This window comes from Musca vetustissima, unplaced genomic scaffold, assembly GCF_032173495.1.
Source record: "Musca vetustissima isolate MV318-11 ecotype Yass unplaced genomic scaffold, APGP_CSIRO_Mvet_v1 utg8434, whole genome shotgun sequence".
Classification (NCBI taxonomy): domain Eukaryota; kingdom Metazoa; phylum Arthropoda; class Insecta; order Diptera; family Muscidae; genus Musca; species Musca vetustissima.
The window spans coordinates 64,077-118,027 of NW_026877912.1; the positions used below are offsets into that span (position 1 = coordinate 64,077).

The window sequence follows — 53,951 nt, forward strand, 5'->3', positions numbered from 1 at the left end:
AGTAACACCTTTTCAACATTCAATAGTATTTTTCATTGATTTCCCTAAAATATTTATTTCTGTTTATGTAGACTTAAAGTAGACAAAAATAATTCTAGTTTTCCAATCTTGAAAATTCATCTCATGTTGTATAACATTGCGCCAGCAGGCTTGAGAAGAAAAGCAGACGACATTAAACAAAATTTAAATTTAGAATACAGAAAATAGTTACTAAGAATCATTACTGTTACTAAAAGCCCACAAGTCTAATATACATACATAAATTACACATAGTATTAGTTTCAAACCACATTTATATGTGTTGGGAGGGGGTATGGGAATTAAATTTTTCTGCAACAGCAGCAAAAAAGCTAATCTAGGCATACAAGATTGAGTTTTGTTGCTGTTTTTTTCCTCTCGACTTGTTTTCTATTTGCAACCTCCATCATCATTACCGGCCGACGACTTTGCCTTGTTTTTCTTGTTTTCGTTTTACCTCCTCTTGACTTTCTGTGGGAGGGATTTCATATTACAATTTTGTTTTTGTGTGTTGATTGTTTTTCTTGCTTTCCTCCACAACTATAGCATATAACAACTAACAACTGCCAGGTTTATGTATTCGAAACTACATTTTCTCCATGATATGCAAGTTGTTTTCTATTTTGATTTTTTTCTCCAAAAACGACAAACAACGTCGTTGTCGTCGTGGTTGTTGTCAACAACTGCAGCGAAACTATTCTGCATTGCCTTGCAGTCAGACACCTATACATGCATATGTACATATATTGTAAATCGTGTCTTCAACTTGTTTGTTGCTCTGTCGTCGTCGTCGTCATAATCATCATCGTCACTAACGTTCTTCACCATCATGCACATTTTGCCCGGCCGCTTATATGCAAGCCAAAACTGCAAAACATCATCTACCCGCCGTCGTACGTCCAACCATTCAGCCAGCCATCCAACCATCTCCACCAACTGCAACTGTATATAACGCGCCACAAACCAAGTGAAATAAGTTTATTGACTTTTTGACCTCTAAACAATTGCGAATGCTGTGTAGGGAGGAGGTGGAGGAGAGGAGTCTGTTTTTATGAATATGGTTGCACAGGTTTCGGGTTGATATGATTTTTTATGTTGCTTTTAATGATTTCAATGGAAAAAATATCAAACCTAAAGAAAGATTTAAATTTGTATCAATAAAGTTTACTGATCACAATATGAAGGGGAGACAAATTACATATATATTTCATAGATACCGGCACATTTTATATCATGGAAAAAATATACCCGAAAATATTTCAATATGTGCAAATGAAAATAACTGTAATCAATAATTTTTTACACATTCAACCTAAAGTTTAAAATTGTGACCATCCAAGAAGAGATATGGAGAGATCTGTGGGGGAGAAAGAGCATTGAGAAGACAAGAAGCTAATAAAGAAGTAAAAAGGAAGTAGCTAATAAATAGTGCCAACGCATATAAAGTGCTATCCAGCGTGCTGTGTGAACGACTGAGGCCAATGGGCAATGACACCATACCAGACCAGGCAATTCCACCATTGACCAGATTTTCACTCTGTGCCAAATACTGGAAAAGACCCACGAAAAACTCATCGACACATTCCACCTATTCGTCGACTATATATTACATGCTCAGGTTGCACTGTCCCACTCAGCCCTTTCTGAAGTGGTTGTAGATTAAAGCAGGTTCCATAGTTGAAAATAAGCTTAGACACGGTGGAAAGTGAACACACACTAATCTGTGCCGTCTGTAGGCCAGAACTGGACAGACAAAGGAGATGTTCAATTGTCTCCGTCCCCTCCTCGTCGTCACTGAGTCTGCAGTAATCAGTAACATTATGGTACCATTTACTGGTAAAGGCCCTGATATTGCAATGACCAGTAATAACTTACTCAGATTCAACAGTGAGTTTGTTCTTTTGGCTGATAGAGTCGGCCAGATAGATCTTGACACATTCCACCTAGGTTGGTTGTGCCAAAGTTCATTGGCTCGTTCTTCAAAGAACGCCTCAAAATTCGGGAAAAGTTGACAGACGGGTGGTTTGATTGAGTAAGTCATCGACTGATAAATCTGTAGATTGAAATCTTCGTCTAGCTAGTTCGGCTGATTTCCTAATACCCATGATGCCACAGTAAGTTTTTCCAAAACGAGGACGACCTCAGATTTGATGTTAAAGGATTTGATGGTTTTAACAACCGCTTGACTATTCACAAATATAGTCACCGGTTTTTATCATTTCAGCCTTCCAAATCGCGATCAGCTTGGAAAACACTACAGTTGCTATCCAACTAGGTATGTAAGCTCAAGGCCTAGCTTTTAACAGTAGACGCCCGCCCCAGTACCTCCTTCCATCTTGGATCTAGCTGTAAAAAGCCAGACCTTCGAGAGGAAGGTTACTACTTTTCCAGTCGTATCTACTGGACATAACGTCACCTACATCGACAAATCTCAGGACTGGTGATATATGTAGTCGCTTTTTTTCCACGTTGGCCTAATGTGATACCCTGCTCGTTCAGGGTACATTCTTGCAAATTTAGCGCACTACCTGTTGCCTGACACTTAATGCAGATACCCAGTGATCATAAGTTCTGCATTTCGTTCAGAGCTGCTTGGTAAGATGAAGATGACGAATTAAGCTTCAGTAAGATGAAGATGACTTTTTCCAACTCAAAGTCGACGCGATTATTCTTTCAGACCACCTCCTTAAGATTTAATAACGGATGATTAAATAAAAACTAGTGTATGCCAAATAGTGGCGGTGAAGAAGATACCCCAGAACCAATACGAGATGACAGCATCCTCTGTTCCGTACACAAAAAAGGAGACCTTTCCCATCCAGTGTGCCATGTGAATAGAAATGACACTCTGTACACAATGATATAATTGGTCAAAGATTTCGAGCTTTGAAAAAATTGAGAAGGAGCCTGCCAAAGTGGGGCTTGCAGTAAATAGCGAGAAGACTACACAGCACGTCCAATAGACTCGGACCAACTGTGGAACTTAAGAACTACAGCTTCGAGGCTGTCAAAGATTTAATATAAGAAAGATTTAAAATTGGAATGTCACGAATTAGATGGAAAGATCAAGTGGAAGAAAGCAATTTGAAACATGGTCTTTCAAATTAGAAGAGCTGTGAACAAGACCGACGCGCCTGGAAATATTTTTTAAGCTCGACTTTTGTCACAAGCCAGCTAAGTAAGTAAGTAGTATGTCAAATGAAACCTTTCAAAATTATCAGTACATCGAACATATTCTACAGTTTCCTTAACAGAATCCAGGACTTTTGATTTTCACCTATTGGCAGATTTGAAAACTGCTATGCATCCGCTTCTGAAATAACTCCTTAACTGCAGGATTTCGTAGGGAACTTAAGACAATCCCCAGATCTCCTCTAAATTAAATGTTGGAATTTGATTATATGGGACTTTGAAGGCTTTACAGAAATTCATAAAAATAATTTTTACAGTGGCATAAATGGGTCGCGTTTGCCGTCTATAAAAATATTTTCATTAAAATATATATTTTTAAATTATTGAAAATAATACTCAATAAATTTCTCCCCGAATCGGCAATTTTTTACTTCTTGAGAAGATTTAATATTTTGGCAGCATCCATGGGAGTATTGTTATTAAGAGCGTAATTCTCAATTTTTAGTTAAAAAAACCTTTTAAAACAGAATATATTATAAAAAATCTAATTTTTAAGAATATTTTTAACAAACAACTTAAACAAATTGCGCAGTTTACCCCACCATCACTTCAAAAATAAATGTTTAGTAATTGAAATTTACATCTCCCTGTGTCAACTATAGGTGGGGTAAATAACAACAGCTGATTTGATAGCCCAGCCAACATTAAAGAGAGTGGGAGAGAAGAGAGTGGAAAGTGTAAACAGAGAAATAGAGCGTTGGATGGTGTTGTGAGTGGAGGGGCAATGGATTTTGTAATCATGTAATAAAAAAAACACAAAATATAAAAGAAAAAAAAAACGTGGTGGTCGTTCGGTCATGGTGTACGTGCCAGTCAATCAGCCAGCCAAGAAGAAGCAAAGAACTCTTTTTGTATAAATGTTAATAGGGACTGGGGTGTAGAAAATAATTGGCAAGCACTGACGTCCCAGTGATGTTTAGGTGACTGGGGAGAATCATATGAGGAAGAAAACATTAAATCTAAATGAAGAAGCGCAAACAAACCAAATGCCAATAACAAACAAATGTTTAAAGTTTGTGTTGTATTGAGAATTTTCTAGAATAACAACAACACGTGGTTGTTGTTTATTATTAAAATTAAAAAAATTTGATTTTAAAAATAAAAAAAAAGTATTTAAAATACAATTTGCACCAATACTTATACAATATAGGTGACCCTTTAATAGTAGTGTCATATAATTGCCGGTTTGAATTTAAATAATTTTTCCAGAAAAGTTCTGAGACACTTCTTATGGTTATTTTTTATTCCATTTAAATAACTTTAGAAATATTAACTAAATCATAATTTGTAAATCTATGCCCCTTATATACTCACATAAGTATATTTATTCTCCTTTAGTATATAGAAATTATATATATGTTTGTAATAAAGCTTAAATACACATAAACCCAATAATGTAGGAGATTGTGAGGCGAACCGGCTTTTTTGTTTTGTCGTTGTGTTTGTTGTTTCTCAACTTACAAGTTTTAGTTTCTAGTTTTTTCTTCACAATTTATTTTCTTTTTTATTAAATAATGTTTTATTTTTCTTTATCGCACACAAAATATTGTTTTCTGTTTGTTATTATTGTAATATTTTATTTATATTTCATCAGCTATATTCTTTAGTAGCACAATCAATATATAGCACTTGATTTGGTTTTATCACACCGTTTTCCTTTGCTTCGTATTTCTTCCGAGCTTTGTGTTTGTAACACTGAACAGCGACAACGACTGTGTGTGTTGAAACAGGCGATTCTACCAGGCTGTTGAGAAAGGCAACATGTTGCCAGCGGCTGTCAAGCGGTTAGCAACATGCGAATGAAGTCCAAAACGGAAATAGATGAGAATCGATATGCGAAAGATGTTCAAAAGAGACCTAAAACAATTCGATTAAACACATTGATATATCGATTAAAAAGTGGGAAATACACAAGTGCAAAAATAATAGGTTTGTTCGATAGATTTTATTCGAGATGTTTGGTCTGGATTTTGTTATGTTTTTTTCGCTCTCTCATTTATTATGAAATAATTCACGATAAATGTTCATTATTCAAATCGAATCATACAAGGTCATGGTGAACCATGGAGTAGCGTCATTGGAAATGTGGTTAATTATCGAAACAAAATTGCAGTTATCGGCAATAACCGGTAGTAGTGTGTTTCTGCAAAAGTGCTTATAAGGCCCAAGACTATGCTTTGCTTTATGCGTTTAAGTACGCCTATGAAAAGTTAAAATATATTAAACTCCGAAGTGTAACGCACAACAACGTCAAAGGTTAATGTTATAGCCCCTTTGTGGTTGTTGTATTATCGATAACATATTAGGTTGGGGAAAAAGAAATCCATTATCTTTTTGGGAGTTGGCTGTACTGATATAATTCTCAAAATTTTTTAATAATAAAAAATTGGTATCTAGGGATGATTGTGAAAATCGACTACTTGAGTTGTTTTTGCAAATAGAGAGCAGCACTTCTTGAGAGAGGCATTATGAAGTTACCTTTAAAATGACAAAAAATCATACAACAAAACGGTGCATATTTTACCCAAATCGGACATTCCGAAGCATGTTAAATAGAGTCCTATAGTTCATATAACAATAATGGATTTATTTTTCCCCACCTAATATAACGCGACGAATTGCTCAATTATCAAGCGATACGGTTCCTGAAATACACCATTAAGGGGAATATTGTTAAGCGATGATAGTATGTTTACATTATACCCGATTTCATAAACCCAGTGGGTTTAAATTGACAATTCAATGTATTTATGTCAAATAAATCCCCAACATATTACATAGGCGCAAGTAACATTTTATTAAGTCGAGTGGTTCAGTTAGCGATAACCTACTGTTCCATGGCATAATTATACAAGGTAGTCTCATGCAGTCATATGTTTTCAATTTTTTCATAAATTTCCCTTGACAGTATTCAGCTTTCAAAATTTAAATGAAAATATGAACAAGCCACCTTGAGAAAAAAAATTGTAATCAGTTGGTAGCTGTGCCCTACCTTGTAATAAATATACCATGGTTCATACCAAAGTCAGGAGAAAGAGAATCATTTTTTCTATTCAGATGTATATGTGATTCTCTTCTTACAATTTTGGTGTAAAACAAGAAACAAAAAGTTTGAAATAAGAAACTCTGATGACATGAATTAAGAAAAAAGCGAACGACGTTGTTCGATTGCACGTCAGAACGTGGCATTAGAAAATATATTTTGTTTAATTTATTGAAAATATGCCAATCGAAATACATAAAATGTTATGGGATTTATTTTTAATATTATTTAAAATTGATAGGTGAGTTCCAAATTAAAAAGGGTTGCCATCATAAAATTCTCAAATGAGACTACCTTCTGTAATTATACCATGGGTCTGTTCCCGTACTGCAAGGTAACCACGTTACTACGATAACCATTTTTACTACGATGACCATAAGCAGAATGTTTGCGTTAACCTTTTTTTATTGCGTAAACGCACGAAAAAAGTTAAAATATATTTAACTCAGCGCACATCAACTTCAAGCGTTGGTGTTATAGTTTATTTGTGGTTGTTGTATTTTCGTTAACACATAATGCGACGGATGGCTCAACGCGAACATTCTGCTTAGCCCTTAAATAGGTAGTCCATTTAGCGCAGCTGATGTCTCCATCAACTTTCAAAGTGCGTAATTTCTACTTGAATTCGGCAAAGTTAGCAACCATGTGAAATATTATAAGATGGTCGAAACAAAAACAAAAGTTTTTGTAAATATGCGTGCTGTCACGTAAGGATCGTCAAATTTTTTAGACCAAAGTTTAATTAATCCTAATAAAGATATGGCTTTATTAATGAAAGACTCAATATGGATATTAAACCTCAGTTTAGGGTATAATATTACTCTTATATTTTCCAATTTATAATTACCAATGCAGATTGTTGTGATCAGTGTTGCCAACACTTTGAGGAAAAATGCTATATTTTGTTGAAAAAAAATGCTAGAAAGTGCTAAAAATTTAAAAAAAGTGCCAGAAGGTCGCAATATTGAAAACAGAGCTTTGGAATTTTGCGCATACATTGCTATTACTCCTAGGAGATGTGATATTGGAAATGGAATATATCGGTCCTTTTGAGTACCAAATATTTAATTTTTTTAAGCTTTTGGCCACATTTTTCAAACTAAATTGGTGTAATTTTTTATTTTGGTTTCTCCCTGGATAGAGTCTTTTTACTAAAAGACTTTAGAGTAGCCCTTATAAACACGTTTTGCAATCGCATTGGTTTTAAATTGATAGTTTAAATTATCGTTGAGTAAAAATCTCCTTATCAAAAGTTATTAATATTTGTCCATATTTAGGGGTAGCCCCCAGGGAGACCCTATTTTTCAAAATTTGACTAAAATTTTATATTTGTTTTAATGGGGTTTGAAATCTTCGTACTAAAATATTAATACTTTGTTTGCCGGAATGTTTATACCCTTCATCACACTGTGATATAGGGTATTATGTCATTGGATTTATTTGGATGAAATTTGGAACAGCTCATTTGTTTGGCCCTATTGAAATTGGGAAAATCGGTTCATATTAATATATAGCTCCCATATATGGTTTCGTCCGATTTTATGTAAATGGTGCACCAAAGTCCCTATATATCTTTTGATTTGCACTAAATATGGCATTGCGTACTGACTTAAGTGCATAATGATCTGTGCTAAGTTTCGAGAAAATCGGTTCAGATTTAGATATAGCTCCCATATATAGTTTCGTCCGTTTTATGTAAATGGTGCACCAAAGTCAAAAGTTTTATGTAGATGGTGTACCTTCCAATGTGTTTCAGATTGAGACAAAATGTTGCATAGCGTATTGAATTAGGTCCTGATTGATGTATGCGAAGTTTTGTTTAAATCGGTTCAGATTTAGATATAGCTCCCATATATATTTTCGTCCGATTTTAGGTAAATGGTGCACCAAACTTCCAATATTATTCATATTGAGACAAAATTTGGCACAGCGTACTAGATTAGATCCAGTTTAATGTACGTGAAGTTTGGATGAAATCGGTTCAGTTTTAGATATACTTCTCCCATAAATAGTATATCCGATTATATTATACACAAGATCAAATTGTGGACAGCGCTCTGTGCTGCAGCATACCAAACGATATATGCCACGTTTGCTCAATTAGGTCCAGATTTGCATATAGCTCCACATATATTATTTTGTTCTATTTCATACAAATGCTACACAAAAGAATCCGAGTTTTGAACTTTCCTTACTGGTTTTATTATGGTTATTCTGACATAATTGCCTTTTCGGTACTCTAAAGTGGTTATAACTTGGCATTCGGTATTTCCGGTGAATAAAAAACTTATTTTCAGAAAGTTCCAACATAATTCATGTTCATGATTTTTACATCGATCTCATACAATGGACACCTTAATTTCATTTTCCCAAATAAGCGATCTGCTAGCAGACAATGTCATAGTCACCACATGAAGTACCCGACCATTTTTTAAGAAATTTGGAATGCACGGCACATGCTGGATAGTATTAGAAAATCAAATTTACAGCGTGAAACAAAAAATCCTATAAAAAAATGCTAGGTGCTAGATCCCTTTTTTTGGAGTTAAACGAGATTAAAAAGTGCTAAATCTAGTACTAAAAGTGCTACATTGGCAACACTGGTTGTGATCTAAATAATGATAGCTTCTCACATTTTTAAGATGTAAAGACATCCCATTGGCCCTACACCATTTTAGCCAAAGAATGCTCGAACTGTAAAATATTGGAGTGACTTGAAGAGTTATTATGCCGGAAAAGCTTAACATCATCAGCATACATTATTTATTTTTTGGGAAAACGGGTAACGGAAGGTAGGTCATTGATGTATAGAATAAAAAGAAGAGGCTCTACGTAACTTCCTTGTAAAACCCTTGAAAAGACAGTAATATTCATGGATAATGAACCATTAAGTAACACTTTCTGCGAGCGACCTTCAAAGTAGGTAGATATCCAATTTAAGAAAGTATTAGGAAATCATAAGATTAAGTTTATAACGAAAAAGTTTATGTACTTTTTGCAATTATGTTAATGAATTAAATACATCTGTAATTATCTACCAAACATTTATTTTCAGATATATGTAAAGGAATAATACAACTAGATCGCCAGAATATAGGAAAATAACCTTGACGTAGAGAAATATTGAAGATATCAGAGGTAAATAATATTCATTTGAACATGATTTAAGAATGAGTGTGAGACACCATCAGGCCCTGGTGGGTTATGTACGCAAATATTTTATGCCCGCCAAAACTTCGTAATTTGTTAGTATAATGCAAGGGGGATTATTAAGTTTTTCAATAAAAAAATATTGCCATATTGACTACTTAATACAATAAAGGAGTAAGATGATTCGAAGAAATCTGCGAACATGTTTGAAATTTCTACGTTATCAGATGATTTACTGCTTCCAAATCGCATACTACTTGGGAATTTTTGAAGCTTTCTTTTAGAGTAGAAACTTTTGGGATTATTTTTTTTTTAACTTGCTTCATGCGTCTATACAAGGCAATTCGGCTTCCAAAATATTTTTCTATTTGTTGTTTTTTTCACATTTAAATATACATACACACATGGTATAATAATAGAAGGTATAATAATAGAAGGTAACAACAACAACAACCACATGGAAATTTGTTTTTGTGTCAACGTTATTTGACAGAAAAATGTAAACAAACAAATAAATTATATTTATTTTGAAAATGAAATATTTTTGAATCCTCAAAATAAAATTTGAAAAACATGAATGAAAATCTATAAAATTTATATTTCTATCGCTTCCACATCTTTCCTATAATTGAGCCATTGCCACTTATATGTGTAACACATATGAAAATGCAGGGTATTATTTATTTAAACTTTCCAAGCAGGCAAAATTAACATGAAACGAACAATTTCAAATAAAAAAAACATAATTTTAAATATATACTAGTATTACGTTGGATCAAATGTGTTGTTACCTTTTATAATTGTACCATGACATAAACATATAAAATGCCAAAAAATACGAAATACACAAACAGAAAAGCTACAAGCAATTTTTTTTCATTTCTATTCCCCTTGCCCCTCTCTCCTACAAACAAAGACTTGCCGCAAGTAAACTCGCCTAATCTAAATCATGACTTTTAGAGTAGAAACTTTTGGGATTATTTTTTTTTTTAAATTATTGGGCATGTTCTGGCATTCACATCAACTGTAGAAGTATATCGAACACACGTCGTGCTGTTCTATAACACACTTTGCACCCGTTTGAAGTGAATTCTTTACACTTACATTTTCATGGTGATAAAGAATATATTTTTCGAAGTAAAGAAGGCACATGATGATAGATTTATATGTTATTATCGCGTATAATTTATTTAAAATCACAAAATTAACATCAAACGCCATTAAAAACAAATTTAATAATAAAATTTTCGTTAGAATTAACGAAATTACTAAAAAATGAGAGAAACAATGCAAAACACGAATACAGTTTATATTATGTGGCAGTTCGAAAATTTCAATTCACGTGAGAAGCAGAACAGGAAGTGACTTCTGAGGGGAAGTGTATGTGTGAAGTGTAAATAACACACCGTGCGTTCCAGAACATACCCGTATATTTTAAAATAAATCCTGCCTAAATTAAATTCAGAACGATTAAACTGAGTTTAGATTTACGAAATCCACTTGAGAAATTGCAAAGCGAATGACAGATATAATATGCATTCCAGGCATAATATGCATCTTCCAATGCTGATTTATTAAAATAGTATTTCAAATAATTTTAATTGTCTTTATTTTATTATTCAACTTTAAATATTACAAAAAATACATATATGTATATATTTATATATAACTTATATAACTAAAGCACTCAATAAATAATTTAAAATAATATATTAATTCTTGAAAATAAACATTTTCAGAGAAAAAGAAGAGTATAGAAAAAATGATAAATAGAGAAGTAAATAAATGACACATTACAAAAAATAAAATACAAATATTATTTAAATATGTATGTATGTAAATTGTTCCATGAGTTGTATTCTATATAAAATAAATGGTCTTAAATATTAAGGAAGTAAAAAAAAATATTTGTAAAAAAAGACACATTCATACTTTTCAACACATTTACACTTATAAAAAAATGTTTTTGATCAACTGGAATGTACAACATTCACTCTCATATTTAACAATCACACTGAGAAAAAAATTATATATCAACTTAAATTTATTTGTTTTAAAATAAATATGTATATAAAGCTAATGCTAATAAAATGACATTTTGCACGCGGACTTTTAAAGGGAAACTTGGAATTTGAAATGTCATCAAAAATGTTGTCCAGTTTTGTTTCCGTTAAAAACCATTAATTCCCCTCAATATGCCTGACGTGGGCTGCGAGCATTTTCATAGGGTGGCAGCAGCTGTTGTTGTTGCATTGCTAAATTGGTCAAATATTGTTGCTTCAAGGCATTGATGGTGGCAATTTTTCGATGTTTGCCATTTGCCGATGTAGTAGCTGTGGGAGTGGTGGTACTGCCGCTATTGCTGCTGCTGGGCGCCTTCGTCATTACATTGTCCCGAGCAAATAGACCAGTATTTACGAAATGTTCCAAATCATCATCCTTGACGGCGGGTTTATTTTTATCCTCCTCAACGGGTGTACCATCGGGCTTAACACGCACCACCGAGGGTCCAGTCAAATAGGTTTTCTGAACACTGCCAATATCGAAGACATCCACCTGAGGATTGTGAGCCATACTGGGATAGCCGTATGCAATATCCATATCCATGGCATATTGATGCTTCTGTTCGCTGCTATCAAACATGGGATTGTGTGGATATTGAGTTTCGCTGCTAGTTGCCGTTGTAGTGGTGGTGGTCATGGTGGTATCGCCAGGTTGGGATTTTGGTGTACTGGGTTGTTGATGTGTCAAAATGATAATACTTGTGGCTGGAGGTGTTGGCAAGGATTGTGGTTTGCGTGTGGTTATCAATTGAGAGCTGGGATGATCACGCATAATTGATGTCCAAACTGAAAAAAAAATAAAAAAGGGAATTATTAAGGGAACATTTTAAATGTTTTTAAAAGAGCATGAAACATATTTTTAAAGAATGCACTACTATAAAAAGTCATGGAAAATATTTTTAAAGAAATACACTATTATATAAAGTCTTGAAAAAAATATTTTTTTAATTATTTTTTAAAAAATCCAGAGGCATGGATTTTTTAAAAATAAGTCCTTCAAAAAATAATTTTTTTTAAATCCACGCCTCTGTTAGTACATCGAAAAAATATTTTTTTAAATCCACGCCTCTGCTAGTCTATCAAAAAATATTTTTTTAAATCCACGCCTCTGCTAGTCTATCAAAAAATATTTTTTTAAAAATCCACGCCTCTGTTAGTACATCCAAAAAATATTTTTTTAAAAATCCACGCCTCTGTTAGTACATCCAAAAAATATTTTTTTTTAATTTACGCCTCTGCTAGTCTATCAAAAAAATATTTTTTTTAAATCCACGCCTCGGCTAGTCTATCAAAACAATATTTTTTAAAAATCCACGCCTCTGCTAGTCTAACAAAAAATATATTTTTAAAAAATCCACGACTCTGCTAGTCTTTCAATTTTTTTAAATCAACGCCTCTGATTTTCCTTCAAAAATAATTTTTTTTAAATAATCCACGTCTATGAGTCTTTCCTAGTCCTTCAAAAATGGTTTTTTTTAATCCACGCCTCTGTTAGTCTATCAACAAAATATTATTTTAAAAAATCCACGACTCTGCTAGTCTTTAAATTTTTCTTTTTTAAATCCACGCTTCTGATTTTCCTTCAAAAATTTATTTTTTAAATAATCCACGTCTATAAGTCTTTCCTTGTCCTTCAAAAATTGTTTTTTTTTAATCCACGCCTCTGTTAGTCTATCAAAACAATATTTTTTTAAAAAAATCCGCGACTCTGCTAGTCTTTCAATTTTTTTTAAATCCACGCCTCTCGTTTTCCTTCAAAAATTAATTTTTTAAATAATCCGCGTCTATGAGTCTTTCCTAGTCCTTCAAAATTAGTTTTTTTAATCCACGCCTCTGTTAGTCTATCAAAAAATATTTTTTTAAAAAATCCACGACTCTGCTACTTTTTCTAACTTTTTTTAATCACGCCTCTGATTTTCCTTCTTTTCTATGAGTCCTTCCTAGTCCTTCAAAAATTATTTTTACAAAATCCAAGCCTCCGATAATCCTTCAAAAATTATATTTTTGTTATTAATCCGCGCCTCTCATAGTTCTTCAAAAATAATTTTTTAAATAAACCTCGCCTCCGATAGTCCCTCGAAAATTAAAATTTAAATAATCCATGCCTCTGAGAGTCCTTCAAATTTTTTTTGTAAATAATCCACGCCTTATGAAGAAAAAATATACTTCTACTTACTCAAATTTTCCGAATTCCTCTGATAGGGATCCAATGCCTCCAGTTGATTATCCGTAAACGTTTGCAATTTCTCATAGCCATAATTCAGCAGATCATGTTTGCACTGATTGACCGGAGTATTTGAGGTGGCGGCTGTTGTTTTGCAGTGCACACTCACCAATTGGGCAAAGTGCGAATACAAATAAGACATCTAAAATGAAAATGAAGAAAAAAACAACAAAAATTATAATAACAAAAACATGTGGGAAATTTGAAATTAAGAAATTATATATTTTATAAGCATGATTCGTGCAAAACCACAAAAAAAAAAAACGTTACAACAGCAAAAAGTTACGGATATTCTTTGTGATTCAGTTTTTTTATGTGAGATTTGTACTTTTGTGTTGCAAATTAATTACCGATGATTTGTATGCAGAATCGGCAGTGGCAAATAAATGTTATATAAGTTGGCAGCGCCATCAAAATACAAAAAGTGAAATAAAATCGAGAGTGAATTGCAAGTATTTTTGCTGCATTGCTACACAAAGAGAGGGAAGTATGAAAAAAAACTCCCCTCCAATAAAAATCAGAGAATTAAACCAAAAAAATCATATGATTACAACAATTATAAATTTATAGCATGTACAGGGACACATAATTTCTTAAGTGGATTTTTTTTTGAGTTACATTAACAAAAAAATTATAATTTATTAGTTGTCAATGTGTTTGAATGGTTTTTGGCACTTAATTTATGTTTTACATTTTAAATTAAAAAAATCATTGAAAGTAACATTATTAAAAAATAATAATTTTTATATTGTGTTCTCGTGATATATATATGATATATATATATATATATATATATATTTTGTCTAAAGATGATAGTCTTTAAAATTTATTTTTAAATAATTCACGCCTTGAAAGTCTTTAAAATTTATTTTTTAAATAATATACGCCTTCGAAAGTCCATAAAAATAATATAAATATTTTTTAAATAATCCATGCCTCTAATGGTCTTGAACAATATTTTTAAGTAATCCACGCCTTTGAAAGTCATTATTTTTTTTTACTTTTTTAATAATTCACGCCTTTGAGAGTCCTTAAATTTATTTTTTAATAATTCACCCCTTTGAAAATCCTTGAAATATTTTTTAAATAATCCTTTGAAAGTCCTTAAAATTTATTTGTTAAATAATCCACGACTTTGAAAATCTTCGTCCTTAATTTTTTTAAAAACTCAACGCCTTTGAAAATCTTCGTCCTTAATTTTTTTTTTAAAAAAATGCACACCTTTATTTGTTTTTTTTTTTAACAATCCACGCCTTTGAAAATCTTCGTCCTTAAATTTTTCTTTAAAAATCCACTCCTTTGAAAATCTTCGTCATTAAATTTCTTGTTTAAAAATCCACACCTTTGAAAGTTCTTAAATTTTTTTGCATAAAAAATCCACGCTTTTATTTTATAGTAATTTACTCCTTTGAATAGCCTTAAAATGTATTTTATTAATAATCCACTCCTTTGAAAGTCCTTAATAGATATTTTTTAAATCATCCTCGGTTTTGAAAGTCCCTAAAATATTTTTTTTCAATACATTATTTTTTTCAATACAATATTTTTTTCAATACGCATCTAAGAGCCCGAAAAAAATTATTTAAGTAATCCAGATCTTTGAAAATCCTTGACATTTATTTTTTAAGTCCACGCCTTTAAATGTCCTTTAAATAATTTTTTAGTAATCAACGCTTTTAAAAGTTCTTAAAATGTTATTTTTTATAATTCACGCCTTTGAAAGTCCCCAAAATTTATTTTTTTGAATAATCCACTCCTTGAAAAATATCATTAAAAAATAAAAAATTAAATAATCCACACATCTTACAGTCCTAAACAAATTATTTTTTTATAATCGCTTCCTTTGAATGTCTTTAAAATTATTTTTTTTTAAATAATCCACACCTCTGACAGTCCTTAAAAAATTATTTTTTAGATAATCGAAGAAATCAAAATTATTTTGTTACATAATCCACTGGACATTTATTATTATTATTTTTTTTAATAACACACAATTCTCTTAAAATTTACGCCTCTGATAGTCCTTAAAAATTTTTTTTTTTAAAAAATTGTTATTTGATAGCCATTTGAATTTTTTTTTTATAACATCAATGCCGTTTGTTGTTTTTATAATTCTGAAACGTTTTTTTTAATTTTCACGCCTCTGAAACGTTTTTTTTTAAATTTTCAGAAGCTATTTATTGCTTATTCAAAAAAAAAATTATTTTTTAAATAACCAACGTAATATATTTTTGTTTTAAAAAAATGCTTTAAAAAATTTTTGTAAATAATTGTAATTAAAACATTAGTTTTTTTTTATATAAAACCTTGCCTCTGATAGTTTTTGAAAAATATTTTTAAATCATTCACGCATCTTGTAGCCCTTCCAAAGTGGTTCTTAAAAAATGCACTTTCTTATTTTTTTTAAATCGACGCTCTAATATTCATGAAAAACTATTTTTGAACGCTTGTGTCTTAAGTCTTTTGTTTTGATGCCATCTAATTTCCTTTAAATTATGAAGATTTGGCTTGGATTTTTAAAAATATTTTATTTCTCTTTTTTCACATACAGCTCTTTTGGAGCATAAAAAAACCTTCTTTAAAAAAGCCATAGAATATTTAGAAAAAATATTAAAAAACTGTAGCTTATAACTCAGCGATGCGATGAAATAAAATCCAAGCTAACAGCTCAGTTGTGTGTTTGACTCGTAACAATTGTTAATAGGTTTTGTACGCTTGTGTCTTAAGTCTTTTGTTTTGATATAAATACATTCCTTTAGAACTGATCGTAAAGGTTTGGCTTCGGTTTTTTTTCAACTCAGTTGGGCAATGACAAATTTTAAATAAAGCTACCACACTTCTAAAATCCAGGCTATAGCTTGATAATCCTTGAAATTTTTTTTTTTTAAAAATACATGCTTGTTATCCAGTTGTACCATGAAAAACATGATTTTAAAACCCACGTTTATTACTCACTTTGACCATTAAAAATGTTCTTTAAAAAATCTTGGCTTCCATCTCTAAAAAATGTACACATACAATTCTGATAGTCCTTATCAAAAATATTGCTTAATTTTTATAAAAAAAAACAATAAAGTCCTTAAAAATATTATTTAAAAATCAACGTTTTTATAATAGATAGTCCTTGGAAAAATATTTTTATTTGAAAAAAATATTTCCTTATAAAAATCCACACTTATTAAACAATTTCCTTTATATATCTGATAGTCCTTCAAAATTATTCTTTTAAAATAGACGCGTATGACACTGTTGGATCATGATTTTTTTTCCAAAAATTGTCTTATTATTATATTTTTTGAATATCATTAATCTTCTTACAACTCTGCATCCATCATAATTACCTCTCCTCATGTTGGCATGTGTCATATATATATTTTTTTTGTAAATTGTCATCTGGGGAATATCATCACTTATTGTTGTTATTTCATTGAAACTGTTTTTTTTTTGCCATTGATCATCGTTGGAAGGAGATGACGGGTGCATGTCTGCCTATATATTTAAAAAACACTCCCATTTTTTTTCGAAATTCCACAGCATCTCTTCTTTAAACCTTGGCATTATTAACAAACTAATTTATAAAGTGAGAAAATCTCAAAATGATTCATGTTTTTATTTATTTTAACTCATTAATATTTTATAGTTGTTAACTGATAGTGTAAACATTCTGAGTGGAGTGGCGGCTGATGGGGGACAGATGTCTGAGGTGACAAATGGTGAAAGCCATTACATTTGCAAATGAAAAAATACAAATAAATGAAATGATGCAGCAAGGAGAGTGATATTGAAAATAAAAACAAAATATATTCAAACAAATAAATAACAAATTAACAAACAAAATCTTTAATTTAAAAATATATAGTCATTTAATATTATATAGTCATTTAACACAATTTTTAAAAATAAAATTTTTTAAAAATTACTATACAAACATATTATTTATAAATACCCAGAATTACAAAACAGAAATCCTTTAAAAAACCAAAATTTGCCTCAATATTTTCCTAAAAAAATTGAGTTGCATTTCAAAGAGAAGTAAGATATTGAAAAATAAAAAAATATACAAAAAATAAATAACAAATTAAAAAAATATATTTGGACGGTCCTGGAAATAATTCTTAAAGCCTGTAAAATATAGTACTTGAATAACTTTTTTAAATTTTAGGAATTATTTACTAATGATAACAAAAAAATATTTTTTAAAACCAGTGAGCGGAGCAGTATAGTCGGAGGGGGCCGACCATACGATACCCTACACAACTACCACGGAAACCTTTCTGCGGATGTTTATTCCGAGCCTGGGCAATATTTCGTGATATGCATTTCGATTGTGATATATTACGAGTATTCAGTACAGCTATTGTCCAGATTCCTTTCACCGTGGGTTGTGTTGTGATGTTCGGCTTTCATTTGTGGTCTATAGATCGACTCGAAAATAACACAAAAAAATAAGTTTTCGGTCCACTTCATTCCAAAATTATTATCTGATCATCACTGAAAATTATAGGCGTTGTCCTTGACCATAACTGGAACCTCATGGAACATTTCAAAGCGATCAGCGCTATAGTTCCGCTCTCTGGAGTGATAATGGGTTACTAAATAATATACGAATACGGAGATAACTTTAAATATTTAGGTGTAACTCCCACATCCGAGCACATACAACAATATAATTTGTATTAGTTTAAAGGTCAACCACTCCTCTTGAACACACTATAAACTTCTCTGGGCTTGGCCTTTCAGGGGTAAATATATACGCTATAGAATACAAATGCTGTAATTATTCACACAAAAGTCTGGGTCCATTTGACCCGCTAAATTTGACCGATCTTTATCAATCCCGATCTGGCCCAATCCCCTTCTCCATGTAAAAATTCGAGATGTTTGGACCATAATTGCGGCCTCTGGAGCGACCAGAAAAACCGACAAAAATTAGTATTTGGTCCATTTCATCCCCTAAATATTAACCGATCTTTACCAAAAACAATAGAGGTCTTCATTGGGCCGAACCCTTCCTACATGCAAAATTTCGTGAAGATTGGTCCATAACTGTGGCCTGTATCGTGTTTACAAACTATAATGGACAGACGGACGGACGGACGGACGAACACACATGTCTTGATCGGCTCAGCTGTAGGGTATAAATATTTGGATGACCCTTGGAAATATTTTTTTTTTAATCTTTAAATGAAAATACTTATATTTTTATTATTGCCAAGGCTTTCTAAGAAAAGGAAGAGAGAAGGAAGCAAAATAAAAATGAATTCTATAGAAATATTAATTTACATTCGGAAAAGGCTACATGTGGATTTTTCTTAAGAATTTCATTGTGGTGATGGTCTAAACAGGTTACGGAGCGCGGCGTTCGATGTGACACAGTAACAGCGACATAATTTTAAATTTGCATAATTATTATTATGGATTAATAAAAGATACGAGTTGTTGCTTCTTATTATTGTTGTTATTATTTTTGGAATTTTTTTGTTTATGTTTTTTTTTTTTTTATTTTTTGGATTTGAATTTTAGTTAATAATTGCGTCTTAGTTTAGATATTTGAGGTGTGTGCGTTTGACTCGTAACAATTGTTAATAGGTTTGTACGCTTGTGTCTTGAGTCTTTTGTTTTGATGTAAATACATTCCTTTAGAATTGATTGTAAAGGTTTGGCTTTGGGGTTTTTTTTTGGCAAAAATATTTTATAATTATTTTTCTTAGATATAGATTTTGGTTTATTGATTAAGTATTTAGTAATCTTAACATTTGCAGCTGACATTTGATAATTAAAATACGTAAAATCGGCTTTGATGCAGAGTTGTTTTGTATCGAAGTAATTGTCCGTTATATGAGACATTTAGTTATAATTTTTAGTGGAGAGATTTAGTACACAATAAGAACCGTTCCAAATTACAGCGAATTCGGTAACGCAATCAAAACCCCCCAAAAATACCATAAAATTTCAGTAGCGTTTTACGGGTGCTTCCGGAAAAAGTTGGAGATTTGGTACTCAAGAACTCAAAGTACCAAATAACAGCGAATTCGATTGAAAAGTGCGCTCAAGAACACCACAAATTTGGAGATACCGTTATATATACCAGAAGTATATATAAAAAGTAGACCGATATTTATAATTTTTAGTGAAGAAACTAGGTACCCAATAAGAACACGAAGTACCAAATTACAGCGAATTCGGTTGAACAACGCGCTCAAGAACCACAAAATAACGAAAATTAGGGGGTATCCTTATATGTCGACTATGCCTAAACGTAGACCGATATAGCCCATCTTCGAACTTGACCTGCCTTGTAGACAAAATACCAACAACCCTAACCCAAAATTTAAGCGCCTTATCTCAATACATGGCTGGATCGTCTTATAATGTTACCCTGGTGAAAATATATATGAGAGCTATATCTAATCCTGAAACGATTTTCACGAAACTTTACACACATCATTCTAGATTTAATTCAGTACGCTATGCCAAATTACTTAAATCGGACGAAAATATATATGGGAGCTATATATAAATCTGAACTGTTTTTTTTAAGAAACTTAACACACATCATTATAGACTTAATTCAGTACGCTATTCCAAATTTAGTGCAAATTTAAAGATATATAGGGACTTTGGTAGACCATTTACATAAAATCGGACGAAAATATATATGGGAGCTACATCTAAATCTGGAACTATTTTCGGAGTTCGGAGGAAGTGCAAAAAATATTTTTTAAGGAATCCACGCTTGTAGTTCGGACGTTAATACAAAAAGTGTCCTTTAAAAAATTAACGCTTAAAGCTCGGATGACCCTTTGAACAATACATATTCTGAGGGATCCAAAGATTCAGCCAAAGGGGCTGAATTTTTTAATATTTTTCCAAAGACTATCAGACATAGGATTTATAAACACTATCACAGATATAGGAGTGGATAATGAAAAAAAATTTTTTGATGGACTTTCAGAGCTATTAGCTTGGATTTTTTTTTAATTATTAGTCTCCAAAGCCATAGGGCTGGATTTTAAAATATTTTGTTTTCCAATGACTATTAGAGAATTTAAAAAAAATATATATTTGTTTTGAAGGACTGCCAGAGTCATTTTTTAATTCTTTTCTTCCAAAGTCCATCAGAGCCAGAGGTCTGAATTTTTTAAATATTTTTTCCCAAAGACTATCAGCGCTAAAGCGAAGTTTTTAAAAATATTTTTGGAGAACTGCTGAGCTTTGATTTTCTAAATTATTTTTTTCAACGACACTCAGAACCAAAGGCCTGATTTAAAAAAAAAAATGTTTTTCTTCCAAAGATTATTAGAGGTATAAGCGTAGATTTTTTAAAATAAAATATTCTGAAGGAGAGCTATATGCAGAGGATCTTAACAAATTTATTTTTTGAAGGACTGCCAGAGTTATTTTTTTAATTCTTTTCCTCCAAGGTCTATCAGATCCAGAGGTTTGGATTTTTAAATATTTTTTTCCCAAAGGCTATCGGAGCTAAGGCGAGGATTTTTAACAAAATATTTTTAAAGGACTGCCTGAGCTGGGATTTTTAAAATTATTATTTTTCATTTTTCAACGACAATCAGAGCCAAAAGGGGCTGAATTTTTAAATATGTGGATTTTAAAATGTATTTTCAAGGACTGTCAGAGCTTTAAGCGAGGATTTAAAAAAGCTTGGATTACTATTATTGTGTTTTTTTTTCAAAGGACTGTCAGAGTTAAAAGCTTGGATGGTTTAAATTATTTTTTTTTCCAAGGACTATCAATGCCATAGTCCTGAATTTCTAAATAATTAATTTTTTAAAGACTATTAGAGCTAAAAGCGAGTATTTTTAAAAATATTTTTTTGGTGGACTGCCACTAAATTATTTTCTTCTAAGAACTATCAGAGCCACAGCCTTGGATTTTAAAAATTGTTTCCAAAAAACAATCAGAGCTAAAGCGTGGATTAAAAAATTGAAGGCCAGTCAGAGCGTGGAAAAAAATCACCAGGCTTGGATGGTTCTTTAAAAAAGGGCTTATTAACATCAATAATAATAGGTCGGGGGATTTTAATAAATTCACTCTTCCAACTTTGGTATTTTTTTTTTTTTTAAATTCAAGATTGTAGAGCAGTTGGTAGTTCAAAATTGTTTTAAAAAAAATTTCAAAATTCATGGGTCTGTTCAAAAATGCACAACAATTCTTTAAAGTCCACACCTAAAGCTATGAATGGGCACAACAATTCTTTAAAGTCCACACCTAAAGCTATGAATGGGCTTCAAAATATTAATAAAAAATCCACGCTTTTTAAGAAAAAATTGCCTAGGCTTGGATTTTTAAATAATTTTATCCCAAAATCATTCAGAACACTCAGAGCTCTTTTTGGGGATTGAAAGTGGATTTTTTTAATGTTTTTCTAAAGATTTTTTTTTTCAGAAAGATACATTTCAATATTTTATGTTGTTTGTTTCCTAGGACTAACAGAGTAATATTTATTTTTTTATATTTTTCAAAGCTAAAAACTTAGAATTTTTTAATATAATTTTTTCTACCTTGAAAGTATTATTTAAAATATGCCTCTGTTAATCTTTGAAAAAATATGCATCAAAAATCTAGGCCTTATTGGTTTGTAAAAACATCATGTTTTTTACTTAAATATATAAACTATAATCATAAAATACATCTGTATTTAGATTTTGATTTCCAGAACTTGTTCTGTTTCTTTTTTTACGGTTTATAAAAGTAGAAGAAGCTTTGATTTATTTCCTACTACTATATTTAAGGAAAAAAATTCTTAAATTAAGAAAACAAATTAAATCCCAAATAAATAGAACGGCAACACGCGTTTCTCTCCTAAAGAGCTGTCAACACGTCATTCATTTCACAAATTATATAACAAACAGAGAAGAAGAAAAAAAACATATTTTCAATCAAACCTTATACGATGATATGTTGAGATCATCATATTATTGTTCTATTGTTGTTGTTTTTTTCTTCCAAATTGCAAATCGCTTAAAATTCTCAATCAATAAATAATTAAATTCGAGTGGCCATAACTTTTTGTTTTTGGAAGAAAAAAAAAATCATTCAATACCTTTTTTCTTTTGTGAAGTGGTCATTTTTTCAATACAACTTGCCAGCAAAAAAAAAATCAAAACAATATTAAATAAATAAATTTTATTTATTGAATGGAAGGAATAACGTCAGTATTTGGATGTTTCTTGAAATTTAAAAAAGAGCAAAGTTAAATATTGTGCAATAATTTAAGCCGCGGTTTTTGTTTTGTTTGCCAGACCACACTTCTATTGGAATTGAAAATAAATCCAATATATATACTGTACTATTTTAACAATGCGCCAAATTGTCTAAATATGTTTTTTTATATCCAATACAAACAAACCCTAAGAAATTATAAAATTTTGTCACGTATTTCAAATCAAAAAGAAAAAAATGCTAATTCAACTTTTGCCAGACAAATCACCAATACCCGTGTTGGCTATTTTTGCCGCCGCCTTGGATTAGTCGTCGATGGATGGGTTGCAATGCACAGCTATATTGGACCCTCTTAAATATTGTCGGCTATGTCATTTACATTACATGTCTATTCATAGAGGTACCGTAATCCATGTCACCTCAAAATAGTCATGGTGTTCATTTGTTTTGGTTACAAATAAAACAAAATACCTTATCGTAATGATAATCATAGTATTAACCCGTTGAGGGGTGAAATAAATAAATGTAATTGGTGCCAATTTGGGGGTCAATTTTGATGGAAAATTGGAGCTATTATCATCCAAGTTTTATGTCATATTTTCAGGGGGATACTAGGTGCGTTTGTGTGGGATTTTAAGAAAAAAAATTTCTGGACTTGGATTTTTTAATAATTTTTGTCAATATCATTCAGATCACTTAGAGGGATTATTTTTTTGTGAAGGTTAATTTTTTTTAAAAATGTTTTTCTAAGGACTTTTACAGCGTGGATTTTTTTTATATTTTTCTGAGTTATAAACATGGATTTTTTATTTATTTGCTTCATAGGACTCAGGGGGCAATAGGTCTGGATTTTTTAATATTTTTTATACCCTACACAACTATGTTGTTCGGGTATTATAGCTTTGTGCAGCCCAAAGAGTTTGTAACACCGCGAAATATTGGTCCTAGACCCACCTTTAAGTATACCGATCGTCATATCTCGACTAGCTGAGCCGATCTAGACATTTGTGTCCGTCCGTCCGTCTGTCCATTATAATTTGTAAACACGATACAGGCCACAGTTATGGACCAATCTTCACGAAATTTTGCATGTAGGACGGGTTCTGCCCAATGAAGACCCCTATTGCTTTTGGTGAAGATCTTTCAATATTTAGGGGATGAAATGGACCAAATACTTAATTTTTGTCGGTTTTTCTGGTCGCTCCAGAGGCCGCAATTATGGCCCAAACATCGCGAATTTTTGCATGGAAAAGGGGATCGGGCCAAAGAATAAGCATGTCTATTTTGATAAAGATAGGTCAATATTTAGCGGGTCAAATGGACCCTGACTTTTGTGTGAAATGACAAAATTTGTATTCTATAGCGTATATATTTACTCCTGAAGGACATAGACCCAAAAAGGTGATAGTATATCCAAGAGGAGTGGTTCACCTTTAAATTTATACCAGTTATATGGTCGTATATACTCGGATGTGGGAGTTACACGTAAATATTTTCAGGAGCTTACGTATTCATATATTATTTAGTAACATATTAGCACAATAGAGGGGGAAACATAGAGCTCACCGCTTTGAAATTTTTCTTGAGGATCCAGGTGTGGTCAAGGACAACGCCTATAATTTTCTGTGATGATCAGATTAAAATTTTGGGATGAAGTGGACCCAAAACTAATTTGTTTGTATTTTTTCGAGTCAATCTATAGGCCACAAGCCGAAAATCAGAACACACGGTAAAGTGAATCTGAACAAGTAATTAGAAGGGCTGTACAGAATATTGGGATATTCGGAAAATATGTCCGTGTAAGCAAGATGTGCTGTTGATCTCTAATGGACTACCAGAGCTATGTTTTTTTTCTAAGCGCTATTTTCGGATTTTTAAAACCAACTTTTGAAGGACTACCAGAGCTATGAGCGAGGATTTAAAATCCTTTTTTTTTTTTTTGAAGAGTTGTCAGAGCTATAATCGAGAACTTTAAATATATATATATATTTATATATATTTAAGGGACTGTCAGAAATATAAGCTTTGATTATTATTGTTTTTCCAAGGACTATTACAGCCATAGACCTGGATTACTAAATATTTTTTCCAAAGTTATAAGCGTGAATTTTTAATTATTTTTTTTTAAAGAGCTAAAAGCGAGGAACAATCTACGATAAAAATTTGGGTGGTTTTTTGAAAAAAAAAATTCTTATAAACACCAATAATTATAAGATCTGGATAAAAAAATCCAAAGACTATCAGATCCATAATCCTGATTTTTAAATAATTTTTTTTTCCACCGAATATTAGAGCCATAAACATGGATTTTTACAAATATTTTTTGAAGGACAGACATAGCTGTTTTTATTTATTTTTTATATTATTTTCTTCCAAGGTCTGGATTTTTAAATATTTTTTTCCGATGACTTTCAGAGCCATAAACGTCGATTAAAATCAGAGCCATAAGTGAGGACTTTTAAAAATATGTTTTAAAGGGCTGCTTAAATTTTTTAAACAATAAATTAAAAAAAAAAATATCACAGCTATATGTATGGATTTAAAAAAATTGAAGGACTGTTAGGGCTATAAGCTTGGATTTTTAATTTTTTTCCCAAGAACTATTAAAGCCCAAGGCCTGGATTTTTAAATAATTTGTTTTCTAAAGACTATTAGAGCTATAAGCAAGAATTTTTAAAAATATTTTTTGATGGACTGTCAGAGCTTTTTGTTTTTAAACTACCAGATCTATAAACGTGAATTAAAAAATATATATATTTTGAAGGACTGTCAGAGCTATATGCTTGGATTTAAAATATTCAAGGACTATCACGGCCATTGGCCTGGATTTTAAAATATTTTTTTCCAACGACAATTAGATCTATAAACGATGATTTTTAAAAAAAAAGTTTGTTGATTATTTTCTTTTAAGAATTATCAAAGCCAGAGGTTTGGATTTTATTTTATTTTTTTTTTTTTTTTGGTTTTTTGTGCCAAAGTCCATCAGCTATAAACGTGGATTAAAATAAAATGCAAGGGCTATCAGAGCCATAAGCGAGGACTTTTAAAAATATGTTTTGAAGGAGGCTTGGATTTTTAAAATTATTGTTTTTTTTTAATTATTATTAGAGCTATAGATCAGAATTTTCAATAATTTTTTTCAAACTATCAGAGCAATAAGCTAATATTTTTAAAATTTTCATCTGGAAGACTGCTTTGATTTTTGTAAACAATAAATTTTGAACATCTATCACAGCAATAAGGGTTGAAAAATATTTTATGAAGGACTATAAATGTGGGTTAAAAAAAATTATAAGGATTGTTAGAGCTATAAGCTTGGATTTTTAAATTATTTTTTTCCAAGGACTATCAGAGCCATAGACATGGAATGGAATTTTTTACGGACTGCCAGAGCTATTTATTTTTAAATTATTGTGAATTTTTAAATATGTGTGAATTTTTAAATATTTTTTCTAACGACTATCAGATCTAAAGCATAAAGTTTTGAAGGACTTCCGGAGACATAACATTTTTTTAAGGACTATCATAGCTACAAGCTTGATTTTTTTAATTATTGTTTTTCCATAGGCCTGGAATTTAATTTTTTTTTCAAAGGACTATCAGAGCTATGAACATATTTTTTTAAAAAATATAAGCTAACTTATAGATTTTTACTTTTTCCATATACCTTGATTTTTAAATATTTTTTCCAAATAATATTAGAGCTATAAATGAGGATTTTAAGAAATATTTTTTTAAAGACTGCCAGAGATATATTCATTGGATTTCTTTGAAATATTTTTGGAACAAATATCGGATCTATAACCTAGGATTTTGTAAACAATACATTTTGAAGAAATGTCAAACTTAGAATCGAGGGTGGATGTAAACTAAAAGGGTGTATTTAAAAAAAATGTCGTGTGGCTATCGAAGCTAAAAGCGAGGATTTATAAATCATATTTTTAGGCTTCTAAAGTTAAGAGATCTTTTAATTATTTTTCTTATATTTTTTTATTTTATTATAGTTATTTTTATATTGATGGTTATTTCATGAAGACTATTAAATAAAAAATTGTCTTTTCCTAAAGCGTTAATTATTTTTTTAATTGAAATTTGCATAACCATCGTCTTCGATGAATTTCTTATTTTGTTTGCTGTCCAATTATTTGTAAGCCAAGGATTAATGGTTTTTTTATTATAAAACATTGCTGTAGAGGTCATATATTATTTAATACAGTATTCTAAAATATATTGATGATCAATTGCAGTTCTTGAAAAAAGACAGTTTATAAAAATACGACTATAGCTCATAGTAAGACTTCAGGGGAAATTTACAGTCTAATTGTCTTCCTGAAATCTCTAAAACTCGAATCTCTATAAGTCCCTGCAAATATGTCCAAAAATACTTGGCATTATTATCTTGAAATATTTAGGTTGTTGATAGTTTTCTAAAATATATTTAAAAAAAATATTTTGAATAAAGGCCTTAAAAATACCTACATACATAGCTCCACATAGTCTTTGAAGAAATATTCTAGAAAATACCTTGTGGATGATTTGGTTCCCGAAAGTAATAAATAAGAAAAAACACTTAAAAGCATTTAGAAAAATATTCATTAAAAATCCACGCCTCTCAGACACGTAGAAAAATATTCATTAAAAATCCACGCCTCTCAGACACGTAGAAAAATATTCATTAAAAATCCACGCCTCTCAGACACGTAGAAAAATATTCTTTAGAAAATCCACGCCTATATTAGACTCACAAAATATTCTTAAAAAAATCCACACCTCTGTTTGACCTAGAAAAAATATTCTTAATAATTTCTTAAAAAATCCACGCCTCTGTTTGACCTAGAAAAAAATCTTAATAATTTCCACGCCTCTCAGACACGTAGAAAAAAAATCTTTAAAAAATCCACGACTCTCAGACACGTAGAAAAAAATCATTAAAAAATCCACGCCTCTTTTAAACCACCAAAAAATATTCCTTAAAAAGTCCACGCCTCTGTTAGACCACCAACAAATATTCTTTAAAAATCCAATTCTTTGTTACACCTAGAAAAAATATTCGTTAAGAATCCACGCCACTTTTAAACGTAGAAAAAATATTCTTAAGAATCCACGCCTCTCAGACACGTAGAAAAAATATTCTTTAAAAAATCCACGCCTCTGTTAGATATAGAAAAAATATTTGTTAAAAAATCCACGTCTTAGTCTCAGAAAAAAAATTCCTTTGAAAATCCACGCCTTGAAGTAAATATCCTAATAGAAATTCTTAAAAATAAAAATCACGATCCTCTCTCTGACATTCATATTTTAATGATGCATTTTCACTTTCTGCTACTGCCATGTATCTGTTGCTATTTTGAATGTCTCATCATCGAACTCCGGCTACTTAATGTTGATGTCTGTTGATACGCTTGTCATTTATTTCAATCTGCGTGACTACCAGCATTAATTGCAAAGCGGAGCGATTTATTACCATAGCATTCTAGACATTCATAACTACTACTACTACCCTGAAGATAAGTTGCGAAGAATTCATTTATCACCGAGAATATTAAAGAAAAAAAATCATTACTATGGAAATGGAGAGGGGGAGAGGTTACAACAGCAAAATTATAAATTCAGAACGTGGCTACAAAAATAATTCAAATAAAAAATAGTTTTATCTGATGAATGAAATTACTTGCTTATGAGGAGCAGCTTGGATTTATATATTTAAGGTTATAATTATTCAAATAAAAAGAATTCAAATTATGTGAGAGGCATAGAGTTTAGTGAAGTCCAATTTTATAGCTAAATAAATCTATATTGTAATTAATGTTTTAACATATGAAATCATGTTCTTTACCGAATTTCAATATAAAATATGTATGCATGTATATCATGTCAAGATTATCAGGAAACCAAATTTGGCAAAAACAAAAAAAAAATCATCGGCAATTTCGCTCAGTATAATTAATATTCTCACACATGCTTGTGTAGAAGAAGTTTAGTGACATTTTTTTAACACCTTCAAGCTCTCAAGAGAACAAAGCAAAAACAAAAACACATTTAAAATATTTAGATTTATAATATAATAAATTATTTTGTTTTAGCGGTTGGCAAGAGGTAAACCCATAAAAATATGTAATAAAAATTAAAATTTTATATGTGCAAGCTATTCCCTAACCAGCCAGGTTCAAATTTCCATTTCCATTGAAGTGTTGAACATTTAAACAACAACTAAAACGTAAATCAAAAAATACGATCCCTACTACAAGTCAATTATTTGCAATTCGTCTCCATCTACTCTCTACAACAGCTAATTATTTACAATTCGTCTCCTTCTACTGTACACAACCAGTGGAAAACAAAAACAAAAAATATTGAGTTATTGATTGGAAATTATTCAAATTTATTGACGACTTTTATGGCCATCAACGTAAACTTGGATGGAAGTAATAAAAAAATATTGACGTCAACTTAAAAAAAAAAACAAATAACAATCAATGACAACTTTGTTCGGGTGACTTCATCGTCTATCCAGCCTTTTTCAATATTTCTATGGAATTTCTCAGATTTCATTCGAGATTTTTCATTGGCATATACATCTATAGTAAAGAAAATATATTTGCATAGCATTCGGATGATGGCCAATTTACATTTATTTTCCTAAGGTAATGTATACATAAAGTAAAATGTCTGACTTACTATATAGAGTGGACAGTTTTTAAACATGGAACGAGAAATCTAGATTTTTATGAATGAGCACCGACTTCCATACTAAGTATTAAAACGATATCACCCTTGAAAGTTTGTTTTTGAAGAACTCAAATTTACAGACAAATACTCCCAGAGACAACGAAAATAATGCTTCAAAAAATCTCAGAGACATAGAAAACATATTCTTTTAAAAATCCACTCTTTTGATAGACTTAGACAAATTTTCTTTAAAAAAGACACGCCTCTCAGAGTTTTTGAAAAAATATTCTTTAAAAAAGCCACCCTTCTGTTATACATAGAAAAATATTCCTTAAAAAATCCACGAAAAAAATATTCTTTAAAAAATCCACGACTCTCAGAGACCACGAAAAAATATTCTTTAAAAAATCCAGGCTTAGAAAAAAATATTGTTTAAAAAATTCCAGGCTTAGAAAAAAATATTATTTAAAAAAGTCCAGGCTTAGAAAAAATATTCTTTAAAAAATCCAGGCTTAGAAAAATATTTTTTAAAAAATCCAGGCTTAGAAAAATATTTTTTTAAAAATCCAGGCTTCGAAAAATATTCTTTAAAAAATCCAGGCTTAGAAAAAAATATTATTTAAAAAAGTCCAGGCTTAGAAAAAAATATTATTTAAAAAAGTCCAGGCTTAGAAAAAATATTCTTTAAAAAATCCAGGCTTAGAAAAATATTTTTTTAAAAATCCAGGCTTAGAAAAATATTTTTTAAAAAATCCAGGCTTAGAAAAATATTTTTTAAAAAATCCAGGCTTAGAAAAATATTTTTTTAAAAATCAAGGCTTTGAAAAATATTCTTTAAAAAATCCAGGCTTAGAAAAATATTTTTTAAAAAATCCAGGCTTAGAAAAATATTCTTTAAAAAATCCATGCTTAGAAAAATATTCTTTAAAAAATCCAGGCTTAGAAAAAATATTTCTTAAAAAATCCAAGCTTAGAAAAAATAGTCTTTAAAAAATCCAGGCTTAGAAAAAATATTTCTTAAAAAATCCAGGCTTAGAAAAATATTCTTTAAAAAATCCAGGCTTAGAAAAAATATTTCTTAAAAAATCCAAGCTTAGAAAAAATAGTCTTTAAAAAATCCAGGCTTAGAAAAATATTCTTTAAAAAATCCAGGCTTAGAAAAAATATTTCTTAAAAAATCCAAGCTTAGAAAAAATAGTCTTTAAAAAATCCAGGCTTAGAAAAAATATTTCTTAAAAATCCAAGCTTAGAAAAAATAGTCTTTAAAAACACCAAGCCTTAGTTAGGCCTTGGAAAAATATTCTTTAAAAAATCCACGCCTCAGTTAGGCCTTGGAAAAATATTCTTTAAAAAATCCACGCCTCATTTAGGCCTTGGAAAAATATTCTTTAAAAAATTCACGCCTTGGTTAGGCCTTGGAAAAATATTCTTTAAAAAATCCACGCCTCAGTTAGGCCTTGGAAAAATATTCTTTAAAAAATCCACGCCTTAGTTAGGCCTTGGAAAAATATTCTTTAAAAACCCCAAGCCTTAGTTAGGCCTTGGAAAAATATTCTTTAAAAAATCCACGCCTCAGTTAGGCCTTGGAAAAATATTCTTTAAAAAATCCACGCCTTGGTTAGGCCTTGGAAAAATATTCTTTAAAAAATCCACGCCTCAGTTAGGCCTTGGAAAAATATTCTTTAAAAAATTCACGCCTTGGTTAGGCCTTGGAAAAAAATTCTTTAAAAAATCCACGCCTCATTTAGGCCTTGGAAAAATATTCTTTAAAAAATTCACGCCTTGGTTAGGCCTTGGAAAAATATTCTTTAAAAAATCCACGCCTCGGTTAGGCATTGGAAAAATATTCTTTAAAAAATCCATGCCTCAGTTAGGCCTCGGTTAGGCCTTGTAAAAATATTCTTTAAAAAATCCATGCCTCAGTTAGGCCTCGGTTAGGCCTTGGAAAAATATTCTTAAAAAAATCCATGCCTCAGTTAGGCCTCGGTTAGGCCTTGGAAAAATATTCTTTAAAAAATCCACGCCTCAGTTAGGCCTTGGAAAAATATTCTTTAAAAAATCCACGCCTCAGTTAGGCCTTGGAAAAATATTCTTTAAAAAATCCACGCCTCAGTTAGGCCTTGGAAAAATATTCTTTAAAAAACCACGCCTCTCCTAGACATAGACAAAAATTCTTTAAAAAATCCACGTCTCTGTTAGACCTGGAAAAAAATACACGCCTCTGTTAGGCACATAGAAAAATAGTCTTTAAAAAATCCACACCTCTGTTAGACACATAGAAAAATAGTATTTAAAAAATCCACGCCTCTGTTAGAAACATAGAAAAATAGTTTTTAAAAAATCCACGCCTCAGTTAGTCCTAGAAAAAATATTCTTTAAATATTCTTTTAAAAATCCTAGCTTCTCAGAGATCTGAAAAAATATTCTTTTAAAAATACACCCCTCTGTTAGACACATAGGAAAATATTCTTTAAAATATCCACGCCTCTGTTAGACACATAGAGAAATAGTCTTTAAAAAATCCACACCTCTGTTAGGCCTAGAAAAAATATTCTCAAAGACCTAGAAAAAATATTTCACATATCCACTCTTCTGTTGGACCTAGAAAATATATTCCTAAAAATCCACGCCTCTGTTAGACCTGGGAAAAATATTCTTAAAAAAAATCCATACATAAAATAAAAAATATGCTTTTAAAAAAAATGAAAATTATTCTTTAATGATAGCTTTTCAACCCATTGTGCGTATACAAAACCAATCGCCTTTTTTCTGGTCCATCTCTCCAAATTTTCGCCATTCGCGAAATATTTAAAACGTGCCGCACATTCATTTGTTGACACATATTTATATGCGACAAAAAAAGAGTAATGTTTTATTTTGGAAATTTTGAGTTTAACATATATTATTAAAAAATATATAATCAATTGACCGATTCATCTGTCTGTCTCCAGACGATACAGCAATGATGTCGAAACCAGTTCGATCCATAACATGAAAACTGAACAAGTTAGTTAATATTTTACGTAAGAAGCAGCAGTTCGATTCAAGAGGTGAAATGGGCTGGGGAGGGATGCCAGTAAGTCGCTATTGTTGTCATTGGAAATTGTCCATCCGTATGTCGTCGTCGGATAGTGTGTCTGTGTTTGGTGGCGTCAACGTTTAACATTGGGTCAGTAACGCAGTTTTTTTTATTTTTTTTGTTTTGCCCAAATGAAATGAATCGCTTTCGCCCGGTATTGCGATGGCCAGCAAGCGGTATGGCGGCAATTTGTTTTTATGTAAATAAAATCTCATGTCTTTTTTATATTAATTTCTTTTTTGTTTGTTTTGTTTTTGTTGCTATTTTTGATTCCCATGTAATTATCGAGTTGTTTTTGTAGTTGCTGTTGTTGTCTTTGGTCTTTTCGAAATGTTGTATTTTTGCTTAATGATATTTTGATTATGTGACTATAAATACGGCGATTTTTTTCTCTGTAGTGTTTCTGCTTTGATATCCATCCGACATGTTTGGTGGGCCAAGACAGAGTAACAGGTTATTGACCGCTCCACCATCTTCAGTTTTCTGCTGAAGACATTTCGTGGAGATGGGGTTTTTTTGCCAAGACTGTTTACGTTCATTCCATTCGATGCTATTTTCTGAGCTTTCTAGAGGTCTTTGTGTGTGTGTGTTTTTTTTTTTTGCAAAGGGACACTCCTCTTTTTTTGAATTTCTTTTGATGCTGATGCATCCGTGGAAGATGTCGTGAATGCAGTTTTTTGATGTCTTTTGTTGTATATTTAATAATAAAAATAAATTAAAACAACACTTTACTTTATAAAGTTGTAACAGCAACGACGTTGACAATAACCGGACCTTTTATATAAACGTAAATTTTGACCTAATTTTTTATTTAATATCCTTGCGGAGTTTCTTTCACGTTTGTAATTGATGCTATAAATTCGGGTTTTAAATAAAATGTTAAAAATAGGTATTATTTTTAACATTTATTTTTAAAAGGCTGGGCACCAACATGAAACGGTAAAAAAATGTTTCGAGAAGTTATGAATTATATGTCGAAGGGAATCACATATTTTGAAATTTCACGATTTTGAAATATTCAATATTCATACTGGAAAAATCGTTTTTATAGCTGTTACTTAAAATCCATGCCTCTCAAAAACCTAGAAAAAAAGCGTAAAAATCTGAATGATCCAAAAAAAAAATATTCTTTAAAAAATCACAATTCTCAGAGACATTGAAAAATGTCTTCAAAACCCTTGTCTCTATTCTCTGTCAGACCTAGAAAAAATATTCTTTAAAAAATCTATATCTTCGATAGCCCTAGAGAAAGTATTCTTTTAAAAATCCACGGCTAGACTAGAAAAAATATTCTTTTAAAAATTCACACCTCTGTTAGGCGTAGAAAAAATATTCTTTAAAAAATCCACGGCTCAACCTACAACAAAATATTATTTAAAAAATCGACGCCTCAATTAGACCCACAAAAAATATTCTTTAAAAAATCCACGGCTCTGTTAGACCTACAAAAATATTCTTTAAAAATCCACGCCTCTTTTGGACCTAGAAAAATATTCTTTAAAACAAAAACAAAAAAAAAAACACAAAAAATTAAGTTTTCGGTCCACTTCATTCCAAAATTATTATCTGATCATCACCGAAAATTATAGGCGTTGTACTTGACCATAACTGGTCAACTGGTTTCAAAGCGATCAGCGCTATAGTTCCGCTCTCTAGATTGATAATGGGTTACTAAATAATATACGAATACGGAGATACCTGTAAATATTTAGGTGCAACTCCCAAATCCGAGCACATACCACAATATAATTGGTATTAATTTAAAGGTCAACCACTCCTCTTGGATATAATATAAACTTCTCGGGTCTATGTCCTTCAGGGGTAAATATATACGCTATAGAATACAAATTTTGTAATTTTTTTTTGTAAGCGTTGGTTATACCTAGAAAAAATATTCTTTGAAACCCTCAAGCCTCCCCGAGACCAAAAAAAAATATTCTTTGAAACGCACAAGCCTCCCCGAGACCATGAAAAATATTATTTGAAAAGCCTAAGCCTCACCGAGACCAAGAAAAATATTATTTGAAACGTCCAAGCCTCCCCGAGACCAAGAAAAATATTCTTTAAAAAATCCACGCCTCGGTTAGACCTTGACAAATTCTACTTTAAAAAATCCACGCCTCGGTTAGACCTTGACAAATTCTACTTTAAAAAATCCACGCCTCGGTTAGACCTTGACAAATTCTACTTTAAAAAATCCACTACTACTTTAAAAAATCCAAAATTTTCTATATAAATAAAACCCGTAGCCGGAAATATTTCCAAATTTTTTTAATAAATAATAAAAATTTCCAAAAAAAAATGTGCAATCTTTTATTAGAAATTGCAGCGTTTGTACATGACTTATCCGCAAGATTAGGAAAACAATTTGTGGATGCATGTAGTTGTTGTATGCAACAATTTGCAACAGTTAACGGAAGCAGTGGTGGTGATGGTGGTTGCGACGATTAATGCTGCAATGCTGTGGACTGAAGTGCTCTGAGCAAGGCAAGACAAGCGCGATTGGCACAGTGGGCGAAAAATTAAGATATTTGAAAAACAAAATATTTGCGATTGATAAATTATGTATAGATAAATAAAGTTCTAAAAAATAATTATATATACTTTTTATAACCTTTTAGATATTTGCATCAAAATATCAAACTACAGACCCTTTAAGGTGGGAAAATTTGTCCTAAATAAATAAATTTGTTTTCAAATAAAAAAATAAATTAAGCATAGAACATTCTTTAAGACCTACCAAACTTTTTTTTTGAACCTATGCCTCTCAGAGACATCGAAGAAATATATATATTTTTTATAATCCACACCTCACAGTCCTAAAAATATTCTTTGAAAAATCCAATCATCTCAGAGATCTAAAAAATTTAAAAATTTAAAATTTATCTCAAAACTCTTAACTAAAAAAAGGAAATTGAACAATTGCTCTGTATTGTTCAACAGCTAGCAAGGGGTGGGGTGGGGTGGACGAAATAGAAACGGATACCAGCAGTTTGTTTTTAACAAACTGTAACAAATAAATCTGCACTTCATTTAATTTTCTATGTTGTTGCTGTTGCTGTTTTATCGTCTTCAGATAAAACAAAAAATAGGCGAAGAGGAACAACAATAAATGCAACATCCATCCAGTAAAGTGCAATTCGTAATTCGCCTATGGATGGATGGATGGATGAATGAACGAACGAACGAACCGAACAATAGAAAACTGTAAAATCATCGGAGCATATCGCCATATAACAATATAACAATATTTAGTGCAGTATTTTTTTATAGTTGTTTTTGAAACAAAATAAATTTCATTATATTGGGATTTTAAAAGATATTTGAAAAATTTTAAAAAAAAAACAATTAAGAATCCGATTTATTTCATCAATGACTAATTCATAACAAAAATAGAACATTTACTGGTTACCAGTTAATGTGGGGATTTACATTTTAAATAATTTTTTTATGCTAATTTTCTAAGCGTTATAAAATATATTGTAAATATAATATAACATTTTTTTGTGATTTTATTTTAGAAAGTAAATCATTAATTTAAATTTTAACGCATAACAAAAAACATCAATTATAGACGGCTGTCACATTTGGTTTTACCCACCCCGGTGATAAATAACCGAATTGTTTTACATTTTTACAAGCAACGAAAAAAACCGGCTATAATTATTCTTACCTATATACAAATAAACAAATTAGGGTAATTAATTATTTTGTATTCGAGAATGAATAATGTGATTTGTTGTAAATGTGTACATACCTACAAATATTTAAAAATTTATATTGACATACTGTTGTCAAGTTAGAATAATTTTTAGAATTTAGAATTTATTTTTATTTATTTATTTTTCAATATCCGAAATTGATTTCCGATATAAACTATATATATTCTGAAAGCCCATGGAGTGACCTTTCAATCGTGGGTATTCGCTTAGTCCCAGGTTTTGAAATTTTCGGACAGTGAGCCTAAAAGTTGGACCATATCAATTACCAGAAAATTTACAATTTAAAAAAAGTCAAACAATTTATTATATCCGAAATTGATTTCGGATATAAACTATATATTTTCTGAAAGCCCAGGGAGTGGCCTTTCAATCGCGGGTATTCGCTTAGTCCCAGGTTTTGGAATTTCGGGATAGTGGGCCTGACATATATAAATTACAAGACCTACTGTGAAATTGTACAATTTAACAAAAAGTCAAAAAATTTTCAATATCCGAAATTGATTTCGGATATAAACTATATATATTCTGAAAGCCCATGGAGTGACCTTTCCATCGTGGGTATTCGCTTAGTCCCAGGTTTTGAAATTTTCGGACAGTGGGCCCAATTGCAAATACATACAGTGATGCTGCATGTGCAGCCATTTTCATGTTTTAGTGCATTGGGGTAGCACATTTATTAATTTTGTCCTAAATCTACTTATTTTTATTAATTTTAAATAAAAATAATCGTAAAATCTATTAAATTTACTTTTTTTCTATTCTGTTAACTATTTATCAGAGCTCTGTTAATGGGTTAACAGAGCTCTCTTAATAACATTACAATTTAACTTTCAACAATTTATCTTCACGCTCTGGCGATAAGGCCACCTTATCATATAGACCTTGTTAATAGGTCATGGTCGGGTTTGATTAAAAATGTTATTATCAGGGGAAAATGAGTTGGCTGATCGACTAACGGCATATAGTTTGGCGGGGTTAAATCTTAAATGAGGTTATATACGCATTGCTACGACAAAAATATACCTCGTCGAAATATTGGTTTTAGACCCCATTTGTCTTTGCCCCAAATCCGTTTCAGACAATTTGGAGTCGATTTATGAATGTCCGTCTGGCCGGCAAGTGCGCACTATAACTCTCGAATGGAGTAAGCTATTTCATCCAAAGTTTGCACACCGTAATATTTCTTTCAAACTTACTTCAAGTTTGAGGATGGGGATTATCGGTCCACACCTTCTGGTACCCACAAATGGTCAAAATTGTGCCACAAATTAATTTTATAATATCATGCGAACGGACTATCCAATTTGAACAAAACTTTGTACATGCTATTATCTTTACCAAAGATGGTACCCAATGGTCCACTACTTCTCGTACCTCCACCCGAATGGTCAAAATTTGCAATATTTATAAATCTAATATCAGGGAAATGGAATATCCAATATTTTATAAACTTGTAAATATAATTTTATGCTAATTGAATGACCGATTTGATCAACATTAAATCCGAAACCTCTTTGATAAAAACATATATATACTTTATATAAAGCGAATAATAAAACATGCTGGTGATTCTGAAGGCCTCCACAATAGGGATACCTAGTCGAGCGCAAAAGTCGACTTATAGACTTCTCGGTTTTTGCCTCTGACCAAAATGTCGATTTTTAGAATTGTCGATTTTTGTCATTGACTAACAAGTCGACTTTTCGATCTTTCGATTTTGTATAACCTTTTTAAAATCGATTTTTGACTTTTAGCGACAAATGCAAAATCGACTAAAAATGTTATTTTTATACTCTTCACCACACAGTGGTACAGGGTATTATGTGTTTGTGCATATGTTTGTAACAGGCAAAAATAATCGACATAGACCCCCCGGTCGATTTATGCATTCCCTGTCCATATTAAATTGTAAACAATGTACAGGTCCCGAATTGGATGAAATTTGCGTAGGTCATTTGTTTCAATTGAAATTGGGAAAAACAGCTCCCATATAACTCTAAAATTCTCTATTTATAGAAGACTTTCAAAGGTTCATTTGTGTAGAGAAAAAAATTTTCTCAATAATTTTCAAAATTATTTTATACAGAGAACCTTTTGACTTATTTATTTACCATAAATAATTTGTTAATTTTTTACCTGTTCATTTTTTTCGAGTGTAAAAAATACCAATATGATAATTTACTTTGTCATTTTGTATTAAACACATAAAGACGCAGTTAACCGTTTCATTTATTTGATGATTAAAAAAAAAGAAACGTGTTTGTCATCAGATTGGTCGTCACATTCAATTTTTTATTTTTGGTTTTTTGATTTCTTTTGTATTTTTGGGTATCAATCCTAGTAGCATCTTCACAAAAAAACTAGATATTCAAAACAAACAAAAATATTGTTTTATGATTCTTTAGAAAAACAGTGTACAGAAAAAACCTATAGATTGGCCTCAAGGTCTTATTTTTGGCATGTTTTGTCATTTGCATTTTTTGAGACCGTTTTGAATGTTCTATTGAACCGATGATCGCAGCAGCAGTGACAGCGGCAGCATTAGCAATGACCAGTTTTCAATTCAATGATCTGATATTCTAATGTGCTGTGGCCAAGAAATTACCATCATAATCTTTTGGTCTGTTGTTTCCATTGAATTCAAATATTTATGCTTTTCTTATGACAATTCGTATACTATTTTTAGGAAATATTATTGTATAATTGTATGTATGTATTTACGACATACTAGCCCAAATTAAACAAAAAAAAAAATAAAAGTAAGAAATTACTTTGTGTGTCCAAAGTAAACCGTTTAATTAATGTTTCTTTTTTTAATAATATTTTTTTGTTTTCTTTTAGTTGAAAATTTGTTAGAAAAATATTTGTTTATTTATTTAACATGGCTTGAAGATCTCAAGAAGAAAAAAAAACTAGTACCATTAAGAGTATCAACAATCAGTTTTAATGATGAATGTCAAGGCTTGCATTTGTTTGTTTTAATTTTAAACAAATTGTGGTATTCGAAATTATTTTTGGCTTAACTCAATTGAAAAGGGTTTGGAAGAGGTTTGAAAAGAACTTTGATTTTTTTTGAATTTTGAAATATTTCCGACTGTCTACTTTCACTTTGTCAATTAGCATTATTATTAATAATTATGTGTGTACGTGTTTGTTGTATTGTTTCAAGAATAGAACAAAATATGACACAGAATGAAAGGAGTCCTCTTAAAGAGATTGTAACACAGAGATTTCCTATCTGTAAAACACTTCTAAAAAAATTCAATTATTTTGGGGAATTTATTTCTCCAGAACTGTCTATAATACAGTGTGTCAAGAATGAGTATACACATGGATAATTATTAAACATTTTCAAATGTAGAAGCTCGAAATAACACTAATTATATTATTTTTTATATTTATTTCTTATTTATCATAATTGTGTGCTGCACTTAATACAGTTTGAGCGAATCACATTAAAATTTAGTACGAAATCAAAGAATAGTACAACACAAACAAATATGGCTCAGTTTTACCTTTTTTTATTGGGAATAATTTGATGACAAAATTTGTAAGTGTGCGCAACATATCTTGAAATAGAGTATTGAAAAAAGTCAGCAAAATGTTGGGGAAAAGTGTGACCGAATTGTCGGAAATGTTTTCAGTTATAGGAAAGACAATTTAAAATCTAATAAATCGAGGTGGTCCTAAACCAAAAATTAATAAGCCTATTGGGCGCATAATTTTTTGAAAAATTATGCAAAGCCCTTAAATTTCCAAAGGACGCTTGCAAGGGAATGAGAGTGTGGTGTTAAAGTTTGTCACAAAACAATTGCACAGACTATATTAAAAAATCTGATCAAGAGCAGCACGTTGAAATCAAATATAGAAAAAAAAATGTGGAAATGTTCCAATCGCCATTAGGAACAGTTCACACCAAACTGAATGTGCATATTAAAACCAGTGAGCGGAGCAGTATAGTCGAACGGGGCCGACCTTATGATACTTATATTATATTTGCACACTTTTGACTGGCTAGAGACCAACAAATGTTACTAATTATCAGTACAGCCCCTCTAATTACTTGTCCAGATTCCCTTCGCCGTGGGTTATGTTGTAATGTTCGGCTTTCGACTCGAAAAGTACAAATAATTAAGTTTTCATCTGAAAAATTATTATCTGATCATCACCTAAAATTTTAGACGTTGTCTTGACCATAACTGGAACCACATGGAACATTCCAAAGCGATCAGCGCTATATTTCCGCCCTCCAGTGTGGTAACCACTCCTCTTGGATATACTATGAACTTCTCGGGTCCATTTCATCCCCTAAATATTAACCGATCCCCTAAATATTAACCGATCTTCATTGGCCAGAACCCATCCTACATGCAAAATTTCGTGAAGATTGGTCCATAACTGTGGCCTGTATCGTGCTTACAAACTATAATGGACAGACGGACGGACGGACACACATGTCTAGATCGACTCAGTCGAGATATGACGATCGGTATACTTAAAGGTGGGTCTACAACATAGTAGTATAGGGTATAAAAAGACGTGGAGACTTAGCTTTTATAAAAAATGTGCGGACATCGTTTTTATAAAAATATTAAGACACCTAATCATTTAACCAGTGCTATGAACTTTGCTAATGATTACATGCATAAGTCACATATAATGCGGATATGACCTCTTTATAACTCTAACACAGATTTGGATACGCCAGCCCACAGTCCCGACCTATAGAAAATGTGTAGGTCTATTTTCAAAAATAGCTAAAAGGTAACCATACCAGTCAAAAAGTGTCAGTCGGTATAGCCGATAAATATATACCCTCAGCCTATGGTTGGCGGAGATCTTCGGAGTTACACGCATGTTTTACTATTCGTTTTATATAAGGTATATGGTCTTATCACAGAGGTTTCGGATTTAATTTTGATCAAATTAGCTTCAAATAAAATATATAAGTTTTTATAATATAGACCCTTTTTGGGGGGAAGTACCAGAGGAGTGACCAGACGCGTCCCAACTTTGGACTTAATCAATAGTTGGTAATGATAATATGTTCTGCAAATTTTGCTTTAAATCGGACATTCCATTGAAAATGTTGACCCTTGGCAAAGAAGCTACGAGAAGGAGTGAACGAATGGTTATCATCTTCGTATTTGATCTATGCTTGGTAAAGATAATAGGTTGTGCAAAGTTTGGTTCAAATCGGGCATACCATTGGACTTATAAATTTTGAACATTTTGACCCTTTGTGGGAAGGAACCAGGAGGAGTGGACCAATGGGTCCCATCTTCAAACTAGATCTAATATTGGTAAAGATAATAGGATGTACAAAGTTTGGTTCCAATCGGCCATACCATTCGCTTGATATTGGATTTACAAATATTGAAAATGTTGACCTTTTATGGGGGAGGTACGAGAAGGAGCGGACCAATGGGTCCAATCTTTGGACTTGATCTAGGCTTAGTAAATATAATAGGTTGTGCAAAGTTTGGTTCAAATCGGATAGTCCGTTCGCATGATAATACAAAATTATTTTTTTTACCATTTTGCGGGGGAGGTAACAAAAGGAGTGGACCGATATTCCCCATCTTCGAACTTGAACTAAGTTTGAAAGAATTATTACGATCTGCAAAGTTTGGATGAAATCAGATACTGCCTTCGTGCGTACAAGCCGGCTAGACCGACAGACGGACGGACATTTGTAAATCGACTCCAAATTATCTGAAACGGATTTGGCCCAAAGAAACATGGGGTCTAAAACCAATATTTCGATGTGTCACATTTTTACCGTATCAATGTGTATGTACCATTATTGCTAAGGGTAAGGCTAAGGATATAAAAATATCGAAGCATTGAAAACTTCAATATTGAATGAGTGGCACAACATTCCGAACAATTATGACTTAGCCCACTCTATTAAAAAAAAACCTCTACAATGTTTGGTATAATCAAAGGGCGGACATACAAAATATAAAAACTATGAAAATGCGTGTTCAATAATAATATTATTATGCCATAAACTTAACATTTACGTCATGTGAAAAGAGCTAATTGACAGTGTTGAAATTGAATATTTTTTTCTTATATTTTTTAATGAAATTTCTATTTCTTTTACATTTTATAAAACAAAATTGTATAAAGAAATATTTACATTTATTACTAAAAAATGTCATTTATTCAATGTGTAAACTCATTTTTGACATACTGTATGTATTCGAATTTCATTATTAATAGCATAATTTTGTTTCTAATATAAAAAAAACATTTTTATTATATAATTATATAATTAATTATCAATGGCGTGAAAAGAACATATGTTCATATTTTCATTTCCAAATAATAAAATTGTATAGTTAACAAATTCATGGTCAAGCATTTCGATTTCCTTGAGTGTAAGAAGCGCATCGCTTCCATTCCAAATTGATGGATACGTTTACAATCTCCTCTCAATTATAGCCAGCAAAGAAAACTTCACAGCTTATTAAAAATTGGTTTATCGATACTGTGTGCCAACAACAAAAAATAAACAAATATTGAAATTAAACAATAAAAATTTGTTAACAAAACAATAATTGAAATGTTCCAGCAAATTTGTGGCTATGCCACGAATGATGATAACGATGCTGATAATTTCGATATCGATCGGTGATCCCCCTAATTTTGAGATTTTAATTTAACGCCAGCCTCTGTGACGAGGTTTTTCATTGAATTTTTTGTTTGTTTATTATTTATCTAACAATTCGTATTATTTTTTTGTTTTTATTTAACGCATATTATTGCCGGCATTGTTATTGAATATTTAATAAAGGCCAATAAAAATCCTGTTAATTTTTATAACCGTGTTTTGTTTTGTAGTTGTTGTTATTATTATTGTTGTTGTTTATTTATTAATAACAAACTTGTCTATGAATTTTCGTTTGAAAAAACAAAACCTCATGCAACAACACGAAAAATGTATTGAAAAATTCCAGCAGAGCCGCATGTGTGTTGGATATAATAATATTAGGTTTTGCAAAAAAAAAAAAAAAAAAAAAAATACAAATGCGGAATTTTATTTGGAATTTGAGTATTATCAATTTCAAATTGTGTTTATTTACTAAATTGAAAAAATAAAAAACAATTCAATACTGCAAAATGCTGTAGAAATTGTATACAAAAATAATATTCGTGATCAGATTAATTATTAGGTTGGGGAAAAAGAAATCCATTATTTTTATATAAACTAAAGGTCATTATTTTGGGCCAAATAAATATGCACCGTTTTGTTGTATAATTTGTTGCCATTTTAAAGGAAACTTCATAATGCCTCTCCCGTAGAAGTCCTGCTCTCTATTTGCAAAAAAACTCTAGTAGTTGATTTTCACAATCGTCCGTAGATTTTACAATGCAAGAAAAATATGATAATCATAGTTCGGACTGTTTTGCAGATGCATTAAAACTTCTCAACCAAGCTCCCGAAGTTTGTGGCGAGTCATTGTAGATGTGTGTGTCCTGGTGGAACACGACACCTATCCTGTTAGCCAATTCTAGTCAGTTTATGGTACATTTGTAGCTCCTGGGCGGTGTTACGACTCCTAAAATGCCGGTCAACTTCGATCATTTCTCCGATTTTATCGACATTTTCGACGACCGGCCTACCTGTGCGAGGTGTATCTTTAAAATCAAAAATTCCTGAAGGAATCAACGAAACCAAAATTGAAAATAATTGTCTGTTAAAAAGAAAAACTGTAATTTTGTGGGGGAGGTACCGGAAAGAGTTCACCGATTTTTAAATTGGGCTGTCTGAAACGCATTTGGTCCAAAGAAACATGGGGTCTAAAATCAATATTCCGATAATGACGCATCAATGTGTTTATACCCTCATAAGGTAAGGTGGGGTATAAAAATAGGTACGCCGTGTGAAACTCTGATACCGGACCGAGACATATCGCTAACGAAACCCCTAGAAACTGATGTTATAGAAACGATTAGGAGGAGACCGATGACGAAATGCCACCACGCCTACCAAGTATCATTCGGTTCATCAGGCAGCTGATCAAACAATTTCTGAGTGGCTGAACCAGCTAAGTTCAAACTAAAGGTTAGCAAAATTGCTAAAAAAAAATATTTTCCTATCACAAACTGGACTTACTTAACTGGCTTGTGAGTGGGACTGGACCGACTATATGATACCCTTCACCACTTTGGGTATATTCTACATATGTATCCTAAACCGACTAACATCAATCCCAACACATGCCATTCTGCCACCCATTCTAAATTTTATAAACAGATTTAAAGCATACTTTACACCCGATATTTGGTGTGCTTCACTGTTTAAAATGTAAAATCAATCCATTGATTATTTGGTGCACAATCAACATAAATAGGTCGAAGTTATATATGGAAGCAATACTTTATCTAAATCTGAACCGATTTCAAGGAAACATGCCAGAGGTTAATTTTTATTAATTTCAGTAGGTTGTGCCAATCGACCTAGCTATGGTGCATGGTCTATAGTGCACCATTTACTTAAAATCGGACGAAAATATATATAGAAAATATATTTTCTCAGAACTTGAGATATATAGGGACTTTGGTACATCATTTACCTTTAATCGGACGAAAGTATATATGGTAGCTATATCTAAATCTGAACCAATTTTTAAGCTGGGTCATCTTCATATATTCTCACAACATGACTTCGACGTGTCTGGCAATGCCAACGTCCTAGAATAGATGGTACAACTCATGGTTCATTCGTTGGCGATATTTACCGTCAACGCAGATCGGCCCATAGATCTTTTGGAGAATTTTTTCACTGAAACACTCCAAGAGCTGCCTCATCTGCTTGCGCAAGTACCCATGCTTCAGATCCATACAACAGCACGAATAGTATCAGCGTCTTGTAGAGTGTGAGTATTGTCTGGCGGGAAGTGACCTTGTTTCTAAGCTGCTTACTTAGACTCCATCTCTGAATTTCAAAACTGATGCCATTAGTTTAGGCGGTACCAAACTATATAAAATCTTTGACGACCTAGAAGCTGAGGTTTTCAAGTTCCACAGTTGGTCCGAGTCTACTAGAAGTCTTGCGCGTTGATACCATCAGCTTGATCTTCTCGTCATTTACTGCCAGACCCATTTTGGCAGACTCCTTCTCAATTTGTTCAAAGGTGACTGATACCGCTCGCAATGTTCGACCCATTATATCGATGATATCGGCGTAGGCGAGTAATATGTGTTGCCTTTGCCTCTCGCATGACCTTTTCTTGCAGGATGTTAAAAAAAATCACACGACAAACTGTCTGAGACTAACCGACTATTAACATAAATAATGCTAATGCGCAACACGTTCAGAGTCCAAAAAGGGACCCACACGATTCATGAGAATAATGGTACCCTCTACACAAAATGGTCAAAATTTTAAAGGAAATATATTTTTTTAACATCAAATAAATGAAGTGTTCGATTTGACTTAAATTTTGCGCATCGTAAATTTTTTTACTAAACCTAGATCGAGTCCGAATACGAAACCCATCGTTCCGCTCCTTCTGGAATGTTGAATCCTGTGTGGCAATTTAGATTGATTTAATGCAACTATAAGCTATTTAGGACCATCATCTCTGGTACCTCCCCCACATCTACACTAGACATCCGCAAACCAAAATAGTTACAAAAGTTAGGATAAATGCCAAAGGTCGGCAACACCAACTGACACTTTTTTATTCATATTTTTAAGCAACTTTTATTTATTTGCGAAAATGTCTTTTAATTTAATACCAATGATAATCGAATATTTTGCACAGATCGACATTTTCTTTAAAAAAACTCACCTTCTCATTGCGTGTTAAAAATTCCCAAATTGGTATCGATGAGGCCTGGGCCGACATGAAACTGTTGCCGGCTACTGCGAGGAATAGGCACAGAGCCAATGAAACTTTCGCTGCGTTAAATGTTTGAGCCATGTTGTGAATGATGACGGTGATGAATGAACTATTTTTCTTCTTTTTGTTGGTTTTGTTGTTGTTTTAGTTGGTTTACAATGTTGTGGTTGTTGTATTTATTGTTTGAACTTTGTTTATCGTAAGTTGTTGTGGGATTACTTTTTGACGTCAATTTTTTTGTATTTTTACAAATATGGGGCCAAAGTTGGTATTTAGGAAATAAACACCCACACACAAATGCCAAAAAATAAAATATTAACAATAATAATAATAATGACGGGGTTGTATAATAAAACAAAAGATGTTTTTGTGTTTTGGTTTATTTTTTTATTTTATTTTGTTAAAATAGCAAACCGAAAAACTTTCTTTTTTCAATATTTTTTTATCTCAACACCGCACTGCTGAAGAAACCGAACAAAAAATATCGTCGGAAGATTAAAATTTGTGATTGACGAAATCGCTTGAAGATTGAGTATCTCAATTTGTGATTGCTGCTGTTATCGACGACAGCAAACTGACAGATTCAAATTGACAGGTGATGATTATGTTTGCAAGTCAGGTAGGTAGGTAATATGTAAATAAAAACAAAAGAACAAAAAATGTTTTACTCAAGTGCTGTTGTTGTTATTGGTTTCGGTTTTTCTGAAGATATTTATTTGACAGCAATTTAAAACGTCGGGGTTTTTTCGTAACTGTCAAGCAACAGTTCCGTTTATTTGATTAATTCTGAATTTTATTTGTTGGTATCTAACAATAGTTAAACAAATTAATACAATTTTTGATAATTTATTTAATTTAGTACACTCTCAAGTTATTTATTTGTTTTATAATATTTTTTACAATTTTATTCGCTTGGTTTTTTAAACTGATAATTTTTTCAAATTTATTTTTTATCACTCGTTTGATATAAATTGTGTTGTTGTTTTTTTGTTGTATTATTTTCTTCTTGTTTAAACTCGAACTACGTCGTCGTTGCGTGAAGAAGACTCTGTCTGTTGTGAATCTTCTCGAGCTTTGAAACTTTTATTTATAGTCTCTCTCTTTTCGTCGTTGTTGTCATATATTTACCTCATTTGCTCTCTCAATCATTGGTGTGAATTTGTTGTTGCAACCACACACACACACATTGGGCGGGCTGGTTGTTTTAAGTCGCTCATTTTTTATGTTTTGTTTTTGGAGCTCATACTGGCGGGGAGAGTCGTTGAAGATGTCTCAATTTTCACTGATGAGTTTGTACATAGGGTTGCCAAATACCAATAAAATGGACTCCCATTTTGAGATTTAAATGATTTATTATGGACTGATAAGCCCGTAAGCGATAACAAATCGAGATGTACAGGAGTCAGAACGAAGTACGGAAATTTTATTAAGGAGTAAAACAAACCGAAGGATTTGGTGCAGGTACATCTTCCTATAGAGATGAAGATTGAAACCTGGTGGCAGATACAGATAGCGTGTTAAGGATCTGAATGGAGCATTTTGAAAAGCTTCTTGTATCAATGGGTGGCGGTGAAGAAGATACACCGGAGCCAAAAAGAGATGGAGGTATAGATTGTATACCACCTAGCCACGATGAGGTTAGAAAAGCAATAAATCGGCTGAAGAATAATAAATCAGCAGGTGCCGATGGATTACCAGCTGAACTATTCTACAGCCCTATCCGTTCAAAGTTGTTTAAAGCCATGTCTGGTTTCGGCAAATCCTGCAAAATTAATATGGCAATGCAGGATAACTTGAACTGGCACAAGGTCAGCAGTTAAAGTCGTAAAATACCTCTTTACGAACGAGGACCTTTAATTATTCAAGTTTCAAAGTGGTACTGCCAGTAAATGGCCAGCTGATGGTATTAAAGCGCAAGACGTCCAGTAGATTCGGTCCAACTGTGGAACTTGAGAACTATAGCTTCGAGGTAGTCAACGATTTTATATACCTTGGTACTGCCATACACAAAACTAATGACATCGGTTTTTAAATTCGGAGGAGATTAGTGTTTGCCAACAGATTCAGACCAAACTCACACTCTACAAGTTTCTGGTACTATCAGAAACATGGATATTGGTGCAAGCAGATGAGTCAGCTCTTGGAATGTTTAAGAGAAAAATTCTCCGAAAGATATATGGGCCGATCTGCGTCAACGGTGAATATCGCCGGCGGATGAATCGACTGAAAAGACATATAAAACCTTCATCACACAGTCTGCTGTAATCAGTAACATCATCCCATTTAATGGTAAAGGCCCTGATATTGCAATATCCGATAATAACTCCTGTCATTTCTCTAAATTCAGCTTTGCTCAGGTTCAATAGAGTCGGTTGTTTTGGCTTACATTGCACTTAGGTTCGTTGTGCCAAAGTTCATTGGTTCGTTTCTAAAAGAACGCCTCAAAATTCCGAAAAAGTTGACAGATGGGTGGTTTGATTGAGTCAGCGATTCCTAGATCTTTAGATTGAGAACCTCGTCGAGCTAGTTCGTCTTCTATTTCATTACCCATGATGTCACAGTGTCTTAGTACCAAGCACATTTAGTAAGTGTTTCTAAAACTGCTCTACACTCGAACACGACCTCAGACTTTATCTTACAGGACTTGATGGATTTAAGAGCCGCCTGACTATCCACAAAGATAGGCAACGGTTCAACGATTTCTGCATCCAGACTTTTTATCAATTCTGCCGCCTTCCAAATCGCGAAGATTTCCGCTTGGAAAACGCTACAGTTGCTATCCAAGTTGTATGTAAGCTCAATGCCTAGCCTTTCACAGTAGACGCCACAGCCCCTTTGTCTTCTTCCATTGTGGACCTGTCTGTATAAAAAGCCAGACCGCCCAGAAGAGAGTTGCTACGGTTCAAGTACCTTGTCCAGTTCCAGTAGAGACTACTAGGGATAACAAAATAAACGACGAAAGAGAGAGACTATCTACTAATCGGAATTTTGTGAAGCAACTGAACTATATTCAGAAACTACTTCCATTTCAAAAACGGAAAACTCCATGAACTAGATTGCCCAACTCTAGTCTTTGCATCAAGGAGAGTCCCTTCTTTTTGCTTCCCCCTTTGGAAGACTTTCTATTTTTCACCGGCAGGCCAAAGACTTCGAACATGCATTCCGTGGTGAAATCGCTGTCCCAATCCCTGACGAATTCAATTACCTTTAGAGTTTAGAAATATCCCTTCTCCTTACCAGATTAAGTTTGTTTCTATCGCTTATGGAGATAATACTAGCCACCAGCTTCCTTAGTGTATCCAAGACAATGTTGGACAAAACTAAATTGAGAGCAAGAGTGTGCGAGCGTAACTGAGAATATACCATTAAAAACAACTGACGTAAAGAGAAAAAAGAGAACAAGTGTTTACCCATCGACCCTTAGTTACGGTAGCGTATATGGGTAAGCATGCCTGTTCTAAGATCTTTGAATAGTCCCCCTGGCAATCGTAGCATTCCGGATCGATGGGGTGCGCTACATGAAGCTGGTGACCCATGACTTCCTTATGTGTCTCTTGATATTTTCGTCGATCACTGCGTAGCATAGCTCGTATCTGTAGTACCTCCTGCCAACCTTCACATAAAATTACAACTTCTTTCTAATTATTGCTGTCATTTTCCCTCTTTCGTACAGTTCGCTTATTCTTTTTGAGATTTCCTGTCATTGCGGAAAATTGGGATGCAATGCTCATCTTTTGAATATGAGAGCCAGCTTTGCCCACAAACGATTAATTAGCTTGGCAGTTTTCTTTGATTTTGTAACGGCTCTGATATATCAGCGGGGAAGGTTTTGCTCTTCTTCTTTGCGGGTTTGAGACCTAATCCTCTTCGCAGCTTCCAAGAAAGTGGAGAAAAGTTCAAACATATCGTTTTAGACGACCTTTTCTGTTCGGTCTTGCATCTTCTCTTCATCCTGGCTAGTTTCCGCCTTTGTGCCCTACATAGCTTATTCTTATCATTATCAGTCTCTTTGCTCCTCCGGCATTCTGGTAATGTTGATTTTACTTTCGTGTTCACGCTCGGAATTTCAGTTCTAGTCCCCGGAAGATATTGTTTTCCTCGGTGGTTCTTAAACCTCAGATTCATTTCTGTCTTTTGGCTGCCTGCTTATAGCTATACACTCGACTACAGATGCATCTGTATGAAAGGTTTGCTCATGATGACGATGGGCATGACTCATATCAACTACACCTGATGTTACTGAAATATTTAGGCTATGTGTCGGATTCTTGGCCTGGGCTTTCTCCGCACTTTGTTCACTGTTAAGTTCGTTAACTTGATTTTCTACTTCGACGCATTTGCTTTTAGCCTCTTCAACATTTGCCTGCAACACCTTTTCTTTAAGGCAACCATTGGCGTCTTCCGATATTTTTAGAACAACTTCTAGCTCCTTATTTCTTGCCTGTAACTCCGCCATGTCTCCGCCAATTTCTCATGGGTTGGTCTAAACCCTCCTGCCATATTGGATTTATTCTCCAACATCTCCATCTACTGATCACCAGACCCCGGATCGTCTTTCACGTCATTGGGTGCGTCTCTCACTAGATACGGAAGATATTCAAAGGAATGCTTTATTAGATAATAATGTTGAAGTAGAGTAGAGTTCAAGAACAACCACCATTAATGAAAATAGTTTCAATGTTCAAAAATCTCCTATAGTTGCCACAATTTAATGATATATGGCAACCCACATTTGTGGCGAAGCTTAATGACTCACAACTTGCCCTCACCTATTTTAACAAAATCAATTTAGTTCTCTTTAGAAAGAGAAGAGAAATTACAAAATATAACATAAATAAAACTATCGTTTGTCAACAATTCTATGACTCTCTCCTAGCCACTTTTGCCTTTCATTTCGGAGTGTGGAAAAATGCGTAAAAAGAGAGAGAGAGGAGAGTACAAGCCTATTTTATAGTATTTGCTTAGCCGTTGTCGTCGTCTTTCTCAAAACTTGTCCTACTCGTATTTAGAAATTGCATTCAAATTTAAAACAACGAATAGCAACAACAACAATGCAACACATGGTAAAATGGGTAAAAATACACATTTTATGGGCAGTTCAAAGTCAAGTTTTCTACTTTTTTTCGGTTTGAACATTTTTTCTGGGTTGCTATTGTCGTGGTTGTTGTTGCTGATGATTTTATTTGTTCGCGTTTAATTTTTTGTGTGATCATGAAATGTAGATTAGCTCAGAGTTTAGATAATATCGAATTTGTTGCGATTTAGAATGGATGATGATGATCATTTCGTTTAACCCATGGTGTGTAAAAGCGTCGATTGAGCGGAAGGGGGAAGAAAAAGGAAGTGGAATTTGCATTTTTGCCAGGTTTGGCAGGGCAGTTGAAAAGGTTTAGCGCGTCATGTGGACTATTACCACATGTCGGGCAGATATTATTGACAGCACCGTCAATTCATGCCCCATAAGAATTGAGGCGGCTCCCTTTTGTACCTTCCTCTCTCCAGATCATGAAGATATTTCCTGTCATGCCTAGGTGGTGGGTGTCTATCCATTAGGTAATGATTTAGATGATTACTTCTATAACACCTAAGCAGGAATTGCAAGGATACCATTTTGTTGTGTTGACGCACAGGAAGGATCTTCGTCTCCTTATGTAAGTGGTCTATTGAAGTCATGAGAAGACACCCTGTTGCAGTCCTCAGAACTTTTTTCCACTGCGTTGCACTAACGTGAGCGAACCACAATGCTGCCGGTTAGCGACTTGAGAACCTTATTTATGCTTCTGAACTTGTCGCAAACACCTGTGGCATGCGCGGACGACTTATATAGGCTATCAAATGTGACCACTAGAATCTTGGGGTAGCTGATGGTCGGAATTGTGGACCCATCAAAGGTAGCCGCATCTCCGCTGTCAATGTGGTTGTTCACGGAGCGAACATGGTTTTTAAATAATAAAGATAGTGAATGTCTTGCTGTGGGTCTCTTGTGTAGAAGAGAGAGTATTTAGTTAAACAGGGATCTATTTTTGTATACAGTCCACTTAAGATAAGAACATTTTCTTGTTGAATGTTTGTACACTAGAATAAGATAGGAGTTTTCTATTGCCACATGTGGTATGTTTGGGTGAGATTACGGGGAGTAATCTTCACTACAGACTGATAAGCATGTGTAGCGTGCTTGCCACATGTGAGATAAAGAAATGTGTGTGTCCACTCCATGTGTTATGGCAGATGCACTCTCACTCTCTCTCTCTCTTTTACACATTAGTCTAAGATAGGTTAAGTCATATTGTACAACTTAGTTCTTAAGGATCACATTTTAGTTCAATAAATTAGTGTGTAAATGCACCACAAACAATACAGAAGTGCTTTCACTCCGCGGACAGTATCCGCGTAAGATCCCTGGTTAACATTGGTCCTTCGAGCCGGATCAGTGACCGATTGTGGAGGAAATTGATGCTGAAGAATTTGCCTTAAAGGTCAAGGAAATTCTCTCAGCTTGGAGGAAATCCAAATAGAAAAAAAATTTAATTGAAAACAGAATGCCGAGTCAAAAGGAGACTGCGGTGAGGAAAATGGCGGTGACGGCGAGACATTTAGCCAGTGAAGCTTCAAGTCTGAGCATAGCGGCTACAGATGAAGATAAGCTAGGCAGAGCCTCGGCACCGACCCTGGAGTGGGAGATAAACAATCTCCTAAATAACATTAACATGTTCGCAGAGAATATCGATCGACTAGATGCGACTGTGGTACCGAGCCTGTATGACTTCATAGAAAGTCTAGTGAGGGACGCATCCGATGAAGTAAAACGCGATCCGGTGGTGCGGGATCGGTGGATGGAGATATTGGAGAAGAAATCCAATATGGCAGGAGGTTTTAGGCCAGTCCAAGAACAAATGGGCAGCCTTCAAAGAGCATTGGAGGAGAAAAGCCGTGACGTGGCGGAGTTACGGGCAAGAAATAAAGAGCTAGAAGTTGCTCTAAAAAGATCGGAAGACGCCAATGGTTGCCTTCAAGAAAGGGCACAGGCAAGTTATAAAAAGGCAAGAGATATGTACATTGACTTGTCTTTTCAAGAGATCAAACTTAAACGTGAATTGGTGGCGGCTGCAGAGAGAGCCCAGGCAGCAGAGAAATCCTGGGAAGAAGAAAAAAGGCGTCTTTTGAAAAAACTGGATCGGTCGGAGAAGGCACGAGAAGCAGCAGAGGCCGAACGTGACCGGTTGGCCATACGAATGGTTGTCAATAACAATAAGGACCGGCAAGTAAGTATTATTCCATTTGTTCACGATAATATTCCATTGGCACAGGAAATAGCTCCAGTCGAGTTGGCCATGAAAAGGAACGATGCGGTGGCTGGTGCGGAGAAACCAGTTATGGAACAATGTCCAGTTGGGAAGTTGAAGCCGGCGAACAAGGTGCAGGTACATAAAGGAAGACTTGCTGTGAACTGTGCGTCGCCAGTGGGTACTTGTTTTGCCGGTAGGAAGATGAAGCCGGCAGAAAATGGCACTGAACCCACAACAAAATGTGATAGTGGTGATAAGCAGAAACCTCTAGTTACGGAGGTTCCGTTCAGGAAGATTGTCGATATAAATCGTGGAAATGCGGCCGGGAAGTTGGATCCAGCAGTCACATTCAATACGCAGCCAAAGTTAGATGGTACACCACGTAATAAAGATGACGTTCTTCCGAAGAGAAACGAAGTTGGTGCCAATAACTATGGTAAAGCAGTGAGATGCCAAAATGAAGTC

The 53,951-nt window shown here is 32.7% G+C and overlaps 1 protein-coding gene across 1 annotated transcript; it reads right to left on the bottom strand.

Annotated features, from left to right (window-relative positions):
* Window positions 1–11,582: 11,582 nt before the first annotated feature.
* Window positions 11,583–46,281, bottom strand: LOC133322598 (rhythmically expressed gene 5 protein). Its single transcript, XM_061531576.1, has 3 exons — window positions 46,150–46,281; window positions 13,643–13,832; window positions 11,583–12,252 (listed from the first exon to the last, which is right to left on the bottom strand). Exons 1-3 carry the CDS (start codon window positions 46,279–46,281, stop codon window positions 11,594–11,596), a joined length of 981 nt encoding a protein of 326 aa, XP_061387560.1. The 3' UTR covers window positions 11,583–11,593.
* Window positions 46,282–53,951: the final 7,670 nt, after the last annotated feature.

Bases quoted from the DNA above. Each gene is read 5' to 3' on its own strand.
- LOC133322598 (XM_061531576.1), bottom strand. From the start codon at position 46,281: ATGGCTCAAACATTTAACGCAGCGAAAGTTTCATTGGCTCTGTGCCTA. The intron at 13,833-46,149 runs GTGAGTTTTTTT...TTTTCATTTTAG, and splicing joins TTTTAACACGCAATGAGAAG to ATGTCTTATTTGTATTCGCA. The intron at 12,253-13,642 runs GTAAGTAGAAGT...TTTTTTTTTCAG, and splicing joins GAGGAATTCGGAAAATTTGA to TTTGGACATCAATTATGCGT.